The sequence below is a fragment of the Hemicordylus capensis genome, chromosome 2 (assembly GCF_027244095.1).
Source record: "Hemicordylus capensis ecotype Gifberg chromosome 2, rHemCap1.1.pri, whole genome shotgun sequence".
Taxonomy (NCBI): domain Eukaryota; kingdom Metazoa; phylum Chordata; class Lepidosauria; order Squamata; family Cordylidae; genus Hemicordylus; species Hemicordylus capensis.
Window position 1 is genome coordinate 328571029 of NC_069658.1, and position 60910 is coordinate 328631938.

The 60910-nt window shown below is 41.8% G+C and overlaps 1 protein-coding gene across 1 annotated transcript; it reads left to right on the forward strand.

Moving 5' to 3' along the window:
- Nucleotides 1-1157: 1157 nt before the first annotated feature.
- RHOA (ras homolog family member A) lies at nt 1158-40812 on the forward strand. The gene is made up of 5 exons (XM_053297107.1): nt 1158-1310; nt 29255-29412; nt 31073-31193; nt 33571-33701; nt 39575-40812. The coding sequence occupies exons 2-5, from the start codon at nt 29257-29259 to the stop codon at nt 39746-39748; spliced, it is 582 nt and encodes a 193-aa protein (XP_053153082.1). The 5' UTR covers nt 1158-1310; nt 29255-29256; the 3' UTR covers nt 39749-40812.
- Nucleotides 40813-60910: the final 20098 nt, after the last annotated feature.

Sequence of the window (60910 nt, forward strand, 5' to 3'; positions counted from 1 at the left end):
TTTACAAGAAGCTTTCAAAAGCTGTATAAAGCCAACCAAGCTTTTAATTTCAAACCGAGATTATGTAGCACTCTATTACTTACACATGCAGCAAAAATGATACAGACCCTAGTTCTTGGATTGTCAGCCCGCAGAATTGGTCTAGACTAGAGTCCCCAGGACATCTGCATCCATCTTCAGGAGATTATTGAAAGCAATCCTGGAGATTTTAACCGCTTGGTGCAGCGAAATAAATATTGGCGGGGTGGGAAGGCGGGGGAAGAGAAGGTTCCAGGAACAGTTTGTCAGATCTAACAACCCTACTTATCCCTACAACCTGTGCTTATTTATTCGCACTGCAGCTCCTTTTATACTGGAAATAGGGGACAGAAGCGTTTCACTACACACGGTAGTTTATGGGATCCTTAAAACTTCTTTTCAGTGGGTTCCAGAGGAGATCACTCAGCTGAGCTCGTCTTGTAGGCGTCCCTGTGAGCGCTGGAAAAGAGGATGGCAGCGATTACTGCTTAAAGGGCTGCATCGCGTTCTTCTCACGCTGGAGACTGAAAAAGCTTTTTCCAGAGTTTAGAATTCAGACAATATGCTAAAGCCACCATTACCCACTCTACAGTCACCTCTGGTTTTGCAGGCTTCTGTGGCGTTTCCGACTCGTGCTTCACCAGAAAAGAGTGAAACAAGAGGAACAAGGCCAACTAAGTAAACGCCCCACCCCTTAGGACTTATCTGTGTAGAGTCTGGCGCGCTCCTCATAGCAGTGAAGAAAACTATAGTGGTGGTAGTAGTTTTAAGAAAAAAAGAAATAGTCCTAACGACGAGAAAGCGCGTGCTCTTCTTTCCTTATAATTCTTGGCAGGAGCCCAACTCTCCCCACAGCTTTTGCAGTTTTCTCCCCAAATAGCTTCCTGCTCATCAAAGCCAGGCCAACCCAAGTGAACCTGCGTCCAGGACACAAAACAAAACACGACCTTGACTCTTCCCTTACCTCCATTACACATCAACACAAACACCTATCTAAGCACGCACGAACCCCACCCTTCCTCACCCAACACTGCCGGGAAAATTGTAGCTGGTTCGCAAATAGATTGCGGGCTTTTATAGCGCCTTTTCCCGGCAGCCTCCGGTCGCGGGCGCGGATTGGCTGTTGGGACGCGAGGGGCGGGCACGCGCACGTCATCATTTGTATGAGAGCGTGAACGCGCTTTCCTTTCGACCCGCCCCGCCGGTTTCCGCTCTCAGCAGCCGCTGCCGGAGTTTGGGCCCGTGGAAAGAGAAGGAAGCCGCGCCAGGGAGACGCAGCAGAGTCCCCTCAGGTAGCGCTCGGGGGGAGGCTGCGGAGCTCTCCCGCCTTCCTATCTTCCCCCTGTCTAGGTAGGGTGTGAGGGCTGAGGAGAGAGCCGGGGGAGCGAAGCAGGATCCGGCCTGGCGTGGCCGCTCCCTGTGCGGCCTGCCCCGCCCGCCAGCGGCCACGGAGCGGGTGGGAATCCTCCCTGCTCTTCCTGGTGAGGCACTTAGAGGAGGAAGTTCCCCCACCCCCTCCCTTCTCTCCGGAGTGGTGGGGAGGGGGGCTTCCCTCGGGAGCGAGGCTTCCCTCTTGCTCTTCTCCCCCCACCATCCCCACCCCCGCACTGGTGCTGCTGCTGCTGCTGCTGCTGTTATGAAGGGTGTATCTTTCTGCCGTCTCTCCCTGGTGTGTGTTCGGGAAGTGCCCGTTTGAGGGGGAGGAGAGCGAAGCGGGTTTCCAGGTGGGCCTAGGGGTGTCCGGGGCCGCTTCCCAGAGTACCGCTTCATAGTTTTACTCGGGAGGGAAATGGGTGGTGCCTCCCTTTTTCCAGTGCTACACTTTCTCTCTCCCCACGCACCCCCATTTTTTTGTTGTTCACCTTAATTCACGGCAAAAGATGAAATAAGATTGAAAATAAATAAAATTGCATGAAGATGCTTGAGGTACAGACTTTTAAACTTCACTGGTTTTCTCCCCCTTGTCACAACAGAGGGGGATATACTATAGAAAACCGAGGTCTTCCATAAAGGCTTGGCCCTAGGTCTGCTGGACTGCTCTAGAAGTGTTTTTCTTTGTAGTCTCTAGTAAGTAGTTCTTTCTCATCACTGTAGTCCTAGGCAATGGAGATCTAAGCCTCCAGTAGGCTACCAGTATTGTGGCCTACTGGAGACATGAGGTTAATTAACTTTTGAATCTGCTACCCACTTAGGCTGGGTCTGTGCACTGTGCAGAATGAATTGATAGAATGCTAAAGTGGTAGAGTAGGCTTGTACCCTTTTGGAGGACAGGTGAGGGATGCCACTCTGAGTGTTCTATGTTTTGAATAAACCTCCCTACAGATAAAAACTAAAATACAGAGAGGGAGAGGTTCTAGTACAGCCTTTTGCCTGCTGTGCTGATCTCCTGTCTTATGTAGAATTTTTAACATGAGAACACTTGCCCAAAACTCACCTTTTCTGTGAAGCCTTTGACCTAATCCCTATACCAGTGGTTCCCAAACTGGCAGCCTCCAAATGTTGCTGAACTACAGCTCCCATCATCCCCAGCCAAAATAAATTGTAGCTGGGGCTGATGGGAGTTGTAGTTCAGCAACATCTGGAGGCTGCCAGTTTGGGAACCACTGCCATATACTATACTGTAAGACACTTAAATGTATGCTATATGTTTCTCTCCATTTTCCCCTGCAAATACTTGCCTTACCTTCCTCAGTTAGCTCCTTTGTGAATTTCTTGGATTATAAGCCCTTTGGGGCAGGGACCTTTCTTCTCACTTTATGTAAAGCAACATACACATGGATGACACTGTATAAATAGTGTCTCTAAATTTGACCTGCCACCAGTAGTCAGAAGGACTGTGGCACTTCATGTAACTCATTCTGCTGCATGTGTAGACCAGCTCTTACAGTTAATATCTCTCCCTCTCTTATTGCTTTTGTTTTTGTCAGTTTAGGTAGTTTTAAGAAAAGAGCAGTCTTGAGGTATATTCTTATAAGGTAATGTATTAGGTTAGCTGATGTGAGGGGCTGATGTGATTTTGAATAAATGTGTTATTTGAAACTAAGGGCTTACTGCCTAGTCACAGGGTAAAAGCAGGCCCTTTCTCTAACACGTTACTCCTGTCAGAGTGACTAGGAATATGTACTAATCAGATTCATACAATCTCCATACAGGCTCCATAAATTTAGAATTGGCTAACTAGCCAGTTATTACTTGTGCTTGTCATAAGCCTCTTCTCTTCCCCCAAATCCTTTCTGGCACACACACAGAGGGCTTCTCGTTTGCACTGGGATGCAAAAACCTGAGAGCTCTCTCCTGCTGCTCAAAAGGGATTCCTGCTGTTCCTTGCCTTCTCAAAAATGGCATTGGAAATGAGACCTCTGGGGAGGAGATCTCTGTGGTGCTGAGTGTCCTGCTTGCTAGAGGGCTGGGGGCACTTGCCACTGGTGAGCTAGCAAGTGAATGTGTGGATGCTTGCATAAAGTTCTTTGTGATTCAATATTCTGAAACAGCTTTTGTTAAGAATTGTTTTTTAGCACGCTTTGAGGAGTTCAAAGCACTTTATATACAATTCAGTAATGCTTGCAATAGCTCTCTAAGTACTATTGTCTTAGGATTATAGATGAGGGCCAAAGCTGAGAGAATGTCTTAGCTGAGGCCAGCACTGAGTTCATGGCTGAGGTGAAATTGGAGTTCTATGAGATGTTACTCAAACTCTTGGCCACACTTATTTTGTATACAGAGCGAATGCCATTTAATGAACAGAGTGTTTGACGCTGATCGAGAAGTCTTGAATTCAAAACCCTACCATCTACATGCAGCTTTCTGGGTAGCATTGGGCATGTTATGGTTTCTTAACCCAACATACCTAACAGATTTGTTAGAAGATGGAGTTGCCTTCTCTTGAAGGGCAGATGGATATAAATATAATAATTAAAATATTGTCTTAGAATTTTCAAACAAAATAAGTGTTTCTTTGCAGAAAAAGGATCTAATAAAATTCATATTTAAAAAACAACAAATAATAACTGGGTCTCTGTTCTCATTAATGTTTGACAGTGCTCAAAATAAGGGGGCCAGAGCTGGTCTGACATTGCTTAGTGGCTGGGTTTGAAAGGCTGTGGGATGCATGAGTTGGTTTACATGTTGTGGATAAGACTTATGGATGGCGTTAAGAACCCCATGCCTTTTTCTTCATAATTCAAGCATGGTTAATGTTGCTTAATTTGTTCTACATATGGCAGATTTTTCAGATCTTGTATGAGCTAATCTGATGTAACATTTTAGTCTGGAGGAATAGGTCTGCTTGGAGTTGGGGACAAGATCCCATAATTCCTTCTAGTGCTGGCAACAGGTAAATTAGCAAGGTAACAGGGATCTGTAATGGTTCTTGGAGCAAGTGTTGCTACAGGAAGCAACAGACAATTACTTATCAACATCTGTGTTCCCAGATAGTCCATTTGGTGAAATCAACAAGCTCTTCCCAATATCCACTTGTCAGATAATATAGAAATACTCTAATGATACTGTTGTGATTGGGGTTGCTATGACAATGTTATGTGTTTAACTCTGCAATGGGAGGGTTGTGCTGTGCAATCACAGATAGGAAGAGGAAGCATTTATGCAATATTCTGTTAAAAGTGCTTCAAACAGTAGGAAAGATTGAGAAGTTGCAGTGTGGAATATCTAAATTGTCTGGTGTGATATGAGGTGGTCACAAAGTACACAATTCAGGAAATGTTTATTTCTAGATGATAAAGTGTGAAAATCATTATCAAATGTTATATGAGCTCAGTATAGTAATTTTGAATTGATAAGAATTCCCACCCACCCCCAGGCGTATAGCAGCTCTTTCGCAAGAGGTTGGTAGCGAGATGCTGGCCGGGAGGGGAAGGTGGTGGCGCCGGTGGGTGAGATTGGAAACAAAATGGGGGGCTGGAGAAAGTGGGGGGGGGAGAAAACGCTGGCAGGGGATACTGGAGGTGCAGATGCTCTGCACCCAGCCCAGCTAGTTCTTAAATATTTGCAGTGGCAACACTAGTTGGTAAAGATTTCTCTTGCCCAGCAAAGCACTTCTCTAGCATTATCTTCTCCCACTCAGTCATGCCACCAGTTTTATTGCCAAACCATGATCTCTGTTGCTTTACTTCCAGGTTTTGATTTTGTCTTGTGTTGACTACTACAGACTTGCTTCTTGGCTTCTCCTATTTTCCTGAAAAGTAGCCAACAAATTTATCTAATGACTTTGAAATGAAAAATTTCCACACAGACTTCCCTTTCCTCTCCCATTTTGAACAAAGCACGGATATTATATTCGGGTTCTTTGCTGCTTGGCAACATGATGTGCTAACCTATCCTGTTAGTATTATGAACCTTCTGTCCAGCATTTGATTTTGGGCATGTATATTTTCTTACCTAACCAGTGTTCTCTCTAATTTTGTCCATCTGTGTGTGGAATGAGTTCTATTCTGGGCGGCAGTATCAAGGCAGTGTGTGCAGACATGGATTCAGAATGAGGCCTTGCTGATTCCACCTGAGAGGGATCTAAAATTAATTGAGTGGACATCAAAAAAATGTGTGAGCGCACATGCCTTAGAGGGAACAGTGTACCCAACCTCTGAGTTGATCTTTTGTCCTTCTTAATTAGTCCCTTTATATTCCAAACTATCTTGGTTCCTTCATTTAATCAAATAACAGTGATATCTCTTTGGGAATGAAAAACAATTTTGAGGGATTCAAATAAGATGTTGAACATGATTTATCTTCAAATGCTCACTGGTGCACTCTAGTAATTCAGAAAATCAGATTAATACCTCCATGTATATTTAGGATCCTCTTCTTATGCCTATAAATCAGAATACTGCTGTAGATAACTTGGTTCTGCTATACTTAGTCCGCTATCAGTGCCTTCTAAGTGAAAAGACATTTCACTTCACCAAAATACATTTTGTTGCTGGGTATAGAACTTGCTGTCAGTTAACTTTTTAATTTTCTAGCTCTCACTGCCTGATATGTTTGAAAGTATGTGGGTCATACCTCAGTCTTCAAAGCCGGTAGAGGTGGTGGGTGTGCAGTAAGATTTGGGGTATTCTCTGTGACTCCTTGCCTGTCCATACTTCTTCCAGAAGCAGAACATATGCACACTTTTGTATCATATAGAATCCATTTTTGTAAATCCAGATTTTGGTTTTCTAGGTCACATAACTTTAAGTGCATAGTGCGTAGGGGAATAGGCTTTGTTTATTCCCCTACCAGCATTTCATCCTGTATAGCGGTCAACAGTGACTTTCAAAACAGTAACCTATCTTCTACACAAATTCCCACATCTGTCCACTTTACTTCTGAGACGTACTCCTTTATCCCATTGTTAAATTTCTGCCTGCTTTTCATGCAGCTCTTCCCCCATTAAACTACAAATCCAGAGACAATATGTGGCTCTATAACTGAACTCACTTTTGCCAATTCTATGAGAGTATTGGGGTGTGAATGAGCAAACTTGTTCATTTCCCCCCAAGATGATAGGAATGGTTTCTCACTATCCTACTTGGCCATAGTACAACCCCAAACACTTTAAATGGTAACTTTACTATGTTTTCTGAACTGATTGGGGGGAAGGTCAGTTTGGATTAAGCAATTATCTGGAAAATTGAGACAAAAAGTTGCTAAAATAACTTGAGTTTTTAAAACACACAACACATATATTTTGGGACACAGAATGTGATGGGCACCCAAAAAAACTTGTATACTACCATGCACAATGTTCTGAGACACACAGTGATTTTTCTGCATGAGGTCACACGGCATACGCCTGGGACAGCAGTCAAGAGCAGAATGGGGAAGCAAAATGGCCAGACTTGTGGTTCTGTTAACGCTGTGCAGAATAATGGGGAAATGGCTCGAAAATTGAGGTTTCTCTGTATTCTCATATGTACTTTCAGTGAGAAACATTAGCTTGCCTGACCCAGCAGATCTTTCCTAGAAGGAAGGTGGGACATGCCTTTATAGGGAAGGGTGGGGAAAGGTGCTCAATTTCAGTTTGAAGAAAAAAGCCTTTATTCCTTACAAATTGGCATGTTATTTTGGAGTGAAATAAGTCCCTTTGGAGTGTACACAGGAGTTTACTTGCATTACTCCCACCCAGAAGGAAAAATTATGTATCTGTGTACTGGTGCATTTGTGTGCAGTTTGCCAAAACAGTAGGATTATCTTCTAGATGCATTTTGAAACTCAATAGTTCATATACTAAATCAGATCTGCACTTCAAATTCTGAAACTGAACTAGAGTAGCTTCATGTAAACACATTCTAGAACTTGGATTTCAGCTGTATGTGAAGCTCCAGAGTTTAAGATGGACTTCTCTCTCTTCTGATAAGAATGCTAAGTCATTCAATGAAGCTGACTGGCACTATGTTCAAGGCAGGCAAAAGTAAATACTTCACACAAACTGTGAGTGGTTTGTGGAATTTACTACCACAAGATGTGATGTGGCTGATAGCTTAGGTTTTGAATTTTTAACTTGCTGTTTTTAACAGTTTGTTTTGTTTTTCTTGTGTTTATTTTTGTGAACCACCTAAAGCCTTTGGAGTTAGGAGGTATAAATACAATTTTGAAAGGGGTCTATATACTTAGCTAAATGGAATCTCCATTTACAGAGACAATATGTTTGGGTTATTGGGAACAAATGAGTGTTCCTTTTACCTTTTGTGCCTTGCTTGTGAGCTTCTAGAGGCTTGTGGTTGGCTCCAGTTGGAAACAGGGTGGGACTTGGTCTGGTAAGACAATTCTATTAATAAATTAGTCTGAAGTGTGTCGGGTCTGCCTTATATTTTGTAATTAGACTGTATTAATGAGAACTTAGATCTACCTCATTCTTGTTTTTCAAGTAACAAATCACTTTTCAGTAAATTTGCTTTCTCTTTGTAAACATGTCCCTAATCAGTTACATTTAATGTATTGTATTGTGACCCATTCTACTAATCTTGGGCCTTCTCCTTTCAGTTATAAGCAGTTGTCACTTCCGGTGCTGTGTTAAAATCTAGAAATGATACACTTAATAAACCTCTTCACACGATCAGCCAAATCTGGGTTAGAGGCAGATAACCCAGGTTGCAGGCACATGTGAACTAGGGCAAGGCCCACAAGCCCAGGCTGTCCAAAACCAGGTAACCCTGAAACTGTTCTTTGATCTTAACCCAGGTTAGTGCACAGCATGGCCCCTGGTACTCGAGTGCTGTGGCTGGAGGGGCTGTGTTCTGTGAATGTACCACTCTTCACAGCCCCTTCCATGTTTACTTGCTTGAATGGGGCTTGCCTCCACCTCCCTCCCCTTCATGGCCAATCAGAGCATGGCTGCTACCATGGGGTTTCCTGCCTCCTGGCAGCACAGTGCATTGTGGAAAGGTTTTTCCGATTCTCAGGGGCCTTCCCAGCTCACTGCTGCTGTACTCTTCTGGGAGTGGGTTGCAGAGCCTAATGGAGGCTCTGCTTATTTGCACTGTGTGGAGTAAGCACTCCTGTAAGCCCCAAATCACCCCCTTCTGATCATATACACGTACCCAGTGTCTCCAAATAGAGTAGTAACCAGGACAATGCAAGTTTTAACCAGAATTCCTTGATTTCTGGATAATCACATAATGTGGATAAAATAGGTATCCTTAAAGCCCTCTACTTCTCTATACTTGTAATGCATTAGCATTAGTAGAACAGCTGTTGGTCCTTAAAAATAAAAAAAACACACTTCCTGTAGTTTCATCCAAGCTGATACTTTTAAATGGGTGCATAAGATTCCAACATGGTTTTAGAATTTGATCCCATACACACATAGGAGCATAGCAAGCTGCCTTATACCAAGTCAGACTATTGGCCCATCTAGCTCAGTATTGTCTACTCAGACTGGCAGTAGCTCTCCTCCAGGGTTTTCAGCCGTACCTGGAGATGCCAAGGATTGAACCTGGGACCTTCTGCATGCAAAGCAGGTGCTCTGCTATTGAGCTAAAGCCCCATCCCACACTTTTCCATTATTTGCAGAAATAATTTTCCAGACTACTACTTAGTTTGCTGTAATCCTTATTCTTATAGTCAGATCTTCCACTGTTTGTTCTTAAAACCTCATTAAAATAGTATCTAACTTGAAAATATTAAAACAGTGGTGGTCAAAGTTTAGCAAGCTAATGAGGTTTTTTCTTTTTAAATAGTTGTCAAATTAGGAAGCTGTTAAATTGTAAGGTTGTGGTACCATATTTCAGTAGCAATAGTTGTAGATTATGTATCTGAAATACTATGTGTTCACTGGGATTTTTAGTATCTTGGTTGATTTTCTTTGGTCAGCTGATTAATAAAAGCTTGACTGATTTTCTGCAGTGCTTCCTGGAAACTGCTTTCTGGTACAAAAAAGAAAATTTTAGTTTTCCTGCTTATGTTGCAGGAAACTTGCACACACATCCAGTGCCTTCAAATGAATTCAGTGGTAAGGGAGAGGACTGTTGGTGCCCTCAACAGCTGCTTGTTCCTCCTTAGTCTTGTTGCACTGTTCCACAGTGCCCAAATTTTCCTCCTACAGTACTGTTCCTTGCCAAACAATTCTACAAAACCAAAAACTGGGTTCAGATTAAAATATTAAAATAGGCAAATACTTTATGTACACTGGCTAGCTTTAAGAACATTGCTGTGTTTTCTTGGCCCAGAACTTGCATTTTGTGACAATGAACACAAACTGCTCTGTCCTACAGTGCTATTTTGTAAGCAGGAGTTCTTTACTTTTATATACCCAGTTTGGAGAGACACTCTCAGTGTTGTATATTTGGATGTGTGCCCAGTTCAGGATATTTGGAATGGATTTTCAAGATCTCTGAACTTGTAACCAGTACCTTACACAGGACTTGATTATGAAGGGCAAACAGTCTAAATTTTTGATCAAGGAAATCAAACTTTTTTGTTTACTTTCAGACTAGTTGTGATAGAAGCTAGTTTGATTCTGGTTCAAGCTAATGTGTTTGAAAAGATGGTTGGACACTTATGAACTTGTTAAGTTCTAGTTCACATGGGAACGCTTAAAAATTCACATTATGAAACTAATTTGCAAGGTAAGGTGGGGCACAGTAATAGCTAATTTGTTAGTCTTCTAGAGCTGCTTATCTCTGATTTTGAACATTGGAAGACTGCTGTACTCTGCCCTCCAGACCTAACCCTTGCAAATCCCTCTAGGCTGTAAGGGAAAGTATTGTTTAAAATAAAACTGTTTATCGTGCCTTTTTAGGTCAAGGGAAGAGATGTTCATCAACTGAATAATGAGCATTACTTTATGTGGAAGGTACTCTAGCGTAAAGAAATGCTCACCAGACTATCTTCAGTGTGCTACAGTGGATTTTCAGCCCTATAGTACTAGACCTTTGCTCAGTCTGCTGCTTTTCAAAGTGTGAAGAAAGCAGAGTACACCTGGACAAACCCCAGATGTGTAAAAATTGCCCCAGGTGTTCTGTATACTCATGACTTGTTTTGGCCTGATGGATGTACCCTTGTTTTGAACCAATGATTTGATGATGATTTTACTCAACTGTTAAGTAATAGTTCAAGTTCTGTTTTCGGTAAATAAAGGCTTAATCTAGTTTTTATTCTGCTGTTGTGTGCCTGAACCTATGTTCATTTTGTGGACAGTTGTCCACACACAGTAACAATGCATTTTTAATCATGTGCATGATTGCAGTTTCTGGATCCAATCCAGAACCACATTTGAACCCTTCAAAATTCTGGTATCTGATTCAGTACTGGATTTCCTTCTGGAAATTCGACCCCCCACCACCACCAAGCGAAAATCCATATGTAAGTCTATGGGGATTTTTATTTTTTTTAAATTTATTTTTATTTTTTTGGTAATGCCAGGAAAAAAGCTAGAAAGGGAACTCTGAAAGTAAGGATGGGCAGACTCTGTATTTAATTACACAGATAATCTATTTTTTTAAGTAATATGGAAATTGTATTCTCAGAGAATCTCAGGAGGAATGATGCAACATCTGAGAATCTATCACTTTGGTTTTTAATTTGTAAGTAAAATACACTGCTAAATATGGAAATAAGTGCATGGGCAGATCGCAGAAGATGGCTTCCCCCTACAACTACAACTCCCAGCATCCCTAGACACAATTTTTTGTGGCTGGATATGCTAGAAGTTGTAGTTCAGCAACATCTGGAGGGCCGCAGTTTGGGGATGCCTGTTCTAAACTATATAGTCTGTTAAATTCTGAGTTTACAGTACTGTAACTGATAGCTTATTTGAAAGAGCTTCCACAGTATGAGAAATGAATGATTTCATGGATGATCTGATGCAGTAATAGTTCTTGGATATCTAACATTGGAAATGTAGTATAATCTTGTAAGGAAATTGATCATGTTTGCATTAGTTTTGGAAACCTGTTGTAAACATCTTAAACTGTATTTAGTGCCATGCCTCAAACCCAGGCTACATACAACAATGACAGATGCATGTCATTAAATGCAAGCTTGCCTTGAAGATACACAAAATAGGCATGGGGTCTGATTTTAAAGAGAAGTACATGTTGAAACCTCCTCTCTGCAGCTTTTCTCCCAGCCTCTCCCCAATTCTGGGACCCAGATTGAAGACACAGAGACAGACAGGGGGAGGGTGCAGCACCCTTTTCTTGCATAACCTTTTTGCTCTTTAAATTGGACCTCCCACACCTGACTTATTATTGTAACAGACCTACACTTAACACGTCTGCTGCCTTGTCTAATTTAGTGGACCACATACTCAGTGTCTTCGTGGTGGACTGGGTGTGACTATTCAGTGGAACAATCCAGAACTTCTGGATAGTGTACACAGTTAAGTTCCAGTTTTGAAGTATGAACCGTATGGATTCAGAGGTTTTGCTGATGAGTTATTTCTCCTGGCTCTGCTCTCCTGATATAACTTTTACCATCCTGGTGAATTACTTTAGGGCATGTTGTAAATCATGCCTGCCTTATCTCTCCTCCACAGGCTATACTTCTCTCTTGTTATCCATGTTCAGGTGGTGCATGTTCAGAATGACTATGAAATAGTAAAAGGTTTCCTACCACCCCCAGAAAATGTGGGGTACTCATGACACATGCATGAACTCATCATGTAGAGTGGGCCAGATGAAGTATTGCTGGTCACACTGCACTCTTCAGTATACATCGTGCAAAACAAAGTTGTAATCCTATGGACCCTTACCTGGTCCACTTTATTTCAACATGTGTTAGTGCTAGATGATTCAACAGAGCAGAGAGACCTAGATCTGTGTTAAACCACCTGATCCATCACAATTCCTTGCCAAAGCAAGTTTCAAACAATGGGGAATCAGGATCTAAAATTGCTCACTTAATCAGGGATTGAGAAACACAGTACAAGAGAACCTCATTATTCACGGAACTGCTATTTGTAGTTCTGTGTATCCATGGGTGTCGAATTGAGACGCATTTACATTATCTGTGGATACTAATGGGTTAAAACCTACATATCCAGGGTTCCTAGAGGGTCAAAGTGACCGCGGAGGTCACTTCCAGCCACCATTTTATCTTCAGGAGAGAGGAGGAGGAGAAGCCATTTTGTGGCTCACTTCCTGGGGAAAATGAACTTTTGGGGGGTGCCATTTCATCCTTTGGAGCGTGTGCCTAGGCACACTGGGAACCCACAGAGTACACCACAGTAAGTTTGGGGGCTTTTTGCAACTTTCTCCTCCACCTTGGAACCTAACCCCCCTTTCCCCATAGCCCTAATGCCTCAGTACATTGCTCACTGTAGTACGAGAGGAATGGAACCCCCATGAGCAACAAGGTTCTCCTGTATAGTAAGATATAAATCTGGTATATTATGGACCTGTTGGGAGAGCACTCTTACAAGTTCCTGGACACTTCAGTGCAATACTTGCAGGTTAGTAGAACTACTCCCAAGTCCCCAAACTGTCAACTCATGCATAAACAATCCCCTAAACAATCATATAGATAAAAGATGATTCCCTTGGAAACTCACCAGAAAGTTCGCATGATATTTAATAACATTTGGTGGTAGAAAAAGAAAACTTAAACAAATCAGAGTGATGGGGAACTCAAATATTTAGTACCTATCTAGATGCTTTTAACACTTAATACTAGGAATGTCTAGGATGTTTTGATGGCAAAATGTTTCAACTCAAAATGGGCTATTTTTGAGCTCAAAACACTCTTTAAATAAAGGGCCTGTTTTGAGCTCAGAACAGAACAACCTTGTTGCGATTGAAACATTTTGACGTTCCGAGCACAATTTTGGAGGACTGTTTTCCCTTGCTAATTGGTTTTGTGGCACTTGCTTCCAATTGGTTTGCAATCTTCTTGGTTGGCTTGTTATACAAATCAAGTGTTATGTGCAATTGTGCCCCCATTGGCTGGAGGGAATTTCATAATGTAGTCAAAGGGACTGGGAGGCAGAGACCCCTTATACTAACTGTGACTCTCTTGAAGTCATAGTTGGTTTTGTGGCACTTGCTTCCAATTGGCTTGCAATCTTCCTGGTCCCATCAGAAGAGTAGGAAGGAAGGTTGGTGTTTGTGGTTTGTTTGTTTTCTCAGCACGGAGTATAATATGCTGTTCTGTTGCTGCTATAACTATCTGGTTTTGCTGGATCTCAGATTGACAAAGACAGAACTTAAGTGCCTGCCTTCCCTGAGTTGTAGTTTGGTTTGTCTGAGATAGTGTTGTGGCTAGAAATGGACAGTGGTGTGTATGTATCTGTAATTTCTTGGTGATTGCTGTGATGAGATGAGCTCAGCTCCGTGTCTGGCCTTGAAACTAACTTGTGCTTCACTCACTCCTCTGGTCTGCTCTGCAATCTGCATAGTAAGGTGTATCCTGTCAAAATGTGGCTGAAGGTTGAGCTCATGGCTATGCTTGCTGCTAACTATTTTATTTATTTTATTTTACACACTTCTATACCACCCAAGACTCATGTCTCTGGGCGGTTTACAACAAACAAACAAAAAGTTAAAACATTAGTTAAAACAAAATAAATGACATAGTAAAAGTTAAAACATTACAACAATTTAAATTTCAAAGCATTTTAAAATGATGTTAAAATATTTAATTAAAAGCCTGGGTGAATAAGTGCATCTTTAAAGACTTTTTAAAGTTGTCAGAGGTAGGGGTGTGCACGGAACCGCAGAGCTGCGGTCCGGCACTGTGGGGTGGGTTCCTTTAAGGGCGGGGAGGGTTTACTTACCCCCCCCCCGCCACTTGCCCCCGTCCAGCGCGCGTATTTAATGTAATAATTGGGGCAGCAGGATACTTCCCTGCTGCCCCTTGTCCCTCTGCAATGCCACCAGCCGCTTTGACTCACAGTTTTGAAAGTAATTACTGCTGCCCAGTGCCAATAATGAAGTTGAAGAAGAAGCCGGCCTCCACTTCGGCGCCTCTCCGCCCGGCGGCTCCCCTAGGAGCCGCCGCCGCCTCCCAGCAGCCACTGAGAGCGGCTCTGCCATGGAGGACGCGCCGCGGCGCCGCGGCAACCCTCACTTCCGGCTACCATGCGACTTTCCCCCACATACAGAGTGGCTGCATTCTGCAACTCTGTATGCGGGGGAAGTCGCATGGTAGCCGGAAGTGAGGGTTGCCGCGGCGCCGCGGCGCGTCCTCCATGGCAGAGCCGCTCTCAGTGGCTGCTGGGAGGTGGCGGCGGCTCCTAGGGGAGCCGCCGGGCGGAGAGGCGCCGAAGTGGAGGCCGGCTTCTTCTTCAACTTCATTATTGGCACTGGGCAGCAGTAATTACTTTCAAAACTGTGAGTCAAAGCAGCTGGCGGCATTGCAGAGGGACAAGGGGCAGCAGGGAAGTATCCTGCTGCCCCAATTATTACATTAAATACGCGCGCTGGATGGGGGCAAGTGGCGGGGGGGTAAGTAAACCCTCCCCGCCCTTAAAGGAACCCCCCACCCGGACCCGAACCAGCCAGATCCGAACCGGTCTGGAAAGTCCGGAGGCCTTTACAATGGCTTCCGGACCGGTTCGGACACACCCCTAGTCAGAGGCTCTTATTTCAGCAGGGAGTGCGTTCCAAAGCTCTGGGGCAGCAGCGGAGAAGGCCCATCCCCAACTAGCCACTAAACAAGCCTGTGGCAACTGCAGACAGACCTCTCCTGATCATCTCAATGAGCGGTGGGCTTCATAACAAAGAAAATGTTCTCTTAAATACTCAGGGCCCAATAGCAATAGCAATAGCACTTACACATTTATATACCGCTTTATAGCCGGAGCTCTCTAAGCGGTTTACAATGATTTAGCATATTGCCCCCAACATTCTGGGTACTCATTTTACTGACCTCGGAAGGATGGAAGGCTGAGTCAACCTTGAGCCCCTGGTCAGGATCGAACTTGTAACCTTCTGGTTACAGGGTGGCAGTTTTTACCACTGCGCCACCAGGGGCTCTTTGGCTATAAAGCCATTTAGGGCTTTATAGGTTATAAACAGCATGTTGTATTTGGGCCGGAAACCTGTTGGCAGCTAGTGTAGATCTTTCAATACTGGAGTAATATGGTCTCTCCGAGATGACCTAGAGACCACCCTGGCTGCCACATTCTGAACCAGCTGTAGTTTCTGGACTACACACAAGGGCAGCCAGTAATCCAATCTGGAGGTTACCAGCATATGTACCACTGTTCTGAGGTTGTTTATCTCAGGAAATGGACACAGCTGGCGTATCAGTTGAAGCAGATAGAAGGCACTTCTGGCCACTGCCTCAACCTGGGAAACCAAGGAGAGGCTCGGATCTAGAAGCACCCCCAGACTGTGTACCTGTTCTGGGGAAGTATGACCCCATCCAGAACAGACAGATCAAACTTATCTCCCGAGTTTCGACCCCGCACAATGTGTACCTCCATCTTATAGTAGATTTGGGTGTCATCAGCATACTGATTGCACCCTGCACCAAATCTCCTGATGATCTCTCCCAGCAGTTTTGTATAGATGTTAAACAACAGAGACAATATCTGAGGGACACCATTAAAAAGTCAGGATTTTGAAGAACAGTCTCCAAGGGACATCATCTGGAACCTGCCCAAGAGGTAAGAGTGGAACCACTGCAAAGCAGTGCCTCACACTCCCAACCCCCTCAGACGCTCCAGAAGGATACTATGGCTGATAGTATCGAAAGCCGCCAAAAGGACCAACAGTCACACTTCCTCTGTCAATTCCCAATTGGAGATCATCAATCAGGCCGACCAAGGCAGTCTCCACCCCATAGCCCACCTGGAAACCAGTTTGAAATGGGTCTAGATAATTAGTTTCCTCCAAAACTGTCTGGAGCTGGGAGGCCACCACCCTCTCAATTATCTTGCCAAGCCACGGAAGGTTCGAAACAGGCCTGTAGTTGCTCAACTCTGAGAGATCTAGGGTAGGCTTCTGCAGAAGTGGTCTAATAATTGCCTCCTTAAGACAAGGAGGCATGCTGCCTTCCCTCAGAGAAGTATTTATAATCTCTACCAGGTCTCCTACAACAACCCCCTGCAAGATAGTATAAGCCATGTTGGGCAGGGGGCAGGAGAAGAAGTGGTAGGATAGGCTGCACCATTCCAATCAGCTTGTCCACATCCTCAGGAGTCACAAACTGGAACTAATCCAACTTAACCACACAAGAGTAGTCTCTGCACACCTCCACATCAGACACTGAAGTAATTGTGGAGATGGAATCTACGTCGGCCTGAATAAAAGAGATTTCCCCCCACAAAGAATTCATTAAACATGTCACAGCAGGTAATCAATGATTCCAGATTCTGATTCAAGGGAGGAGGGGCACATACTAGCCCTCTCACAACCCTAAATAGCTCAGCCGGATGTGAACTTGCAGATGCAATACAGGTGCTAAGGGTGCTGCTGTGCCCACGGCAGTGCTCCCTCTAAGACATGGACACGTGCTTGTGCTCACAAGGGTTTTTTTATGTCTGCTCAGTTAATTTTAGATCCCGCTCAGGTTGAATTAGGAAGAACCCACCCTGAATGCATGTTTACACACACTGCCTTGAAACTGCTGCCCAGAAAAGAAAAGAAAACTCATTCTGCACACGGATTTTAAAAAGTTAGAGGACACTGGACAGTGGTTGCAATGCTGTTGCAATAAGGAGTCATAATTGTGTGTAAGAAAGCAACTTGTGCCTGTGATGTTACTGCAGCGCAAGCACTGTGGTTGACAGTGGATTCTGGGTCAGTGATTCTCTTTTGGCTATTTTTGGACTGTTTGAAATGTGTGTTCTGTGTTGGGAGGGTCAGATTCTCTTTTACTGTGTGCTTCTGCAGTGTTTTTCAAGGCAGGGTTGCAACATACATTGCAGATTACAATGCAAAACTGCTACAGCCATAGGGAACAATGGAGAAATTGAAACACCCCATTGTTCCCCATGGGTAGTTCCTAGGGACACACAAATGGGTTTTGTGGTAGGGCATGATGGGTGCTATCTACCACCAGCCCCACAAAAGAAATGGGAAGCGGGCAATTTTAAACCATTTTTTAATCTTTCCAAAAAAACCTGCATGGGATCCTATGGGAGTATCCTATGCAGGTATTGGGGAAAAGGTTAAACATTTGTTTAAAATCACTTCCCCGTTTCCTTTGTGGAGTTGGTAGTAGGTAGCACCCATCATGCCCTACCACACAACCCACTTGGGTGTCCCTAGTAACTACCTCTGGGGAATAATGGGGAGTTATTTGTTTCCCCATTGTTTCCTACGACCGGGACACTTGAAACACTTCAAGTTCCACCTAAACAACTGGTCAGACTGGTTTTTTCAACGGAACGTTTCGGCCATTTGTGTTTCATTTCAAGCTAGATCCAGAATGCAAAATTCATTTCATGCACATTGCTACTTAATACCTGGGGTGGAGGGTGGGGAGAGGACTTAATCAGCCCTGGAATACTGCTGCTAGAACATATGAGTAAACTGAGCTACACAAAATCAACTAGATATTTTTGCTAGGACTAAACATGCAAGTTGTTTTGAAATTTTAAAACCATGGAGAAAGTGGAAGTTTACTGGGGAAAGTAATACACACGTTTGTATCACATTTAAAGCCTGATTTTACTGTTTTAAGAGACATAACATGAACTATATACTGTTTGTTAGCACATAAGAGTTTCCTTTTTAAAAAATTAATAGCACTTATGCTTGTTAAATTTCAGAAGTATGCCAAATGGTGCTAACAATCAACCTGCAACCTGGAAGCATTAAAACATATCTCAGATGCTGCTAGTTTAAAATTAGGAAGGGTTTTTCCAAAACGGGTACCAAACACTCTATAGCAGGTGAAAAAGTTAATACATTATTTGGAATTATAAAGGGCTTGACATCCAGATTAATACTGCACTGAAATAGAGCATTTTTGTCATAAAAGTGAGGAGAAATTTTCAACAATCCTTGCCCTCCTTTCTCTACAGCTGCCTGTCTCCTAATATGTCTCTGTGGCACCCTCCAGGGTGTGTTTTCAGGAGACACAAGCAGTTGCAGATGGAAGGGGGTATTGTCAAAATTGGTGCTTTCCCTTGCATAAGAAACATTATTCAGTGAGCACAATATTAGTCGGTTATCCAGTCTTCCTGCAGTCAGCATTACCTACACTAGAAGCAGAAGGGGATGGGACTCGTTTTCTGAGCACTCCAATCATATCCCTATAATATAAAGGACAGAGATTAGACCATTATTTTAAAGATACTTTGAAATAGTTTGAGGCATGACATTATAGTACATACTTTAGCCCTATTCTGGCAATTGTGGATGCTGTACCCTTGTACAGTATCCATGAAAGCACACTTGTAAGCCCTGCCCCTGTGCAGATATGCTCTGAAACTCTGCCCACTACAAGGACAAGTTTTGTTCTCAAGAGACAAATGCTGTATTTGGTGAGAAAATCTTCCTGTGCTTGCCAAACTGGGGTGCCAGCATGGGGAAAATCCATCCCCTTAGATCAGGGATGCACAACTTCAGCCCTCCAGCTGTTTTTGGACTACAACTCCCATAATCCTTAACCACAGTGGTCCGTAGTCAGGATGATGAAACCCACCTGTTTTGCCAGGTGTTTGCCCAATAATAATAATAATAATAATTATTATAATTATTATTATTTTAAATTAATTGTTAGTGGTATTGTTGTTGTTCATCGCCTAGAGCCCCTGGTGGCACAGTGGTAAAACTGCCGCCCTGTAACCAGAAGGTTACAAGTTCGATCCTGACCAGGGGCTCAAGGTTGACTCAGCCTTCCATCCTTCCGAGGTCGGTAAAATGGGTACCCAGAATGTTGGGGGCAATATGCTAAATCATTGTAAACCGCTTAGAGAGCTTCCAGCTATAGAGCGGTATATAAATGTAAGTGCTATTGCTAGAGTCTTTGGAGGAGGAAGTATATTTTAAAAAATTAATAAATAAATGATGGGTGTTGTAGGCCAATATCTTCAGGAGGACCAAAGGTGTACAGTCCTGCCTTAGAGAAACACTGTCATTGTGCTTTGAAAAAAACTCCTATATATCACATCAGTATGGAAACGGAGCTTATAGATACTCTTATGGATGCTATACCTGGGTTCAGTGTCCATAATTGCCTGAATAGCTCTTTTGTCTTACTTGCTTCTGGTCAAATAATTTTCATTTTTTTTTCCGAAACAAGAAATACAATCATGTAAAACTTACTGGAAGCAAAAGTGGGGATTGGGTGTGTACCATAGCAGCAATTCCTCTTTGAAACTACTTAAGTTCTTCAGAAAGTCTGTGTCTCATCCTAACAAATTACAGTATTAACTAGCACAAAATTTTCTGTTTTGTTATCCCCCTCAGGCCTTCACATTTCCAAATGAGACTGTTGATCCAACTGCAAAGACCTTTCCTCTTAGGGTTGGTTTTTTGGGGGGCAGACAGGCTTCTTTGGGTGACACAATCTTCTTAAAGTTGTATAACATTAAGTATGGTTTTAGAAAGTGTATTTTATAACCAAGTCTGTCTTTAAAATAAAATTGGGAGGTACTGGAATAAGCTATCTCCTTTCCAAGCTGCATATCAGTCTCATTATCATGTGTTTGATTCGGTTTATTAAAAGCCGCTTGAATCCCTGTGGCAAGCTATGTTCTCCAGATGGCCAGGCACAGAAGATTTTGAAGACTGTTTTCTCTAGGCCACAAATGTAACACAGGTATATGAATGCAGATGGAGAAATAATTTGTCAGATTTCAAGACTGTTCATTAATCTCAAACCATTATTTCCCACGACCGAACTCTATAGAGCTGAAGAAAGCAATGTAGTTTTCCAGTAGTGTCCTTTAACAATATCGAAGATGCATCATTCTGCTGCCGCCTGTAATAAGATTGTTTAAAAAGCCAATGATGGAACACAGGCACACCTTTTGTGTGTTTACTATCCTAATGTTGAAGTGGCAGTTGTCATTTGTAGACTTAAGCACACCAAATAAAGGTGTGCAGCTTTAGGAGTCCAAGAGGAATATGCAGGAAAAGGTCAGTTAGGAAGCAAGATTATAAAACATGCTTATACAGTACACTTACAAATTAAATGTGTTAATTTTGCTTGCTGTGTTCCATTTGGAAATTCATAATGCAAGCACCAGAAAGCAATACATTTTACCATCAAGTTACATACAGGAGGAGTGAATGTACTTGATTCAGTGTGTTATCTTTTTTCTTCATTTGTTAATTGAAAGTTTAGGTTTTTTTAAGGTAGGCTTCAAGAAGTATGTTATGCTTTACAAACAAGGGGCCAAGTATATTAACTTGTAACAGTCTAATATATATTCTCACCCTAACTTTGCAGAATAACCTTTCTGCTAGCCACTGGATGATATAAACTACTAGAAAAAGCTGAGGTCAGAGAGTTAAAAGCTGCTTCCTGCAGTTAAATTAAGTACATGAGGTAAGCTGTTGCCAGCTGCCAAATAGTATGTTAGTTTTCTAAATTAAAGACTTCAGACAGAACAAAACTTGCTTTCAGTGTGTTATTTTGGTGACTTATGTCAGCTTTTCAATTACAAACAGTGACTTGGGGTTTATAAATCACTCCTCCCCTGACTCTGTCACCCCGACTTCCCCCTGGTACCTCCGCTTACCATGGATTTTCCTCACATGTATAGTCAATTCACATTAATACTTTATGAAGTTAGGATAATCTTCAGCAGAAGCCTTAAAATATGCCATGTTTTGTCTCATAATAGTTCAGAAATTCAATATTCCAGTCTAAGAAGTTGTCTTGCTTGATATGTGTTACTGTAAATAGAAGACAGTTCAAGTTTGTATCTGCATAGCCATGATTTTAGATGGATTAAGGAATTTAAACTGGAAGGGCAATAATGGCGGGAAGAGGAGGGAGGAGAATGATTCTTATGTTGTATTGACGGTTGTTTCTACTTAACCTCTCAAAGTGGAGATCCAAATGACTACTTCAGGTATGCTGAAGAGCTTGTGCATGACCAGTAGACATTTATCTATTAAACAGTAGCCTCTTTTAAAGAGTGGCTTGTTTAACATGGCTTTCTCAAAGAGCAGCCCCCAAGTTCAAAACCCCGTTAGGCATGCAGAACTAGTTGTGTAGTTCTTTGCATGCCTTATGTTACATCAATGTCTATGTTCCATTACTGTCTAAAGCAGTGTTCTTCAGTATAAGGCCCAGGAGCTAGCAGTGGTTCCCATCAGCCTGAAGTGTGGGCTCCCTGATAATGTATTGGGTCAATGCAAAGTTTTGGCTGAAACTGAATACTCTGCCAAGTATTCAGCACAATGTGGAGGTGACCATTCCCTCTATGCACTTTGGCACTTTGCCCAATGCTGGTGGAGCTGTTTTAAGGGAAATGGAGACCTCTTGAGCCCTTGCACCATCCTGGAAGGGGTGCACAGAGTGCTAGGAAGTGTAGCCCTTCCCAGTGCTTTCCCCTTAGAGCTCTTGAGAGGATGCTCTCTTGCTTTAACTAGCCCTCCTAGCACTGAGAAAATGTAGTACTGTGTGGAGGTTAGTACAGTGGAAAATAGCTCTCATATTGAAGGTTTTTGCCAACATGGCCTATGCTTGAAAAATAGTGATGATCACCAACCTAAAGGTTATACCAATTAGGGGAATTTGTTTAAGTAATGAAACTAAAGGATTATGTTGGTAAAATATGATGAAAATATTTATGAGAGCAAATATAGATGTTACAGTATAACCATGTTGAAAGATGAACTGGAAGTCACATTGGTATATAGAAAACCAATAAAAATATAAATGCAAAAAGGCTATACCAATTAGGATCAGGAGTTCACTATAAATTGTACTTCCTATTCTGTTGACAATTTCAACTTCGGCATACATGTTTTCAGTGTTGGGAAAATGAAAGGCAAAAATGCTACATATTAGATTCAAGGTAAGAGAATGGAAAGGACCATCGAGTAGTCAATAGGTATGTGCATGAAATGTTTCAGCGCCTCGTTAGAGGTTGCTTTAAGGAGCAGGTAAGCAGGTCCTTGCCTGCTCTTCCGCTGCTGTTCTGGTCATGGTGCTGTGCTGCTCAAAATAATGCATGCAGCTGCTTCCCTGTTCCCAGCAGCTTGCTCATGGTGTCTGCACGCACATGACATTCATACATGTGCCATTTGCATGGTCAGCATGGTGCCAAAGGGTGCCCGTGGGTGCCATGTGTATGCTGATGCCGCACACAGGCTGCTGGAAACAAGGAAGCAGCCACACGTGTGCTTTTGAGCAGCACAGCGCCATGACCAGAACGGCAGCGGAGGAGCAGGCAAGGACCTCCTTACCTCCCGCCTGCACAAAATGTTTTGTGTGCATGCCTAGTAGGCAACAGTGACTTCCTATAGTAAGTGGCGAAGATAGGCAGGAAAGCAAGAATACTTGCATTGAAAGTTTACTTAGACTGTGGGTGGACTCCTTTCAGAGTCCACCAAGTATTATCTGGTAGATGTTGATTCAGGACATTATTAGCAGCAATGCTCACTCCAATCTGATTCTATATTATGAAAGAACAGCAATTGTTATGTTATTGAGCCCACTAATCGGATTGAAGGGTTTGTCACTTCAAGCAATTAACAATCTCCTTTGGCAACAAGCTGTGATAGTTACAGCAACACTGCAGATGTTTGATCAGTTCTTAACATATTTATTTAGCACCTTGGATAGGGATGGCATCAGCATTGTTTAGTGCCAAGATGAACTAATCTGACAGTCCGAACTAATTCATCAGTTTATCTTACCTCTTAAATTAAAAATACTTATCTGAAGTATGACTGAACAGGAACATCTGCCCTGTTTTATGCTGGTTGGTTCTGTTGCATTTGACAGCTGAACAGACTATTAACTGCAAACATTAACATAAGTATTGAAAAATATTCCATGTTCAACAAAACTTTATACTGTGCACCTGAACTGGGAAAACAAATTCACATATTGATTCTTTAAGATTACATTAAGAAGTGTGAACAACGACCAGAGAAGAGGTCTAGCCTCAGATACTCAATCAAACTATGGCAGTGTCTGGAAGGTGTTTAGCCAATCCTAAACCACCACCACCACCCACCAGTGGGACAGAATTGTCTGACCAGTTGAAAATGCTTCTGTAGATGTGTACCTAGGTGGTACCTAGTGGTACCACCAAGAGAGAGATCTAGCAGTTAGATATAGGGACAACTCAAAAGGAACAACTCCTGAATCATGAGACACACTCCTGAGTGGCAGAAAAGATGCTGAGTATATTGCAACTATTGATTCTGTTCAGTTATGCTTTACATCTCTCAAGCTAAATCAAAGCAGTTTAGACATTTTCTAATTAATGTAGCGGAACAAGAGCTTAGGCAGCTTCTGACTGAGTCATTGTTTGGTGTTTATGTATAAGGAAGGAAGTACACCTCATGTCTTCCTGCCCCCCACTGCCTTCTGTAGGACTTGCTTCAATTTGGTCTGAATGAAAGCTTACTAAACAGGTTGCATTGCATTAGATGCGGGGGGGAAGTATCAAGATTCAGAAAATAGTCATGAACACAAAAGCAGTCCTTACTCCGATCCACTGAATACAAATGCAGTTCCTGTGCCCAAATTATACAATTGAGTTCTGCCACATATGAAGGATGTGTTTCAGTCTTTGATTAAAACTTAATTCCAACTGTGTAAGAGATAATATTAGAACACAGGCAAGAACTGTTGCATCCCACATTAATGATTTTGTTTACAGAAAACAGAATACCAAATGACAGTGGAATAAATTTAAACGCAGGTTTTATTTTTTAAAGATTTGCCTTTGAGTAGAAATGGTATATGTAGACCAAAAAAAATTGGAGAGCTTTAAGGGAGGTGGAATTTCTCTTCACAAGTAAATATCCAGACTAAAGTTTTGCACCCTCCCTGGGGAGGGGTATTTTTCACTTATCCTCCTTTTACTCTCCTAAAATATGCCCCTGAGGCTGTAGGGCCTTCAATGACATTTTTGGGATGCACAGAGGGCTGCTACAGAAAGGGAGGATTACAAGAGATTCCCCCCTTTGCATGTGCACAATGTTATTCAGTGCATACAACATTAGCTTGGAAGGTCAGCAATTGTTTAGAAATTGGTTATATTTTATACTCAAAATTTCAAATCAAGTATAGCTTTGGCCAACTTTATGCAAACTGCACACTTTATTCTTCTGTATATTTATTCTGTTTGCTAACCACAGGAGGGGGCAAGAACCATGCAGAACACAAAAGCTCTTTTCCTCCCACCCACTAGAAATCCAGCTCAGTTGCACCCAACCGCTCATATTTTCTCCAGGCATTTTCAGGCCATAAACACATACACACCCACAAGTACAGATTCTTAAATACCTAGGGAGCAGCACTATGGAATTTTTTAAAAAATTAAAAGATCATATCAAACCTTGGGTAATTTAAAAAAAAAACACTACTGTAAATTCTTTTGTGTTGCTCTATCACATAATACGCAGTCATTTGCATACATATTCTTGCCCTCTCTTGGCACACAGGAATGCTTCTCCCTAATCACAGGGGTGGCATTATCTAAACTTCTACATGTGCTAGAAATACTGATTTAAGCTCATCCAAACCATACCAACATACCACTAGGGAGGCATGCCCTTGTGTGCCAGCAAGGGGTGAGTTTGTGCATACTTGCTAACAGAGCATCATCCAAACTGCTCCACATCTGGATGTTCAGTTATCAAGATGCTTATTTTCTGAGCCTTTTTGTCTAAGAATTTCTCCATGCTGGTGGTGCTGCTGCTGCTTTATTGTCTTGGATCCAAAGATCCCACTGGGCATTTCTTTTCTCATGAAGGGTAATCAGCCACCCACACTGCCACTCCCACCCTCTTTATGCACCATTCATTTTCCTCATACCTGCCCCTGATCTTCCCCACAGTGCACAGAGTGCCCCCATTCCCCACCCAAACCTCACTTTGCATGACTCTAAGGCTCCCTCCCTTTTTCCTCAACCAGCAGCATGCTCTCCTGCCCAGAGCCATTCACTCCCCATTCTAGCTTTTCAAAAGCCAAGAGAAGGAAGCAGAGGAGAGTGCTGGATTAGAATGGCCCACTACCCTTCCTTTTCTGTTCCCTTCCCTTGGCTTTTGAAAAGTCAAGAGGTGAAAGGGGGTGCTGCCACAGAATTACCAATATGAGGTTTGAGGGAGGTGTGGGTGGCTACTACCTGGAAGTGGCCACCTCATTAGCAAGCCAGCTGTGTACAGAGGTGTGGATAAGGCAACATGTGAGAGGGGGTGCCTGCTGTTAAATCTGAGCTCAAGTGAGAAGAATTTCTACTTCAAGTGTTCAGTTCTTGCTGGAGGTAGATGTGGGATCTTTTTGTTGGCAGAACTTTGGAGGAGGACACATGAGTGCAGGGTGGAGAACACCTTTTGCTTTGCTTTGCTTTGCTTTGCTTTGCTTTGCTTTGCTTTGCTTTGCTTTGCTTTGCTTTGCTTTGCTTTGCTTTGCTTTGCTTTGCTTTGCTTTGCTTTGCTTTGCTTTGCTTGTACAGAGGTTTGAATGAGAACAAGCAGTGAGAGAAATGTGCAGCAGCTCAACTTTAAAAACAACAAAACAGCAGACAAGTGAATCTGTTGGGTTGCTGTGCATCCTACAGGTGAAACTCGGAAAATTAGAATATCGTGCAAAAGTCCATTAATTTCAGTAATGCAAATTAAAAGGTGAAACTGATATATGAGACAGACGCATTACATGCAAAGCGAGATAAGTCAAGCCTTAATTTGTTATAATTGTGATGATCATGGCGTACAGCTCATGAAAACCCCAAATCCACAATCTCAGAAAATTAGAATATTACATGGAACCAAGAAGACAAGGATTGTAGAATAGAACAATATCGGACCTCTGAAAAGTATAAGCATGCATATGTATTCAGTACTTGGTTTGGGCCCCTTTTGCAGCAATTACTGCCTCAATGTGGCGTGGCATGGATGCTATCAGCCTGTGGCACTGATGAGGTGTTATGGAAGACCAGGATGCTTCATTAGCGGCCTTCAGCTCTTCTGCATTGTTTGGTCTCATGTCTCTCATCCTTCTCTTGGCAATGCCCCATAGATTCTCTATGGGGACAGGTCAGGCGAGTTTGCTGGCCAATCAAGCACAGTACACTGTATACTTTTCAGAGGTCCGATATTATTCTATTCTACAATTGTCTTCTTGGTTCCATGTAATATTCTAATTTTCTGGGATTGTGGATTTGGGGTTTTCATGAGCTGTACGCCATGATCATCACAATTATAACAAATTAAGGCTTGACTTATCTCGCTTTGCATGCAATGCGTCTGTCTCATATATCAGTTTCACCTTTTAATTTGCATTACTGAAATTAATGGACTTTTGCACGATATTCTAATTTTCCGAGTTTCACCTGTATTTCCCCCCAGTGAGTGGAATTGTTGAAGCCTCTCATACCCAGTGTTAATTTAACTCTTGTTTGAATAAGAGTGTTCTCTTGCATCTCATAAACATCCCAAACAGTGTGATTTTATGTGTTGAGTTATGCATAATGCATTGTACATTCTTTAGGTGGGATAAGAAGGAATTAAATACTTCATTGTCCCCACCTTTCTAGAAGTCTAGGGATGTTTTTCTCATGGCTTCAGATTTGTTCAGAAACTTCACATCTCTAGTCCTGTTCAATTGCAGTGGTGGATGCAACTTTACTTAATCTGTGTTTGATCCTACTGCTTAACGACCACTACTACTACAGATATTTATATACCACTCTTCAACCAAAGTTCTCAAAGCAGATTACATAGAGTAGGGAGCATGCCTAGTGTAACTAACTGGACTTGTAAATAGCCTAAGCATTTCATTCCATTAGGTATTATGCCATAAAGTTGCAACAGGGAGGTGTGTTGATCTGGCAACAAAGATGTATCTTGTTCCCATCAATACACTCAAATCCTGTTGGACATCTCTAAACATATCCTCTAACAACCAGGTCATAGAGGCCTGGTGGCTAGGTGAAACTTTGGTGGCTTGATTGATTAGGCACAGCTAAATGAGCACGATGTTACTCTCTGCTCATTCAGCAACTATAACTTCAAATGACAGTTCATTCTTTTAACTGCATCAGATGATTCAGAAGAATCTGTCTTAACAGTTACCATGGTATGATGTTCTATATCCTTCTACTACGTGGTTTAGCTTGAGTCTTGTGCCTGTAATTCTGCAGTGCACAAAATTCAGAAAAGATCCTGAAACTGTGTAAATCAGTGTTCGAAATTGTGTGATCATGAGTAAGGAAAGTCTAAAATGCAGTTAACCCCTAAATTGTGTGGGATTTCAAAGATCCCAAGCCACTTATGAAAGGTGAGAACTCTTTTGCATTTGGAAAGCATGCTCTACTTCTGCCACAGTATAGGATACTTCCTTGGGAGTGATCATGTATGACTTACATAACTTTATATATATCATGTACATTAGACCTGGCCAAACAAGGCTCTTGGGTCAGCAGCCACTGAACAATAAGTGGTGTGATATCCTATTGGTTTACTGGCTACAGAGCAAGTGTTTTGTGTAAACTTTTGGAAATTTTGCTTGGAGTTGAGGAAACATTTTCATTGTAACTCTTCCATGAAAATTAGTCGTCTGTTTCATGTTGTTCTGGGTTGACTTAGTATGTATTTCAATTCCACTCTTAAAGCTGCCAGGCTAGAGTGTTATCATCTTATACCCTAATCCCATGTGTGGCAGCTCTCACAAGAGTTCGGAGAGTTGCCAGATAGCCATGGGACAGTCCAGAGAAAGAATGTGGTGGTGGTGGTGGTGGCCGGCCGGCCGAAGAAAACAGTGGAGAATGGCCAAGCAGCCGCGGCAGTTGGCTGGCGGGCATCCAGAAAACGGGGGCAGGGGGCACAAAAGGAGGAAATGGGGGAGGGGAACAAGAAGAAGGCAGCAGGCAGGCGGAGGGGGGAGAAGACAGGTGGGCAGACAAAAAAGCGGCAGTGGGGGGAGAAGGTGGCGGCGAACTAGTGGCGCAGATGCTATCTGCTAGATCAACTAGTTTCATAGAATTCTCTTAAACAAGGAGAATGTGATTGAGTAAAATGCAGAAGAGCATACCTGTTGAGCATCACAACTGTGTGGAATATTTTTAAGATGCATAATTATCTACAATGTGTTATGTTTGCTGGATAGTATGTAGAAGAATTGACAGGCCCATAGAGCCGCTTACTATTTATTTATTTCATTTCATTTCTATCCTATTCTTCCTCCAAGGAGCCCAGAGGTACATGCTTATGTTTATCCTCACAACAACCTCTGAGGTAGGTTAGACTGAGAGAGAAGCGACTGGCCCAGAGTCCCCCAGTGATTTTGAGTGGGGGTCTTAAACATAAAACCCAGGGCTGCCGCCTGCTATCTTCAGGGCTAAGCAGTTATGCCTTTAAGTCAGAGAGACCAACTTGAGAATGGCCGCTGCTACATGAGTTGGCAACCAACTTTCCACCCATTATATTTTTAAATTTGCAGAATTGGGGTGGAGCAGAATACTGTCTGCAGTTCAGTAGCTTTTGCAGCAAAGGAGATAGTTTGACGTGAGTGGTAGTAGCTGGTGGTAAAGGAGGCTTGGGTAGTGGGATGGGTGTGGCCTATGCACATCTGCTAAGATGGAGAGTTCTGCCTTCCAATCCCATTGAGTTTTGCTTGGTAAACAGTACATCAATACTTAATTTTCTATTATACATTTAGCATCTCTATGAAAAAGCAGAGATTCTTGAATGAATTTTCTTGTTTCTTTTGACAGCTATGGCAGCCATTCGGAAAAAGCTGGTTATAGTGGGTGATGGTGCCTGTGGCAAAACCTGTCTGCTCATTGTATTTAGTAAAGACCAGTTCCCTGAAGTTTATGTTCCTACAGTATTTGAAAATTATGTAGCAGATATTGAAGTTGACGGAAAGCAGGTGAGTACTTGTATCAAAACTACACTGTGTCTTCTACATATTATGTTTTCTACATAATTGCCTACAAGTGTACTTTAAGCTCTGTAGCTTCATGGTATTAATCAGCTGCTGTAGCATCTTTGTACAAACTTCCTATGTAAAACAGTCAGACCCTTGGTCCATCTAGCTCAGTATTATCTGCAGTGACAGCAGTAGCTCTCCAGGGTTTCAGAAATTTCCCAGTCCCACCTGGAGATGCTCGGGATGTTCTGCATGCAAAGCAGATACGCTTGCTCTGAGCCACAGTCTTTCCTCATTCTTTGAAACTGGTAGGGTCAATAAAACAAAATGTGTTGGTTATGATGTGAATCATCTGATAGTTACACTGAAAGTGTTGACTCAATATGCGGCAGCTGTGGAAAAGGCCAATTCCATGCTAGGGATCATTAGGAAGGGGATTGAAAATAAAACTACTAATATTCTAATGCTCTTATACAAAACTATGCTGTGGCCACACCTGGAGTACTGCATACCATTCTGGTCATCACATCTGAAAAAGGACATTGTAGAACTGGAAAAGGTGCAGAAGAGGGCAACCAAGATGATCAGGGGCCTAGAGCACCTTTCTTATGAGGCAAGGCTACAACACCTGGGATTTAGTTTAGAAAAAAGACGACTGCGGGGAGTCGTCGTCGTCATCATCATCATTATTATTATTTCTTGTTTACACAGTCAGACAGGTGTTATTGACTGGTTTGTTTTATCCAGACATCGAGTCCTTCCCAAGGATCTGGGACGCCAGAATTTTATTGTCAATGTTGTTGCTGTTGTTATAGATATTGTCGCAGAATATAGGTTGTTCCCAGTAAAGCTGCTTTTTGTAATTGGCTGGTGGTGATTTCTGTGGCCCCTATGGTGTTGAGGTGCTCTTCAAGGTCTTTTGGAATTGCACTCAGGGAGCCAATTACCACTGGGATTGTTTTGGTCTTTTTCTGCCACAGCCTTTCAATTTCAATTTGTAGATCTTTGTATTTTGTGATTTTTTCTATTTCTTTTTCTTCTATTCTGCTATCCCCTGCTGGTGGTGGTGGTGGTTATTTCATACTAGATTTTTTGGTGCAGGGATTGGAAAGCACCAGAAAGCAGACTGAACATAGCCTGCTATTTCTTCACTATAAGACCCCCTTCAGTGGGTCTTATCAGTAGGAATGTTTTCATATTTATAGACATCCCAATTTATTCTCCTTTGATCAAAGCAGCTGACACTAAAGGAGACATCCATAAACAATCAAATCCAATAATTAAACCTCTCAGAGAGTGTTAACTGTCTCCTTTAATCAGTGTTAACAGATTTTTTAAAAATCTACCTAATAGCACTACTTCAAAATAAGGAGATTGCTTATTTTTCCCAGCCACTGAAAGTTTTGAACGAATAGATAGGCCTTCTTGCAAAAACCCAGTAGCCCTGGAGGCTGTTAAGGATTGGAGCCAGTACTAAAAAAAGCCTTTTTGCCACTGTGGAAGATGGTATATGCAACTATATATGATAAGAGCTCATATGGGAGAGGCATGTTCTCAGATCTGAAAGACTTTTCAGAATATTTTAACCAAAGCTTTGCTCTTGACAAAGCTTACCTAAATATCTTCTAACCTTGGCTGATTGCCTTTGCTCTTCCTTTAGGTGGAGCTGGCCTTATGGGATACAGCAGGACAAGAAGATTATGACCGACTTAGGCCTCTTTCATACCCAGACACCGATGTTATACTTATGTGTTTTTCAATTGATAGTCCTGATAGTTTAGGTAAGTATTTCAAACAAATTCATACCATGTTCTCTAAACTACTATATTGATAACAGGATGCTTTTGCCATGAAGCGAAAACTTCATTGAAATCAATGAGACAAGTTGTGACCCCATTTAACTTTGACCCCATTTAATTTCAGTGGGTCTTAGTCATGACTAACGTTTTGCAACTAGCAGTCTCTGCCTTTCTGAGAATATCCACATGCTACCCTACTAAGCCCTTGGATGGCAAGTAGATCACAGAGCAGGAAACAGAGCCTATATAAAGGGTGAAATCATAACAAACTCTCACTTTGGAACTAAACTGGGCTGGGAGGTGAACACAACAGATTCTCCCTAATGTGATAGGGCTAAATGGCCTTTATGCACATCACTGTATGTAAAAACAAAAAACTTATTTTAGATTGCCTCTGAATTTATGTGCTGATATGCATGGAATTAATTTGCTTCACACCATGAAAAGTAGTGATTTCAGGCTATTTCTGTTTTACCTAGATAGAGAATTGCAGAATATAAATGGCTACTGTGTTGCTGCATAGCATGCATATGTTTAAATGGGCAAATACTTCATTCTATGAAAGTACAGTTTCAATTTTGTGATCTAAAATTTTACTACTGACCAGTGATGAATAGCACTCCTAGGTTTTTTAGCCTACTTTCCAGTAGGCTTATAAGATCATCCAGCATTCAGTTTGTGTCCGTATGTCCCCCACTATCAACTTTGTAATGTCTGGACCAATATGAACCAAATTGGTACAGTTGTAGGGAAACATGGGAATACCTCAACAGTGTAACTTGTGGTGATGTCATCCACCCCAGTTCAAGATGGTGGATGTGTAAATGTTTGAGGCGCAAGTGGGCTAACGTGAACCACCTAACCGATTTGAACCAAATTTGCTACATCTGTAGTGACACATAGGGATGCCTCAGTGGTGTCGTTTGTAATGTCATCCACCCTGATTCAAGATGGCAGGCATTTGAGGCCAAGTGGGTTAACCTTTCAACCATCTAACCTATTTGAACCAAATTTGGTACAGTTGTAGTGAGTGACACACAGGGACACCTCAGTGGTGTAGTTTATGTCATCCACCCCAGTTCAAGATGGCGGACACATGAACATTTGAGGCACAGTTGGGCTAACTTGTGAACTACCTAAACTATTTGAACCAAATTTGCTACAGGTATGGGACATATAGGGACAGCTCAAGAGCATAATGATGTCATCCACCCTGATTCAAGATGATGGACATATGAATGTTTGAGTGCAAGTAGGAACCGATTTGCAGCAAATCTGGTACAGTTGTAGGGACATCTCAAATGCATAGTCCACCCCAATTCAAGATGGTGGATGCATGAATGTTTGAGGCACAAATGGGCTAACTTGTGAACTGCCTAACTGATTTGGACCAAATTTAGTCATGTTGTAGGGATAGTGAAAGGAAAGTAGACAGATTAGTTCTTACTAGAACGACTTGTTAATATTTTCAATGCAAATTGAAAAACCTAAACACTTAGAATTATTTGCTAATTAAGATATCTGTTTAAAACCTTGATTTATTCCTAGAAATGCTGTTAATAATCTCTTAATTGGACATGGTGGTGGGTCGAGGGCTGTGTTTCATTTTAGTTGTTTTTTTCTTTTCTTTCAAGCATAAACACAATGGTGGTTAAGAAATAGTAGCATTGGGCTACTGTGAACTTGGTCTTTAGTCAAATATAGGCTGTTAGAGGAACCAGAATGGTATAGTGGTTAGAATTTTGGTCTAGGACCAGAGTTAAAATCCCCATTCAGCCATGAAAATCACTGGGTGACTCTGGGTCAGCCACTTACCTCTCAGCCTAACCTGCCTGACAGGGTTGTTATAAGAATAACATAACCATGTACACTGCTCTGGGCTCCTTGGAGGAAGATAAGGATATAAATGTAGAAATAAACAAAAATGAGTATACTAGTGTGTACTTCTAATGCTTCTGTAGAGATGCCAAAGTGGAAATATGAATAAACTGAATCTACTACATGGAAGCACCCTGAAAGAAAGAAAATCTAACTATGCTTTTATAGTATTGGGCTTTTCCCTAAGTAGTGGTAGCTGAAGTGGATATCTGTTAAGGAAGCCTGAAAAACTCTAAGGCTCTATTGCTTGGGATTCTTAAAGTAATGCTGATGCCTGTAAAATCTGAAATACTCTTCCAGGCCTTCAGAATTTTTGCGATGGCTTCTGTGCTAAATAGACCTTCAACAGTTCTCTCAAGGTTGTTGCTATTTGGTAAGGGGTATGGGGTATCCTTGCACTTCTTAAAAAAGAAACCTGCTGTGCAGGTGTTAACAGTCTTGATGGCTGCTTGGAGCTTGACTTGGTTTGGTTTGGCTTCAGAGAACATTCCAGAGAAGTGGACTCCAGAAGTGAAACACTTCTGCCCCAATGTACCCATCATCCTGGTAGGAAATAAGAAGGACTTGAGGAATGATGAACACACAAGACGGGAGCTGGCCAAAATGAAGCAGGTATGGCTTTGTGAAGGGCTGTGAGTTTTTTGTTGCTGTTTTTAGCCTTTTTATATAAAATGTTTGTATGTTGCTGGAATTATGAGGGACTGGAAATCTTCATTTTGTTAACAAGAACAGCTGACTTGAAAATACTTTTATGTGGGATGTTAGTGGTTTTGAGCCACATTCCTAAAATGGTGTGTAAATGTCTTGCTCAGAGCAGCTGTTTATTAATCCTTATTGAGACTTGGTGAAAAATCAGCCTCATCGTATAAAGGGACTTTGCAGACTTGGAAGAGGGGTGTCTTCTGATAGAGGAGCACATATTCACTATTGGAGGTTAGAGCAGAGTTCTTATTCAATTAAAGCAAAAAAACCTTGGTTTACAGGAATAGTTATGGTGGTGGCACTCCAACTGAACTGCAAAAAAATGAGGACATTTGATGGCCTATGATGGATGCATGGGGGTACAAGACCTGATGTCCAGTCTGAGAGATGGTTTTGGCCTAAAAAATCATAGCTGGGGGTTAGTGTTATAGCAGTGTTCAAGAAGAATTTGATAATGTGCCTCTGAGCATATGGTGAGTGCTGTTACCTTGGCAGACAACTACGATCAGCACAATTAGTAAGAGGTGACATCACTCACCAAATGCCCCAGCTTTTGCTGTTGACACGAGCCTACGCAAGTAATGTATTGGAGCATGGAGGACCTCGCCAAACTTTGTTTCAGTGGTGGTTGTTTTGTTGGGCAGTACATTACCTGTGACTGGAATCAGGTCTTGTGCCCCCATGGCATGAACATCATGGGCTATCAAGTTTCCTCACTTTTTTGCAGTTCAGTTGGAGTGCCACCACCATAACTGTGCCTGTACACCAAAGGTTTTTTGCTTTAATTGAATTCCCTCACTTTTTAAAACAGGGGATCCCATACACTTAATATAAGTGTATTTGGTACAAGGAAAGTTAAAATTCTATTCTAGCATTGCCAGGCATAATAGAGGCAGATGTGTGCTCTTGGGTTTAAAAAGAACCATAACTTTTACAAATAAAGGTGTAGCATATTTTAAGTGGGGTGCAAGAGTACATTAACTATTCTGTTTTTATTACATAACAAGTGGGATATGCTTATAATTACTGTATGGAGAATGTCTACTTAACACATTGTATGGTGGCTGCATACTGGTTGGGTTTTTATTTTTTAATAAATACATCACTATAAGGATCATAGGCAAATACTGGGCTTCACCTGGGGAGAGAAAGCTCATTAACATTCTATAAAATACCCTTGGCTGACTGTAACAGAGTATGTGCGAATCTTGCCTTAACATAGGAGTGATTTTCTTAATTTGTAGTAATTCAAACAAACCCATGAAGGGCCATCATATGGAAGACAGACTGCTGATAGAAACCTTTTCCAAATAAATTGAGTGTGTGTGGGCCTCACTATTACTTAGCAAATCTCCAATTGCAGATTTAGAAGAGGAAATACTAGGACTGTGCAAATTGGAAGATTTGGAATTCCATGTTGGAATTTCTGCCCACCACCACAAGGAGGCAGCCAGTTGTGGAGCAATTGCCCCAGGTAGTATGGTGGGGAGCGGATTCTTTAAATGCTGACTCTGCACTGGCACGGGGAAAGCTGGGGGCCTGCAGAAATTCTCGGTAGCATCCAGGGTGGGGCGGGGGAATGACATTGAACCTTAGGGTGAGGGTGGCCTACATGTGTATGACTTGGCAGATTTGCTCTGAGCCAGCGAAGGATGGGGAATGATAATTTTTCACAGGATGCAAAACTTAAGATTCACAGAGAACTGACAGTCTTGTGCTTATGCCTTTGACTTCAGAACTGCATTAAGTTAGGAAAAGAGGAGCTTTTCAAGTAATTGTTGCAGTTACTGAAGTGTTATGAACTTTGGGAGCAAAATCTTGCATCATAAAAACTCAAATGTTTGATTATATTTCTTGGGATATTTTTTCAACTTTCTATAACAGGGCAACATCCAGACCTATTAAAATGAATATGATTAAATTAGTCATGAGTAACTTATCTGATTTCAATGCTTTGTCAAGACAAGCTTGTGTAGATGTTGCCCATTCTAGATTAAAACAAAACTAGTAAGATGTGCACTTGTACTGACCAAGAAGGTAGTATTTTGAGCCATCTCATAGCACACATGCTCTCTCTCCCCCACCCCTTCATTCATATATATATAATCATCGATCACACACTTTTGTTCAAATGTAAATCTAATCAGCATATTAAGAGTAAAATGTGATGCTCAAAGATCATATTCTGTCTGATGACATACTTGTGAATATTAACCACCTCATACCACACTCTTTCCTGTAAGCTTTAAAGTACAAAAATTCATTTTTCTTTACTGGAAATACATGTTGAAGCCCCACTTTCTACCCTTAATGACCTTTTTAGGTTTCAGTTTGATTTGAAAACAAGGCCATTATGGGCAGAAAGGGGGCTTCAACAGGATTGTGTGCAAAAAGAAAACAATTCTGTATTAAGAGCATCTAGAAAAGAGTAGGGCTTATGTTCACAAGCAAATATATTAGTAGACTGTGACCTTGAATGTAGTAAATATACTTCAGACTTGCATGTTAATACTATGCGCTGACCAGAATTAGGCACTATACAAACTCACATTCAGTCAAGCTTGTGTTAAAAGAAGTCTAATTGAACTTCATCCATGCTCCACATCTTTGGGGGGGAAAGATGTCTTGGAAGGGTGTCTTGCCAGGAAATAGTTACAACGGAAGTCTCTCACTTGCCTGATTTAGAAACAGGAAATGAATATAGCAGTGCTCATACTTCTTGAAAGCCAGACTTAAATAATAAGCTAGACAAATCAGCATTACAGATGTCCAGGGCATGGTCACTTATTTGTTCCCATGTGCCCCATTTCTCTCCTTATGTACACCTCCTCCCCCAGCTGTCGTAAGCACAGTACTACATTTCCCTAGCCAGAGAAACCTAACATTGCTCTGTGGCATCTGTTGGTTTCACCTTCTCTCCCTTAGGGCTCTTGGGCTCTTCTAGCATTTTGGTGAAGGACAACAGATACTATAATGCAGCGCTGGGGTACTATGTCACCCTAGCAATGTGATCGCTGAAGAGTTTTGCCATATGGAAAGTTTGTCAGCCAACACATTTTTGGAGCTTGCTGTGGAGACAAATTGGTGAATTGTATAACTTAAATGGGCTTTTCAAATAATGATGCTGAAGCATCAGGATTGAAATGGCATAGTGTCTGAGCACTGTCTTCCCATCTGTAACTCTGGGCTCTTCTGCTGCATGGGCAGCATATTCTTTGAAAAGACACAAGATGCTTCCAAAGTGGAAAACTGACTTGCAGGCCTGTATAAATAAATACTCTGCTCCAAATAGCTGAACAATGCTTCCCCACTGGCACCATGTGGTGGCAAGAGTTGCCATGTACCTCCACACAGGACCCAAATCCCTAACCAGTTTCTGGCTGGTTCTGAGGGCCCCTTAAAGAGAACAGCCCTGCTGCATTCCAGCTCCATCTTGGGAGGGGCACTACAAAGTGGAGTCCTTTCCAGGACTTTCCCCATAGAGTTCTGTGGGAAGTGCTGGAAAGGACTCCACTTTGTAATGTCTCTTCCAAGATATAAATCAAATAAATAAAAATAAATTTAAAAATAAGGTGACGCTGGAATGCAGCAAGGCTCCATTCTTTTTAGGGGCCCTCGGAACCAGCAAGGGTTAAGGAGCCAAGTCCTGTGAAGAGATGCCAGTGGGGCTGTAAGGACGATTCAGCTTCAGCTAATTGGAGCTGAATATTTGTACAGACTTACGAACTTACCTATAGCCAACCTTCCCTTCTGAAATTATTGTCTGGGTAGTGGGGAATCTAGAAAAAGAGGCTTTTTTTGGTTTACATTTGTTCTACGTTGTAGTGATCAGGCTCCTCTCCCTCTAAAGCAGGGCTTCTCAACGTGTGGGTCCCCAGATGTTATTGGACTTCAGCTCCCATAATCCCCAGCCCCAGTGGCCTTTGGTTGGGAATTATGGGAGTTGAAGTCTAATTACATCTGGGGACCCACAGGTTGAGAAGCCCTGCTCTAAAGAGTTAACCGGAAGTGAACCCAGTCTTCACTGATAGGCTGGTGAACTCCAGGGCTCACCCAGTCAGCACACCAGGTGGGTGTGACCTAGAGAGCTGCTACCAGGAAGAAGGGAGTTCTATGTTAGAAGTTTGGCTGGAGGTGCACAGGAGGACATGTGGCCATGGAGGTTGGCTGCATGAGGATAACTGTAAAGCCTGGGAAGACAGGATTACAGGAGGCTTGAAGTCCCATCAGGAGTTTGGTGAGTTCAAGGAAAAGGGAAGTTTAGTCTAGGGAAATGTTTTAGTCAGACTTTGCATTAGAGATATTATATGTCTTTGGTGTGTGTGCTCTGCACGTTCTGGATACTGTTCTATTATAGTTTATCTGCAGTGTAATTGAAATATGAAACACTAGCCTATGCTCAGTCTACCTAGGGTGTTGTAAAGGCCTCTGTAAACAGTTACGTGTGCATTAAGTCAACCTATTTTTGTAATCCTACTAAGTATTCTTAACTGTATCAAAAAGCTGAGAAACCTCAGATGGAAGCAGTCTGAATAAAACTGTTCTTTTAGTTTTTCTCTTTTTACAAGCCTCTCCAAGTTGGTTTCTAACTCAGGAAAAGCCGAAGGTTTCTCTGGTGCAAACACATCTTCAAACGTTCAGCAGCTATCATTTTTCTCACCATGTGTAGGCTTACATGTGGAAGATTTTTGTATTTGTCCAAGAGCCAAATTAAGAATTTTTTTCTGGGTTATCCCACCCCAACCCCAGAGAGTTTCTATAGACAAAATGGGTGGTGGCGGCAGCATTTTGAACCTACCAGTAATACAGAATTATTTTAGGAGAAGCCTAGCCAGGCAGCTCAGCAGGAATTATTCAGCATTTCTTTCTCTCACATGAGCTTGCTCTGAGACAAAGGCTGTAATACATACATGTTGTACAGATATTGGCTTGAAGATGCTGAAGCTTGCAATGAGTATGCTTGCTCATCTTGAGGAAGCCCTGTGTGGGGGGAAATGCACTGTCACACAAGTAATTGCCTGTCTTGGTAATACCCTATAGTAATAAAATTACACTTTCCATTATATACAGTGTTTGTTGAGTCCTTTATTCAACTATTTTGACTTCCAGAAAACTATTGGAATAGTTTCACTTATTTAAATTGTTATTATAAACTCTTTGAAAGGCATAAGAGACACATTGCAGCATCTTATCAGCTTATAAAACAATTGCACAGCAGTCTGAGCAAGTATATCAAGATGTATAGATGACAATAGCAATAGCACTTACATTTATATACCGCTCTATAGCTGGAAGCTCTCTAAGCGGTTTACAGTGATTTAGCATATTGCCCCCCAACATTCTGGGTACTCATTTTACCGACCTTGGAAGGATGGAAGGCTGAGTCAACCTTGAGCCCTTGGTCAGGATCGAACTTGCAACCTTCTGGTTACAGGGCGACAGTTTTACCACTGCGCCACCAGGGACAAGTAATTAGCAGTTCTTTTTCTGCTGTTTATATTGATGCAACAAATGCTGCCATTTTTCTTTGTGTGAGCACAGGAAAGACCATGTAGATTCTAAGATTTGAACCCATGATGATTTATTCTCCCTGTTCTATCAAACCTATTGGTACTGTAGCAATTAGATGTTAATTCCTCAATGTTATATCTTCCTTGGCTAGAAAAGAATTACCCAAGCTTGTTCCATTCAAAATAGTAACTTGTATCAGAACTGAAAAAGAGGGGTTGCCTCTAATTACCTTTTCAGTCCTGCTAATTAGCTGCTATTGTGTTTTTGTACAGGAACCAGTCAAACCTGAAGAGGGCAGGGATATGGCAAACCGCATTGGTGCTTTTGGATACATGGAATGCAGTGCAAAGACCAAAGACGGTGTGAGGGAAGTTTTTGAAATGGCCACTAGAGCTGCTTTACAAGCTCGGCGTGGCAAGAAAAAATCTGGGTGCCTTCTCTTGTAAAGCATGGCCAGGGGAAGATGGCTGAAGCAGCGCCCTGCACTTGATAAATTTTCGAAGTGCTGTTTATTAATCTTAGTGTATGATTACCAGCCTCTTTTCATTTATCTATAATTTACTTAAGAGATTTGAAATCAAGTCTTGCTACCAGTATTTAGAAGCCAACCATGATTTTTTTATAATGGTCTGCATCAAATACATCTGTGCACACAAGGGTTAACTTCAACATTCCTCTAACAAAACTTTCTCTGCACTTGCCAGGTATGCCAGGCGCTAATTCAAGACAATTCTCTAACTTCTTGCTTTTTTAGAAATGGGAAAAAAGCTGGTAACACTGAGAATTGGGCTGTAACTACTTCATAACTAACATGTCCTAGCCTATTCAGGTACAACAGACATGGCTGTGGATGAGGTCCTGAGTAACTTCAGTGTTTTCACATTAAGAAATGTTTTCCCCTTCTGTTTCCTGCTCCAAGGCTCTGAAGTATAAAATGATATTTGGAAAATGTGATTACCCTGAAATGATCAAAGTCCCATCCTGCTATGAGAAGTGACAGTTCTGTGGTTTCATGTTAGTTACTTTATAGTTACTGTGTAATTAGTGCCACTTAAATGTATGTTACCAAAAATAAATCTATATACCCCAGCCTAGATGTAGTATTTTTTGTATAATTGGATTTCCTAATACTGTTGCTTGTAACTTCTGCGTAAGGTGTTCTGGGTTTTTTTAAGTGTGTACTTACAAATAAAGTCAAATGGAGAGTTATGTCCTTCCCCCATTTGTAACTGTCCAACCCATTTGTATGACTTAAACATGCCCAGAAGTTCATCTTGATACCTCCTCTAGGAGCAAGGGAAAGGCAGCTGATCTATGCTCAAGGCAACTGTTTCAGAAGCTTTAAGTTAACCCCTGCTGGATCCAGCTCCAGTCTGAAAATGCAAGTTCTTGCTTAACCATCTGCTGGCCAAATTCCCATCCTGTGAATTTTTTGCTGTTCCACAGCAAACTAAACTCTATTCTGTATTTCCTGTTTCCAACAACTAATAGAATAAAGTCAGTTTTCTAAGCTCCCTGTATTCTGGTGTTTGTATTCATCACTGTGTAGGATTCTGATATAAGCGTGCCCTGAGGCTTGAATAAAAACTTTTTTAAAAGAAATACTTTTTAATATATTTGACTACAATAATATCTATAGATTGCTGAAGCCCAGCACATCGTATGAAGATGGACTATGTGTCTTTAAAACCAGTAGCTGAGCTCTTGGTTAAAGGGGAAAGTTGAGTGCTTGCAACTCAAGAGCAGCCCTCCTAAAAGCTGCCTAAGCTCCTCTTCTGCCAGGAGGATCCAAGCTTACGTTGCCAGATCAAGACATGTCAACACAAGAGAATAAGCACACAGTAAACTCTGGAAAGCACCCTTGTTAATTATGCACCAGAAAAGTTGCCAGGTATTGTTGTTTCCCACAGATTTGGTTCCTGGAATCATAAACAGATGTACATGTGAATAAGGACACATGTATTATGCCAATGTTTGCTAACTATAGTAGCTAGGTGATTGTATATTAAGGATTTTGTGATGCAAAGATGGTAGGCAACTGGGCAGTCTACTTCAGATTGTGCTTTCCACAAAGCTCATCGGTGAAGTGGCTAGTAAACCATCCGCACTGCTAGACCTTTAGACTACAATAGATTATCTTTGGGGGTGGACAGGTTTTCAAGTATTGGCAAGTGGGATGTTTATGTTTTTTTAATGCATCTGTTGCTTAAATTGAACTGTTAAGGTGTGAAATGGCATTTCCTAAAGGCTTCAAGAACTACATATTTAATCAACCCCCTGGTGATCAGAAAACAAGTCTATTTTTGTATATCAGTAGGTGTGCTCAGTATTGCCATAAGATTCCCTCTATCCTTTATTCTGCAAATACTGCATTGGTAGGTGAACTTGGAGGACTGGTCCAGCTGACTGGAAGGACAGCAAACAACAGTTTGTTCTCATGCAAGGCAATCTGTTCTGTGCAGTCCTTAAAGCCTTCTCTACCACGTATACCTGTAGAAAGCTGACTAGAGCACTGGAGCACTGTTTATAGTTGATGTACCTGTTCCGTCCTCTCTCCCTGCATTCTTGGTGGGGAGGGAAGTTAATACCAGAGGGGAAATCATGGAAATCAATGTAGACTGGTATCTAGTTTGTGAAGACAAGCCCTATAAAAGGGCTTTACAGGACTATCCCCTCCTCCTCATCCCCATTCCTGATTGTTCACCAGTATTCTCTGCACTCCCATTGCATATTAAAATATTGCAGTTCAATCTTGCATGCATATGTAAGATTTTTTTTAAATGTAAAAGCTAAATTGGAGGTAGTTGAGCTAAATGTAGCTAATGAGGGGGGAAATACTGTACTCTCATAGGTAAGTCTTGTCTGGTTAATGGCACACTATCTGCTACCAACTTAGATGTCTAGGTGGCATAAGCATGTAGCAGAGTCCTGAATATTAAGGGATTGTAGTCTTTGTATTCCAGCATCAGAAGAGAAATAGCTGAATGCTCTGAAATAAAAGAAAAACATGGTCAACCAAATTATTTGTCAGCATTTGTGTCAAGCACAGAAATTGTTATGCATTAAATAGGTATTTGCTGCCAGATGGTGTGTCTATCATTGATGAACTAGATCCATGTGACCAAGGGTCTAGAAGTGTATGCCCACCAACCTATACCACAGCAAAAAGTCTGAAACAGGTGAGTTCCCCCCTCCAAAAAAAGAATTTTGATATGGCAGGGGAAGTTCACTAAAAAATAAAACCAAGGCATGCCCAAGCCTTTGGTCACACCTACAGTAGCTCTGGATGCTGAGCACAGCTCTTAAGGTGATCTGGGCACCTTCAATACCTTCATAAAATGTTTTTTACCATGCATCAATCTTCTTTGCAGACATGATCTCAGAATATTGTTATGCATCAACAATGAGAAATGCAACTTGATTATCTGTTGTGAAGGAAGAGCTTGACTTGTTTCAGTTTAAGAACATTACATGATAATATCTTACAGATGAGGTGGGAGTGCCCAAGGGAGGGCAGAGAATGGGTTGGCATTGTCATGTTCAGTTTTTATTTTCTGCACTGTATATCTTAGCATCTCTTAGTCATCCACTTCTGCAAAACAAATTCCATGTTTTTTATGCAAACAGTTCCAGCCTGTTTTCCAGACCCCTTCTGTAGATCTTGTGCAATAATGGCAATAGCTGTGTTAACAGATAAGTATTGTATACAGTATTCAGATGAAGAAACACTGGATACAAGGCGCCAGAGTATTTATGTTCACAGATTTCTAACATTTTCCAGCAGCCTTCTGACTTTATCAGCTATATCCACTAAACATTACAGAAGGTTTTGCCCAGCAATTAACAATGATATTCAACAAATACTTCAAGTTCTACCTAGTACTAAACTAGTGTTCATTGATTTAGGACTGGGGGAAGGAAGGGGACTTTGGAGTCTTTGCTAATTGCTAATTAAATTTTTTTCCTTGTTCCATGTTTCTTGTTCCATGTTTGGCAAGGTCAAGGTAACGTGTCATCAGTACACCTATGCAAGTTTTATTCTGGTCTCTTTTCTCTTACATCCAAGGATCTGCAAATATTGAACAGGAGATACTGCAACATTTGTTCTCATAAGCCCAATGGTTGCCCACAAACTTCTGCACACAACAGTATCTAACTAAGGCAGACTGAGAGGAAAGCTTTAAATTGACTATTCCTAGGTTGCACTGTTGTACGGGGTGTTCAGATAACCATTTGTTTTGTCTGGACAGATTTCCTGTGCTATGTGACCGAACAAGAGGTCAGTCAGCATAAGAGTAAGGCTTCCTGTTTCAGGATCAGACAAGGGCCCCTGTAAGTATATTGAGGCAATAGCTCTGTAGAGACAAGTAACTGGTGGACACCATGGAGTAGAAGAAAAATAAGCCATGTAATCAAGAGGTCCTTCCTTCCTACTGGATAATTAATCAAAATGTGTTTTTTTTGCCTTAAACTTCAATACCCATAAAGTTTAAGCCTACTCTGCATTTCTTCTGTCACCATCCTGTCAAAGTGCCATCTAGCTGAGCTTTTCTGAATGGTTTGGAGCCTGCTCAAGTTTCTCAGGTGGGGCTATGAATATGATGATACCTAACTCTGCTACTTTCAGGTGAGTCAGTGGAAAAGCTGAACTACTGCTTGAGTGTGACACGGGACTGGACACAGACCAATAAACTCAAAGCAAGCAAAATGGAAGTGGTGTTGATAGGTGGTGTGCTATTCCAGATTGGTGGTGTTCAGCCTGTTCTAAACAGGGCTGCACTCCCATTGAAGGAGCAGGCTCACAGTTTGGTGGTACTCCTACTTCCAGCCTTGTCACCAAAGTCCTGACTGGCTCAGTGGCAGAGTGCTTTTCAACAGCTTAGGCAGCAGTATCAGCTGTGTCCCTTTCTGTGGAGAGAGAGCCTGGTTTCCATTATCAATGCTCTTTTAATCTCCAGGATAAACAACCATTTTACATGGGGCAGCCTTTGAAGACTGTTCAGAGACTCTGGTAAGTTCAAACTGTAGTCACTGGGCTGCTATCTCACCAGTGCTTAAACAGCTGCACTGACTGTCCATTGCAAGACTATTCCAAATGCTGGTGCATACCTTTTAAAGCTCTACATCACTGGCTTAAGACCAGGATATCTGTCCATGTAAGCCTATCTGTACACAGCACTCATCTTTGGAGGGCCTCTATTGGAAGTGCAGCAGGTTACCTATCAAATTTGTACACCGCCCCAAACTTTCAGCTCTTGGCAGTTAACAACATAAAACAAGTTAAAACATACACAAAACTTAAAACTATTTATTTAAAACATTTCTATACTGCCAAAACTTGCACCTCTGGGTGGCTTACAATTAAAATCATTTAAAACATCAACTCTGTTCATTTAAATCATTTAAACCCAATATTGAGAATAATAAAACTATAAATCTAATGAAGAGCCTGGGTGGAGGCTTTTAATTAGAATAAATGTGTCTTCCGTGCCTTTTTAAAACATGCCAGAGATGGGGAGACTCTTGTTTCAATAGGGAGCACATTCCAAAGTCCAGGGGCAGCAACGGAAAAGGCCTGTTCCTGAGTAGCTGCCAAACGAGTTGGCAACGACCGCAGACAAACCTCTCCAGATAACAGGCAGTGGGGTTCATGGCGTATAAGACATTCTCTTAAATACCCAGGGTCTAAGCTGTTTAGGGATTTAGGTAATAACCAGCACCTTGTATTTTGTCCGGAAACGTATCAGCAGCCAGTGTAGTTCCTTCAACACAGAAGTAATATGGTCTCTCCTAGATGACCCAGAGACCAACCTGGCTGCCACATTCTAAACGAACCACAGTTTTCAACCTACGTACAAAAGCAACCCCACATAGAGTGCATTGCAGTAATCCAGCCTAGAGGTTACCAGCATATGTACCACCATTATGAGGTCTAACATTTCAAGAAAAGAACGCAGCTGACGTATTAGCTGAAGCTGATAAAAAGCACTTCTGGCCACCACAACCTGGGGTACCAGAGAGAGGTTTGGATCCAGAAGTACCCCAAGACTGCATACCTGTTCCTTCCGGGGGAGCGTGACCCCATCCAGAACCAGCAGATCAAAATAGTCTCCTGAATCCTGACCTCACACAATAAGTACCTCTGTCTTTTCTGGATTCAGCTTCAGTTTATTATCCCTCATCCAGCTCATCACTGCCCCCAGGCAGGCTTTTAGGGAGGTTATGCCTTCTCCCGATGATGTTGGCATGGAGAAATAGATTTGGGTGCCATCAGCATATTGATAACACCTTGCACCAAATCTCCTGATGATCTTTCCCAGAGAGTTAATGTAGATCAGGGCTGCTCAATTTAGGCCCTCCTGCAGATGTTGGCCTACAACTCCCATAATCCCTGGCTATTGGCCACTGTGGCTGGGGATTATGGGAGTTGCAGTCCAAGAACAGCTGGGGGGCCTAAGTTGAGCAGGCCTGATGTAGATGTTAAACAACATTGGAGACAATTTGGAGCCCTGAGAGAAACCATATGAAAGTTCAGATTCTGAAGAACAACAGTCTCCAAGAGACACCATCTGGAATATGCCCATGAGGTAGGAGCGGAACCACTGCAAAGCAGTGCTTCCCACCCCCAATCCCATCAGACATTCAAGAAAGATACTATGGTCAATAGTATTGAAAGCCACCAAGAGATCCAAAAGGGAGTCACATTCCTTCTGTCAATTCCCGCCTGAGCATAGATCTTCAAATGTGCTCTATGTAATATGTCGAATTTGAGTTGAGTCTTTCTCCACTTGCACTCTAGTCATCTACCTTGCCCCTTCAGCCCCAGTAGTTCTTCCGTATACCAAGGGGCTAGTTTTGAAGCAGGTCAGAGAGGACGTTTAGGAGCAATTATGTCCACTGCCCTGGTTAGTTGATTATTCCAGTTCTCCAATAGAGTGTCAACAGGGTCACCAGCAGAGCCAACATTAAATTCCTCCAAAGCTTCTTGGAATCCTTTTGGATCCAGTAACCTTCTTGGATGAACAATCCTAATGGGCCCTCCAACCCTGCAGATGGTGGTCCATCCATGAAAATGGGGAAATCACCAGAGTCCCCACCCACGGAGCACCACCCTGTTCAGAGTGAAAGACCAGATCAAGTGTGTGACCAGCAATATGTGTTGGTCCTGAGACCACCTGAGATAGGCCCATAGTTGTCATGGCCACTATGAACTCCTGAGCCGCCCTGGACAAATTGATCCCAAAGTGAACATGGAAGTCCCCCAGAACCACAAGCCTGGGAGAGTCCAACACCAAGCCCAAGACCAAGTCTGCAAGCTCATTTAGGGACTCTGTCAGGCAGTGGGGCAATCAGTACACCAACAGAAATCCCAATTTATCCCTGGCCCCCAAACTAAGATACACACATTCAGTATGGTTAGATCCTGGTCAGGGAGATATTGTTGTATACCAAGAAGGAGGAAAGGTAGCACCAAGTTCAGGAGGATGCCGGCATAGCTAACAAGTAGTCACAGAAGCTATAAAAGGGAAGAATTCCTTCAGAAAATGGAAGTCCTGCCCAAATGAAGATAACAGGAAGGAACATACTCTGGCAAAAGAAATGCAAGGACACAATAAGGGATGCATCTCCAGCCTCAGATTTCCCTTCTCTTGCAATGGCCTGCTGACCTGTCAATATTACTTCTTCCATTCCCCACCACCACTGGAATAGCTGCCCCATAATCAATGGATACACCCCTGTCTCCCCATCTCCAGACAGACCAAGATACATTAAAACTCAACTCACCCAAGATTTCAAAAAGAAGCCAATTGAAATACCCACCCTCCTTTACACATCCACAAAGGATCTTGAGCCAAACAGCCTGGCCCTCACCCTTGTTATCCCCCAAAGTGGGATAACAAGGGTGTCCTGTACACACTCCCCATAGATGTTACACAGAGGCATCAGGCAGCAGCCCCACAGGAGAAGCAGGAGCAGGCAGGTAGCAGCAGAAGGAGCCAACAGCACCCACCTGGTCTCTCATCCCAGGCAGCACTGGATGCGGGAAGCAGATGGACTCTTTCTCTCCTCTGCTGGGCTTCTTTTAAATTTAAACAATGTAAAAGTCAAAAACAGATTAAAACCTACAAATTTAAAAAGCTGAAAAAGCTTGGGTGAAGAGGTAGGTTTTCAAATGCTTTTTAAAAATTGCCAGAGATGAGGAGGATCATATTACAGTAGGGAGCACATTCCACAATATGGGGCAGCAACTGAAAAGGCCCATCATGTGGCCACCAGCCGAGCTGGTAGCAACTGGAAACAGACCTCTCCAGCGACCTCAATGGAGTGGGGGTCATAGTGAAGAAGACATTCTCTTCAATACCTAGGGCCCAAGCCTTTTAGGGCTTTCCAGGTTATAACCAGCACTTCGTATTTTGCCCGAAAACCTATTGGCAGCCAGTGTAGCTCTATCAGTAAAGGAGTGATATGGTCTCTCCAAGATGACCCAGAGACCAACCTGGTTGCTGCATTCTGTACCAACTGGAGTTTCTGGACTATATACAAAGGCAGCCCCACATAGAGCTCACTGCAGAAGTCAAGTCTGGAGGTTACCAGCATATATACCACTGATTTGAGGTTGTTCATCTCAAGAAATGGATACAGCTGGCATATAAGCCAAAGCTGATAGAAAGCACCTCTGGCCACCGCCTCAACCCGAGATACCAGGGAAAGGAGTGGATCCAGAAGTACTCCCAGACTGCATACCTGTTCCTTTTGGGGAAGTGTGACCCCATCTAGAACAGGTAGCCAAAATCGTTTCTGGAGTTTTGACCCCGCACAATAAGTACCTCCGTCTTATCTGGATTCAGTCTCAGTTTGTTCTCCCTCATCCAGCCCATTACTGCTTCCAGGCAAGCATTTAGGGAGGGATGACTGCCAATGTCCTCTCAGTGGTGATGCCCCTCCTAATAGGGTTGCTCTGACTGAAGCTGTTCCTGCAGGCTTGTTTCCCTAATACTTTTTCCAATCTTGTTAACAATTAGATGTGAAGCCCCAGGGAAAGTCTGAGAAAGTTTGGAGAAAAGGTTATTTTCCAAAGGACTTATGTTGTCTCCAAAAAAATTTTTTTTAAGTAGATCATGAAATATTTTCTTTTGGAATGGTGAATAAAATATGTTTTTAAAAGGTGTTCTGGCTTTTACTCTCCCACAGAGGTGTATCTAGGGAAAATAGAGCCTAGGGCAAGCACTGAAATTGTGCCCCCTGCCCAAACATCTGACACCCATCTTTCAGATAACTTTATTATAATATCAGCTGAAAAATACAAGTCAAGCTCGTTAATCTTTTAATATTTCAAAAACTATTTAGCAGTGGATGTAGCCAGACCAAAAAATGCTGGAAAACTACAAATTTCAGTATGCTGGGGCTCATGAAATACCCAAATACTATGTGGGGGTGTACTTGGAAAACTAAACAGAAGTGCCTGTCTAATTCTCTACTATGCATTGTAGCATCACTATTACATACGTTTTAAAAATAAATGGAGAATTTGACTTTTCCCAGATACTCTGAAAATAATTAAAGGATATGCAGAGTAAACTGTGTCATTGCTTGGAATATATCCTAGTATTTCAGAAAGACAGTTAAAATGAGAGAAAGAGAGCAAGAAACTCCCAGTGGGCCTTAATACTAAGGATTTCACAATGATTCAAAGACAAACTCACCATTAATAGCCATATTATTCACATTTAACTCACTTATCATAAGAAGCAAAGTAAGAGCAAATGAATACATTCCTAGCTCATAAGCTTCAACTCAGTATTCATAAGCCCTGGTTCTCTGTACATAGTGCCAAACTGAATTTGTGTACAGTGACTTATATTATATTAATTTTGTTTAAAAAAAAATTTACCTGAAGCCCCTTCGGGGTGGCTTCCTAAAGGCTATGTGGGGATCTGCAAAATGGCCACTGCGCATGCTCAAATGGCCTCTGCGAGGCCTGGTATGGCCTAGGGCAGGCATCCCCAAACTGCGGTCCTCCAGATGTTGCTGAACTAAAACTTCCAGCATACCCAGCCACAAAAAATTGTGTCTAGGGATGCTGGGAGTTGTAGTTCAGCAACATCTGGAGGGCCGCAGTTTGGGGATGCCTGGCCTAGGGCCTCACAGAGGCCATTTGAGCATGCACAGTGGCCATTTTGTTTTTGGCTGCCATTTTAAAAAAAAAATTTAAAAAGTGGCACCCCCCTTCAAGTGGTGCCCAGGGCACATGCCCTGCCTTCCCCACCCTAGATACTGTACACCCCTGCTCTCCCAAGCTTCTTGCTTTTTTTATTCTCCCAAGCTTCCTCCTCCATCTTCAGTGTGTGAAAGAAATTGCTCTGTGTTTGAAAATATACCAGATCAAGAAACAAACAAACATGTGAAAAGTTACTTGTCTCAATCCAGAGAGGCCTGTCTCAATCCAGGCAATTCAGTTTTCATCAGTAATTAAAATGATGGATCAGCAGATCCAGAAACTGCTTTAGTGACAGTTTGGAAAATGAGACTGATCAGACAAAGTTTAATGATGAATGTGCTCACCCCACTCTTCAACTAGCAAGGCACTGCACTGTATGTAAGCCAGTTTCTTCTGTTTTAAACATTAACTTTTTGCCTGCTTCTCAAACAGTTTGACAGCTTATGAGAAGCAGGCAAAAAAGAAGTTTAAAAATAGAATAAACTGGCTTATAGATATGCTGGATTCCTTGGAGATCAGCAGATTGCAATCCATTCATAACAAAATGTAAATTACATTTAAAAGCAAGTTACTAGATTTGGACTAATTGTCTGAATAAACTATACTTCTAAATGTAATATAGAAAATATGATCAATGTTATGAGCAAAGCATGTTATACATAATAAATGCTTCTAAAGAAACTATGTGACTTCAGACCTGTAAAGGGTGCTACTAAAAAGTATTGTGCATATTTCAAATTTTTCCAAAATTTGTTTCACCCCCAGAAAAACCCCTCCCAAAAAAATCATTTTTATCATGACTTCAGAATTTCCAGGAATGATACATCTCTGCTCACAATTTCAAGCCACTGGAGTCTCCAGGACTGCTTTCAATAGTCACCTGGAGATTGGTGTGGACTCCTGGAAACTCCAGGCCAGTCCTGGAAGATTGGCAGCCCTGCCTATTGCTGATAATATGGGACACTCTCTCCAGAGAGACTTGCCTGGCACCCACTTTAATATTAGTTGGGCACTGAACAGAGACCAGTGCCAAACTGGGGTTTTTTTAACACGTTCCTGGGCCTCTTAAATGTATGCTTTATTCTGATATGACTATGTTTATGCTGCTGTTTTAACAGCTACTTTGGTTTTTATTTTATTTTATTGTTACTGCATATTGTATTTGTTTGAAAGTAATCCTAGTTTTAAACATACAGTGAGTATTCTTTTGTTTGGCTTGTATTTCAAAATGACCAGGGTCTGTCTAGATACAACCACCTTTTCCTGGCAGGATTAAATGGCAGAGCTAGTTGTAACTGGGAAACCTGTAAATACTGGTGTCTTTTCTATAGCATACAGGTGAAACTCAGAAAATTAGAATATCGTGCAAAAGTCCATTAATTTCAGTAATGCAAATTAAAAGGTGAAACTGATATATGAGACAGACGCATTACATGCAAAGCGAGATAAGTCAAGCCTTAATTTGTTATAATTGTGATGATCATGGCGTACAGCTCATGAAAACCCCAAATCCACAATCTCAGAAAATTAGAATATTACATGGAACCAAGAAGACAAGGATTGAAGAATAGAACAATATCGGACCTCTGAAAAGTATAAGCATGCATATGTATTCAGTGCTTGGTTTGGGCCCCTTTTGCAGCAATTACTGCCTCAATGCGGCGTGGCATGGATGCTATCAGCCTGTGGCACTGATGAGGTATTACGGAAGACCAGGATGCTTCATTAGCGGCCTTCAGCAATTCTGCATTGTTTGGTCTCATGTCTCTCATCCTTCTCTTGGCAATGCCCCATAGATTCTCTATGGGGTCAGGTCAGGCGAGTTTGCTGGCCAATCAAGCACAGTACACTGTATACTTTTCAGAGGTCCGATATTGTTCTATTCTTCAATCCTTGTCTTCTTGGTTCCATGTAATATTCTAATTTTCTGAGATTGTGGATTTGGGGTTTTCATAAGCTATACGCCATGATCATCACAATTATAACAAATTAAGGCTTGACTTATCTCGCTTTGCATGTAATGCGTCTGTCTCATATATCAGTTTCACCTTTTAATTTGCATTACTGAAATTAATGGACTTTTGCACGATATTCTAATTTTCCGAGTTTCACCTGTAGACATTGCCTTTGCTTGATCAGCTGTCTAATTCAGTAGAACATGAAGACAACACTCTCTTCCAAGTCTTTTGGCCACAGAATCTCTGACTCTAAACACAAGGATTCATCTTAGCTGTGATAATTAATAGGCACGATTATATCCTCCAGGAATTTGTCAAATCTTTTTAGAAAACCATTTACAGTAAGCTACTGTCAGCATCTTCTGGTAGTGGATTTCATCTTTAATTATAAGACAAGTAAAGCTACCATACCTTCCCCCCCCCCGCCATCCACAACAAGGATTTCAATGTACTTCTCACACCTGTGAACAAGCTCTGCTTAGCAGCATATTTTATATGTAGCTGTTCTGTTTACACACCCCAGACTCCTGTTTGTCCCTCAAATAATGGTGCTTGTGTTCAACACATCTTTTGTATCCTCCTTCTCAATACAAATATTTTTTTAAACAATTGCTTGTCAGTTTCTACTGCAAAGTTGATGTCTCTTATTTAGGGGGAAGTTTTGTTTGTAATAAATTGCTTTCTCAGATTTGTGTCCTTGGAGCAGAAAGTTTCTTTCAGACTAGCCTTTGTTGAAATTATTGCACAAGAGTATGTAGGCAGCCAATAAAAAATCACAGATGTGTCTAAAGCATTTCTTAACAGGTCTGGGTGTTTGCAGGGGTGGTAATATACACTGCAAATATTTGTTCCTCCCTTTCAAAGCCATTATGATGTAATGACAATTCAGAAAATGAATGGACTGCTAGGGTAACATAGCACTTTCTTTTCACCTCTTGCCTCTCCTGCATAGATGGTCAATGAACCTCTGTTGTAGTAACAAGGCACAGACTGTAAAGATGCTGTGCAACAGGTACAATGGCAGCACTGGCAAGAATTATCTGTACAGCCCTGTATTAAACACACTTATTTGGGAGGATGGGGGAGAAATTCCACTGTGCAGCTCCCATATAAACAAGTCTGCTCAGGGTTGCAGTCCTGATACTTAATATATTTAGGCTTGCATTTGAGGGGCCAGAGCTTAGTGAAGGGCATATTATTTGCATGTAGAAGGTCCTAGATTCAATACTAACCTAGATGGACTGTTCTGATTCGGTATCAAACATATGTCTTATAGCAGGAGGAGTTACTTGCCATATGGATTTAAATCTATGTAGCTGTCACTCACAAAACAGTACATGCAGATGAGTGTCTCCCTCCCACCCACCCACCACGGGGTGCTTTGAGCATTTATTCTAATAAGTTTTATTTCAGAGAGCCTTTTTTCCTCTTTTTGCTCCCTTCTGGTCCTGTTTCCTTTGTCTGTTTATCCATTTATACATTTTTGTTGTATCCCATTTTTCCCTTCAAAAACTGACTCAAAGTGGCTTACAAAATATAAAAACGATAAATAAGCATAACAAAAGAATTTCCATCAAACAGCTGCAGTTAAACCAAATTGTTACATCTGTTATTTTCTAACATCAGTTAGACATACCTGAACAGACATGTTTAGGTTTGGATTGCCAGTTGCCAAATCTCTACTGGTCTAGGGAAGTTTTATAGCATTTCCTTGAAATAAGGAAGGATGAACTTTGGCCAGCCTCCTTAAGCTGTTGCACAAGAGGAATGGTGGGAGGAGTTCTAAAAGAGTTTTTTGTTTTAATGGTGGGATTGAATACGTAAAATAGTCCTTCTAAATAATCAAAGAAACTAAGTGGTGATTTCTGAATAGCAAAGCCACAATATTTTGTTTTGGAAAGTTGGGTTCTCTATAGCGACTGTCGTGTGGGAAAAAAAAAAAGCATGGTGTGTAAGAGAACAGAGGCCAGAGTTTAAAATAACCTTTTGCATTTTATCTCGGTAAAAGTAGCATCCTGAATAAAGTGGGGTATAACTGTTTCCTAAAGGATTTTCCAACATACATTTTAGAACCTTCAGATGATTCAGTACATAAGAAGAGATCTGCTGGATCAGGCCAAGGGCTCTTTAGTCCACCATCCTGTTTCCTATAGTGACCCACCAGATGTTTCTGGGAAACCTATATGCTACTGACCATGACTGCACCTTGTGGTAGTGATTCTCATATTTAATTATAAGATATGTACAGCTGCCCTACCTGCCCCCGCCCCTAGCAAAATCAGGGATTTCAACATGAGCACCTCTCACACCTGTGAACAAGCCCAACTTAGCAGCAAGGAAGGCCACAAGCAGAGCCTAAAGCTGATTTCACTTCCAAGAAGACATGCTGAAAAATAAAAGATATCTCAAGCAGAGACAGAAGGATCTCTGACTTCCAGGAACCTCTCTCTAGTACTACTCTAATATTGGAAACAAGACAAAATAGAGGGTTTTTTAATTATTTATTTATTACATTTATAAACCACCCCATTCAGAGACTCTGGGTGGTGTACTACTAGTTTAAAATACATAAAAACAAACATAATTTAAAATACACTACATAAAACAATATAAAAACAATTTTAAAACAATTTAATACCAACTGAAATACTTTAAAACAATTAAAAAACCTTGGAAGGCCAGGCCAAACAAGTCTTCAAGACTCTCTTAAAGGCCAACAGTGAGCCTAAACTGCAGATATCTGCCAGGAGTGCATTCCATAGGCCAGGAGCAGCTACAGAGAAGGCCCAGTTCCGAGTCGCCACCAGATGTACTGGTGATAACTGGAGACAGACCTTTCCAGATGACCTCAATGTGCGATGGGGATCATACAGAAGAAGGTGCTCTCTAAGATAGCCCGGACCCAAGCCATTCAGGGCTTTAAAGGTAATAACCACCGCTTTGTATTTTGCCCGGAAACATATTGGCAGCCAGTGCAACTGTTTTAAAACAGGCATAATATGGTATCTCTGGGTTGCCCCAGAGACCAATCTAGCGGCTGCATTTTGAACTAACTGAAGTTTCCAAACTACATACAAAGGCAACCCCACGAAGAGCACATTGAAATGGTCAAGCCTGGAGGTTACCAGCTGATGCACCACTGTTTTGAGATCGTTCTCTTCAAGGAATGGGCACAGTTGTCGAATCAGCTGAAGTTGATGGTACATGCTCCTGGCCATAGCCTCCACCTGAGATACTAGGCTGAGGCCTGGGTCCAAGAACAATCCCAAGCTGTGTACCTGTTCCTTCTGGAGGAGTGTAACCCCATCCATCACAGGAAGATCTAACTCATCCCTCAGATTCCAATTCCTCACAATGAGCACCTCCATCTTGCTTGGATTCAGCTTCAATTTGTTATCCCTCATTCAGCCCATTACTGCTCACAGGCAGGCGTTTAGGGAGTGAATGCCATTTCCTGATGATGATGATGATGATAAATAGATTTGGGTATCATCAGCATACTGATAACACCCTGCACCAAATCTTCTGATGACCTCATCCAGTGGTTTCACATAGATGTTAAGTAGTATTGGTGACAGAATGGAGCCCTGAGGGAGTAGGCAGGTGCCAGACCTTGTGCTTTTTGATATTCAGCCACAATAGGGTTGCCACTTTTTCCCCTGATAGAACACTTGTGCCTTTAATTATTGCATGAATTACATTCAACAGGTATAGAAGCAGTAATGCAAGGGTAAGTTTGCCCTGTTTTGTGTTTGTCTGTCCTGAGGTATAGGCAGGCAGTAGCTGGGTGTAGAGTTCAAAGGAGGAGTTATTAAACCAGCAGCTTGCAAATAGAGGGATTTTGTACAAGCCAGAAGCTCTGTCCTTTCTTGGAGCTCAGGCTGGCTATGATCCAAAGCAGAGGCCTCTCCTTTCTCCCAAACAGGCCGGAATCTTTGCCTATGGAGCTGAGTTCAGCCTTGGAGCTATGGAGGGGGTTCTAGGGACAGGAGCACTGCTGGAGGGCACCAGGTCCCCAGAGCAACTTTGATGGGCAACTACAGGCTCCTCCTCCAAGAGGGTCTCCTCTGAGTTAGAGTCCAGGTGGTTCCTGACAGTGTTAAAGTCACAGGAGCATTGCCAGAAAAAAGGGTGGCAACTGTGGCCATGAGCAGAAGCTGCTGTAATAGTCAACTCCCCAAGCTTCTAGAGGAAGTGGCAGAAGGAACAAAGTGTTATTTCAAGCATAAGAAAAAGGTGTGCCTTCCCCTCAGTTGTGGTTACAACAGCATACTGAAGGAGTGACATATTGTAACCTCTCCCCTTTTCCACCTGGATGCTTTCCCATCTCACATCTAGTGGCACATAAACAAAATTACACCCACCACTGTACTCTGCATTCATGCATGACTAACAAATACTATTTTTCCCATGTCCCATAAAGAAATATTTCAAAGCAAAGGTGAAAAAATGCCCCACCACTATTTCAGACACTCCAATTGCAAATCAAACAGCAAGTGATCAAAAGGAGCCCCTTTTCCCCCTTTTTGCTAGTAACTATTTTATTTAAATTTCATATAAACAAATAAAACACTCCATTGTATAGGATTATCCTGTACAATATCAAGATGATTGAAATGGATGTCATCCCATGTACTCACCCTCCCCACACCTATCTCTAAGTGGTACCAAACCTTTTATAGGGAATTGATTGCAACAGTATTATCTATGTACAGTGAAGCACTTGAGAAGGCAAATTTGCCAGCCTCAATGAACTTAACCCTGGTGGTCCATGAACAGACATGGATGCAATAAGGAACTTCCACAGCTTGTCAAGTGGAAGTGGCTGGCATTCATTATTCCCTCAGATTAATATGGTAAAAATTTCAGTCCTTTTAAGGCAATGATATCTCAGAAATATCTAGTTGGCTGCCTATTTAAGAAATGCAGCATTTCCCAAATGGTGTGCTGTGGCTTCACCGGTGCATAAGGAAGCTCCAAAAATGGGGAGTAATACATCCTTCCCAGTATTACTGGGAATATTACTGGGAAGTATGGGGCAGGCTCCAAAATAAGTTCCAAAAACTAGGAGTTAAACTCCTGTTTCTGGAGCTGACTTGAAATATATAATAAACAAAAATAATGTTGCAGCAAAAAAAAATTGTGTTTGTGTTGAGGGGCAATTGCCACCCCCTTTAAATTTATTTATTTATTTATTTACTTACTTACTTACTTATTTATGTAGCATGTTTCTATACTGTCCAAAACACAAGTTCTCTGGGCAGTTTACAGGACAATAAAAACAACCAATAAAAAGATTAACATATTTCAACAATTAAATTTTAAAAAATTTTAAACTATTAAAACACAATTAAAATTAGCTGTGCCTTAGGATGCAAAAAGATTGGGAAAGACTGCTGTAATGAATGGACTCCAAGGTCCTAGCTGACAATCTGAAACAAGTATCCCCTCCATTCCTCTACAAAGATCAGGTGAGGTTGGTTAAAGTTTATCTGGATCAGTTAAAATGAGAATGTTACAAGATATACTCGGCAGGGCCTTTCGTGAGAGAGGAAAAGCAGTTTCCTCAGGTGGCTGGTCCCCCGCCCCCATCACCCCACTTGCTTGTCTGCTTCTGTTGTCATCACTTGCCCTCTCTACCGCCTCCACTCCTAAGGTGCCCTTTTTCTCTCCCTCCCCACCCCTCTTTGGGGGAGCATTCCTAGAGCTATGATCTACCAGATACCACTTGCACTACAACAGCTCCACCATCCCCATCTTCTAGAACAGGAAGTGCAGGAGAGGAGCATGGTAAACTAGACTGTCTCTCCATGCCACTCTCCTCTTTTCCACTTCCTCTTCTGAATGGAAGAGGATAGATGGAGCAGCTGGCCACTGCAGCAGCAAGTGGGTGCTGTCCACGCAGAGTATGACCTAGCAGGGGGGAGGAGGGGGAGACACACCCTGGCAGTGGAGAAGTGTGCCCTTGGCAGGAGGGAGAGAAGAAGAAGCGTTCTCCAGTTTTACTCAATGTAGGATGCTTTTAAAAAATTCTAGATGACTATGCTTTCTTAACTGGATCACTATTCTCTATTGGACTCCCACATCTAGTGCAATTGTTAATGAATATAACTAGAGGAAGGTCCCAACTTGGAGAAATAGCTGGGGTGTCCAGATAAAGGTGAGAGAGTCTCTTCAGGAACCTCTTGACAGTTAGGTTGGAGAAAAAGGAGCAGGTCTCTTCCATTGGTTGTTGGTGTGCCACAATGGCTGTCACATGAACATGGACAGGTTTCTTCTTCTGATGGGAGATGACTAAACAATTCCATTTACTTCTCTACAATTGCAGGTTTGCGAGAGGCCGAGAGGACTGATGGAAGGGCTGCTGAAGTTATGGCTAGGGGATGTGCACAAACCATCTGACCGATGGTTTGGAAGCGGTGGTGGTGGGGTTACTATTAAGGAACCGGAAGGGTGCTCTTAAACCCACCCACAGCCGCTTTTCCCCGCTGGCACTGTGCCCAAAATCACTGCACAGCGCAGCGCCACCTCCTCCTCAGCAGCTGGTCTGCCACACAGCCCTTTCTCTCCTCTGGACAACTCTCGCGAGATGTGCCACACACCATGGGATGTGCAACATATACGCCCTAACGCTTTTAAATATAAAGAAAGAAGATACATTATCTATGGTGAAACAAGTGTGGCCAAGATTTTGAAACCTCTTTTTAGGAGTTAAAAACATAAACTGCTGTGTCTCCGCCATATTGCAACAGATTTGCACCAAATTCAGAGGAGTGCTATCTCTTGTCCCCTAGCTGATGTGTGCACAATTTCAGAGGGATTAGATAGATACTTTTAACTTAGAACACATTTGTCTGATAGATCTCTTTATGGTCTGCAATTATTTGAGGTTTCACCTGCCAGATATTTAAATTCATGTGTGGTTCCTAAATACAGGAGAATATTATCTTTACCTCACTTCAATGTATTTCCATCTGCAGTATTAGAGGGCAGGTACAAAAAAAGTCCTTTATTCAGTGTGTCTTTATCCATGCGGTAATAAAGCAGTCAAATAAAGCAGTCAAATAAAGCAGTCAATTACTCATATTTTATTATACTGTAAATTTGATTATACTGGCTGGTATGTTTCCCAGACTATGGGAAACACCTACATCAGGCAGCAGCGATATAAGAAGATGATGAAAGGCATCACCTCATATTGCGCAGAAGATGGCAATGGTAAACCCCTCCTGTATTCTACCAAAGACTCTGTGGTCGCCAGGAGCTGACACCGACTCAACAGCACACTTTACTTATTGTTCCATACATATTTAAGAAATTGTTATGGCCTTTCAGATAAATCCTGTATTAGCTCTTTACTTACATATAAGGTGACATATAATGTGGCCAAATTTATTCAGATTGCTAATAGGATTAGGCAAGTTATGATGTCTTCTACACCACTCTAACTTCTTGTATTATAGCTGTCGGATGTAGTTGTTATGCTTTGATGTTTTTCTTGATACTTTGATGTTTGTTGGTTTTTCTGGTCACTGACTGAATAAAGAATTATAAGCCTTGTCTACTTTTGACTTTATAAGCAATAGAATGTTCAGGGCTTATAATAGTGGAATATTGAAAACACTCCTCATCCTAACTATACTGGCACAACTGTGCCAGTATAAATATAATGCTGGTTGGTTCTCCAGTTTTTAGCCCACTTTTGTGTTTACAGTTCAATACAAACCAAATGTGTAGCACATGGTAAGCTGGTCCTAGAGGCACCTGACCAAGATATTTTTAGCCTACTTTCCTTAAGGAAAGTAAGCTTATGAGCTCACCCGGCATTCTGTGTGTGTCCATCCATCCATGTGCGCGACCTCCCTATCAGCTTTGCAATTCTTGGGCCAGCTGTAGGGACATATAGGGACACCTCAACTACGGTGTAGTTATGTCATCCATCCCAATTCAAGATGGTGGATGCATGGATGTTTGGATACATAAGGATATCACAATGGCATAGTTTATGATAATATCACCCACTTCAATTCAAGATGGAGGATGCATGCACGTTATAGGTACAAGTGGAATAACTTCTGAACTTACTAACCGATTTGGACAAAATTTAATCCAATTATAGGGATAAGGAAAAGAAAGGCAGATTAGTTCTTACCAGAACAACTTGTCTCATTCTACCATTTTATTTCAGTTTGGCACCATCCTCTTAGAACTCATTTGTTTATTGTATTGCTACTGGACTGTTTTAAAAGTTAGCACCAGCGGGGGAAATGTGGTGGGAGGGATAAGAGCACCCTCCCATGTCCTTAAAGAGCTCCCCGCTTCAAACTGGGAGGCACCTGTTCTGTGGACATCACTAATATTTATTTATTTACTTATTCGATTTTTATACCGCCCTTCCGAGCTGGCTTAGCGTGGTTTACAATTTAAAAACAGAAATCATTAAAAACAATTAAAACAGAAATACAAATATAAACACCAATTTAAAAACATATTTTAAAAAAACAATTAAACTATCCAAACAATTAAAACCCTGAAAACCAGGTTAACATTAAAACAATTAAAACTAATTATAAACCCTGAAAGGCCAGGCCAAACAGATAAGTTTTAAGGGCTCTCCTGAAGGACAGTAAAGAATTAAGATTACAAATTTCTGCTGGGAGTGCATTCCACAGCCCAGGAGCAGCTACAGAGAAGGCCTGCCTCTGAGTCACCACCAAACGAACCAGTGGTAACTGGAGATGGACCTCCCCAGATGACCTTAACGTGCGGTGGGGATCATGTAAAAGAAGGTGCTCTCTAAGATAATAGAGGTCTGTTGCCAGTTCATCCCCTTGATTTTGATATACTGGGCTTTGCCTTTGAGGGGAAGATCTACTAACAGAGGTCTATCACTCTCTGCTCATCAGAGTCCCACATCTTGAAAACAGATAACTGTCCTACATTATAAGCACCTCCCCTTTAAAACTGTATTGTGTGGATGGGGGCGGGGGGGGGAGGATAGCAGACAAATAAGTCTAATTTCCAGGCAAGATAATAAAATACTATTGAAAGTGACCTGCTAGATGATGAAAGAAGTGGAAGGTAAACTAGATAAAAGATCATAAACCAAACTAGATAGCATTGCCTAGTGGCTAGAAGACATATTCACCACCACCTCGCTGCCCTTGAAAACTAAGTCCCCGTTTTAGGTTCCCTGTCCTAGATAGCAAATTTCAGTATTTTCCAAAACACAAAAATTATGGGTGGTGGCGGCTATGTCGGTCCATTAAGCTCAAGGGGTTGTGGTGCCCTTGGCCAATTTTGCTCTGGTGCCCCCCCCCATTATTATATAGTTCTTTTTTGTTAAAAATAATAAATTATATGTCTTCATTGTTTACTTCATTCAGTACATTTTACTAAAATAACTTCAATATTTCAATAAACTCACACAT

Bases quoted from the DNA above. Each gene is read 5' to 3' on its own strand.
- RHOA (XM_053297107.1), top strand. From the start codon at position 29,257: ATGGCAGCCATTCGGAAAAAGCTGGTTATAGTGGGTGATGGTGCCTGT. The intron at 31,194-33,570 runs GTAAGTATTTCA...GTTTGGCTTCAG, and splicing joins TGATAGTCCTGATAGTTTAG to AGAACATTCCAGAGAAGTGG. The intron at 33,702-39,574 runs GTATGGCTTTGT...GTTTTTGTACAG, and splicing joins AGCTGGCCAAAATGAAGCAG to GAACCAGTCAAACCTGAAGA.